This window comes from Paroedura picta, chromosome 10, assembly GCF_049243985.1.
Source record: "Paroedura picta isolate Pp20150507F chromosome 10, Ppicta_v3.0, whole genome shotgun sequence".
Lineage (NCBI taxonomy): Eukaryota > Metazoa > Chordata > Lepidosauria > Squamata > Gekkonidae > Paroedura > Paroedura picta.
Genome location: NC_135378.1, coordinates 13,800,490 through 13,871,851, shown reverse-complemented (window position 1 = coordinate 13,871,851; position 71,362 = coordinate 13,800,490). Strand labels below are relative to the sequence as shown.

At 48.6% G+C, this 71,362-nt stretch overlaps 1 protein-coding gene across 1 annotated transcript; it reads right to left on the bottom strand.

Moving 5' to 3' along the window:
* Window positions 1–27,400: 27,400 nt before the first annotated feature.
* Window positions 27,401–59,101, bottom strand: CD38 (CD38 molecule). The gene is made up of 8 exons (XM_077301523.1): window positions 58,561–59,101; window positions 48,689–48,818; window positions 45,745–45,880; window positions 43,588–43,670; window positions 42,600–42,676; window positions 38,160–38,252; window positions 30,745–30,831; window positions 27,401–27,626 (listed from the first exon to the last, which is right to left on the bottom strand). The coding sequence occupies exons 1-8, from the start codon at window positions 58,800–58,802 to the stop codon at window positions 27,551–27,553; spliced, it is 924 nt and encodes a 307-aa protein (XP_077157638.1). The 5' UTR covers window positions 58,803–59,101; the 3' UTR covers window positions 27,401–27,550.
* Between the last annotated feature and the right edge of the window lie 12,261 nt (window positions 59,102–71,362).

Genomic DNA, 71,362 nt, shown 5'->3' with positions numbered 1-71,362 from the left:
CCAAAAAGCACCGTAGGATTTCCAGAAACCCTGGGAGATTAGCAATAGCTCAAAATGTATTGATTTATTTAAACATTTTGAACAACAGGGAAAAAAAATCTGAACGAGCCATATACTTGGGAGGGGGGTAACCTGTCTTCTATTTTGCGGGCCCTTGTTGACAACATTTTAGTCCTTTGGATGCAGCTCACCATGAATCTAGAATATTTAAAAAAGCGGCGAATATTTAGCAGCAGCCGCCATGACGCAGCGGAGGAGACACGTGTGTGTGTGTGTGTGGGGAGGGTTTCTAGGGGGGCAGGAAGGGGGGTGCTGCGTGAGTCCATCTCGCTCGCCCCTTGGCGCCTGGGTGTGGGCTTGGGGCACCTCAAAAGGGGCCACGTGGAGACGCTCTGCCTCTTGCGCCAGGCTCGCCTGGGCAGTGTGCCTGCTCTCGAGTGCAGAATTCCCTGGCCGGTTTGCTCGGCTCCCTGCCCTCGGGACTCTTGGGGCCTGGCAGCAGACGGGTGGTCTCCCGCGCAGCGGAGCCTTCCTTTGGATGCAGCAGTGCTTTCGGGCGCATTTATCCCTTTCTTGTCCCGCGCCCCTGCCAAGGGACGTTTTGGTCGGCTGCCGCTTGACAGACTGGAGCAGTGGCTTGAGATCTACCCTGAGCTCGCCTCCTCCCCACCCATGGCCTCCGGCTGGGCCCTGATCTTTTCAGGAGTGGGATGCCAGGCTCCAGCCCTCCAGCCTCCTTCCCTCAGGGTCCCAGGGAGTCAGCAGCCGGTGTCTGGGATGATGTGCCCAGTTCCTTCCACCCCAACAGGCAGTCACTGGGCTAAGAGTACCATGGGGAAAAGCTCCCCATCCAGGGGGGACCAGGGAGGGAGGACAACCCAGGCGGCGCCAGCTATCCATCTCTATTGGTGGGGTGGGGGTGAGTGAGGGGGAGGTGGGGCCCCCCTGCCCAGAACCATGGGGACCAGCTGGCTGCATCATTGGGTCCCCTGGGGCACTCAGCAGAGCCAGTTGCCTGGTTGTTAAACTGCAGCAGCCCTTACGGAGGGCCATGGGGAAGGCTGCAGCAAACTCCTTGGAGGGGGCAAGTGAGACCTCCAGTACAGCGGGTCCGGAGGTGCTCCTGAGGGGCACTTTGTTCAAGCCCTGATCCGTCCAGCTGGGAGGGACCTGTGTTGCCCCTGGCCCACGAGGAGGCCTTCATTGAGTCAGCCGGACCTCCACACAAAACAAAATAAACTGCCAGCTGTTTTCGCAGACTTCCGGAGAAGGCTGGTACTTCCAGGGTCATCTAGGCCAACCCCATGTTGAACACTGCGGGCACTGTCCGCATAAGTTGAGTTGGCAGGGGCCGCCATGGTCATCTGAGCCATTCTCCTGCAGTCTTAGTGGAAGGAGCTCAGAGCTGGCAGGGACATCCATGGTCATCTAGTCTAACCCCCCACTTCGGGCTGCAGACTCAGTTGCGTGACCACAGAGTTGGGTGAGAACCCTTGGGTCATCTAGTCCAACCCCCCACTTCAGGCTGCAGACTCAGTTGTGTGACCACAGAGTTGGCAGAGTCCCCTTGGTTCAACTAATCCATCCAACTGCTTCTGGCAGGAGTCTTGTTTCTCACAGGGGCACTGAGCTGGCAGGGACCTCCATGGTCATCTAGTCCAACCCCCGCTTCGGGCAGCGGTCTTGGTTGTAAGAGCACAGAGTTGGCAGGGACCCTTGGGACATCTAGTCCAACCCCTGCTTCAGGCAGGGGTCTTGGACTGCAGGAGCAGAGAGCTGGCAGGAACCTCCCTGGTAGTCTAGTCCAACTTCCTGCATAGGCAGCAGTCTTGGTGGGAGGAGCTCAAAGTTGGCAGGGATCTCCATGGTCCTCTAGTCCAACCCCCTACTTTGGGCAGCGGTCTTGGCTATGGGAGTGCAGAGTTGGCAGGGATCCCTAGGGTCATCCCAGGATAATTCAGCCCTACCCCCTGCTTCTAGCGGAGGCAGGCCATTGTGCATCAGCTCTGAGGGTCTTTGGAAAACCTGAGGGGGTGGCCTCTGACTTGCTGGAATGGGGGAGGCAATGGGCCCTGTGAGCATCAGCATCTGTGGGCACTCTCCATTGGCCTCGGCTGCCCAGCCCTGGAGGGGGGGCGCAGGAAGGACTCACCTGCCCATGTGCATCCGTGTCCTGTGCCCGGTGGCCTTTGCAGGGTAGCACTGCCCCCCCCCCTTGTTTTATCACTAGTCTTCAAGGGCGCGCAGCCTCCAGTGGGTCGGAGGGCCTCAGGCTTTCTCCTGGGCACTCCTAGCCGTGGGACTGGCAGTGGGTGGGGGATTACACTCCCCTAGATCCTCAAGCCCAGTCGGCTTGTGGCACAGGAAGCTGCTGCGTAGGATTACCACACAAGGGGTGCAAGGTGCTGCACCCTAGAGGTTGGGGCAGCTCTTTGGGCTGGGAAAGAGGTTAAAGGACCCACCAGGTAAGGTGAGGTGCTCTAGGGGAACATTCCTCTGGTTATATAGTCTCAGTCAGGGCAGAGTGCAGGTGGGTCAGCTCCTGTTGGAGCGCTGCTTAGGTGGGAACCGCTCCATCCCATTCTGGAGTCCCTGGCTTGAGATTGGTGCCAGCACAGTTCAGCTCCCCATCGGCTGAGGCCAAGGCTGTTCCCATTGGCGGGGGCGGGGCAGACTGTGCCTGAGTTCTGCAGCTCAGTTCCACATACCTCTTCTCATCAACACGCCTGATCTGTCTGCTTGGCCAAGGCAGTCGTCAGGACTTGGCACGTTGCAGCCTGGGTTTGCAAAGATCTGAGATACTGTCTGGCCAGTCCAACTTTGGGTGGCTGGAAACATGTCACCTGTCCTCACTCCTTCCCCACACGCCATGGGGCCCTGGGGTGGCTCAGATTCCAGGGCTAGGAGTGATGGGATTCCATTTGACTAGAGAGCCTGATTTTGGCTAGACGGCCTACGGGGAGGGTCACTTAACCATGTCTTGGTCCAGGACGGAGAGTGCTTCTGTGGGAGTGCCCAGTGGCCGGCATGAGTTGGGGGGCCCCTCTTGGGAGCAGCACAGGCCCCACTTGCCTCGTCACTGAGGACTAACCATTCTGCGGGGAAGGGGGGGGGGTGTTTCATGGCTGGGCTACTGGCGGCCAGTCAGGTCCCCGTATGCTGGCGCACAGGGCGGCCCCGGTATGGCATCCGGTGGTCCAAAGGTGTATTCCCACTGTGGGCTCTGCAGCAACTAGGATCAGCCTGGCCAGCTAGCAGCTGGGGGTCTCCTGCTTGTCAGGATCGCCACTGCGGTAGTTTTCATGAGACGTGCATGGGTCACAATGTTTCCTACAGCTTGCAACCTGCACGGCCTACAGACCAATAGGGGGCTGGCCCTCGGTGATCAGGGGTGACGTGTCTAGGGCTCCCGCAGGGCATGCAGTATGCAGAGCGGGGCACTGCCCAAGTCGAGTGTGGGATGGTGGCTCACCTGCTTTCCAGCAACAAGGTTCTCAGGGAAAGGGGATCCTGGCACGTCATCCCACAGCTACAAGCACTGGGAGCCCTTGGGGTGGTTGCAACTCCCTCCCCCCACCTGTGCTGTTCTGGGCTCCCGTTAAGTGCTATGCTGAGTCACATGCTGGGGACTCTGGCCTTGGACCTCTCTGACGGATTCGAGTGATGGGAGCAGGGCTGTCACCTTCTGGACCTGGGGCCCCTCAGGGTGGTTCAAGGGGGCTGTGCCCGCCTGGTGTGCCAGAGACCGTGTGGCTTCAGAAGGAATACCAGTCTGACCAAGCCAGGGTTGGGGGCTGGTCCTGGCACCCTGGCAGCAGTGGGTTTGCACCACTGGCTGGCTCAGGACAGCACAGCACCCAGACTGCAGGTGGTTGGGTGCGTCCAGCCACTACAGGGACTGCCTTCGGGTGTCCATCAATTCATTATGGTGGCACTACAAGGCTTGGGTCAGTGCCGACTGGCATGTTCGGATGTGTTTTCTGGGAACAACCCACCCCCCTGTGGTCACCTTCAGGGCAACAGTCAACGGGGGTTAGGGAGCATGGTGCCGAGCAGCGGACAGGATGGCATGCCGCGAGAGCAAGAGGGAGGCCCCGATGGGGCCCCGGAGGCATCACCTGGCTCGGGCAGTGGGATGGGAGGCTGCTGCTTTCCTGGACATTGCGACTGAGGACGAGTCACGCAAGCATGCTGGCAGGTGTTTGTATTCCCCAAATCATAGACTGACCATCACAGGACACTGGCTTCACTACAGCTGCGGACGTTGAGCAGGGCACCAAGCAATGCTGTAGCAGTGGTTGCCACTTGGCACTTGGCTAGGCATGGCAGGGACATGCCCTGGTAACGTCAAGGGTCATTCACGGCCTGGGCTGAGTGGCTGGGATGCCACGTTCCTAGAGGCCAAGTCTCACAAGAGGCCCCACTGGGCGGGGTGGACACTGACCCTGGAAGGTCCATGGTGGTGAGTGGCCCATTCACCGGTCACCTGAGTTCCGTGATCTCAGCTGGAGCAGGGGTGGAGATCAGGTCTCAGTGTGGGGCTGAGATGGGATCTGTGTTATAGGTGGGGGGCTTGCAGTTTTGGAGTGTTGGCGGGAATGAGGCCGGGGAGCCTCGTTCTGGTGGTGATTTTGGTATGGGATGGAGCCTGTTTGGGGGGAGTTCGGTCTGTGCTTTGGACCCCCCAGGTTTGGGACCTCCCTACGAGGTGGCCAGTCTGTGAGCTGGACCGACCTGGATGGGGAGGCTTGGGGCTCGCAGTGCCAGGTAACGCTGTTATAAATGGAGCCCTACCCCCCGAAGGGTACCAGACCTTGGATTATGAGCAGTGACGACCAGACCCTCCGGACTGTATTCTATGGTGCTAGAAACCCTGAATCAGCACCTATAATAACAGACCTCATCATGGGACACGACTAGCACCTGTGTGCTCTCCAAGCAACACTCTGAACATGAACTTTGGACATTCGCTCTGGCCTAGGCATAAGGCCAAAAAGCCAGGCCAACCTGTGAAGCACAACACTGGCAGCTTCAAAGAGCATCCTCCTTCATGACTTCTCCCCACCCACCCCAATTAAACATGCAGATTTCAGAAGAAACTCCTCTCCTTTGAATTCCCCTCCCCGTCTACTCAACCTCATGCCAGCTTGCCAAGAGCTTTATTGCTCTCTATAGTCACCCAGATCAAACCAGGTCCCAAGTTTCCCAGACCATTCTCTTTGATCACTTTGATCTAGGACATCCTGGATAAATCAACCCTTTTGTTTCATATCAAAGGGAGCATCGGCACTTTTGTTGTCCCAAGCCTACGTGACTTTGACCATGTATCTGGCTAAGGAAAGGGGATAAAAACCCTTCCTTGTAGACCCCTGCCCAACTCGGAGGCCGGTCCATTCGTGTTGTTGACCTCCCCCCCCTTCTCCAAGGCATCCAACTTCTCCATATAGGTAATTGTATGATTCTGCTCCCCCCCCTTAGCCTTTCTTATTGTTTTCTGCTGTGATTGTGTAGTGTTGGTCTATAATAAAGCATACACCTTATTATTAATCAATACACAATACCTTTATTGGCACAAAGCAGATTAGCAAAATGAACAGAGATAGTCATCAAGCAGTTTAAGTTTAAAAACTGAAGACAAAAATCCAGCCGTCATCAAGGAGACCTGTGTTCCCAGTGGGGACCTGGATAGGCCCCAGGGCGCTGCTGGGGTGCGGGTTCTTGTGGTTTTCTGACTGCAAGTCAGGCTCCCCCTCCCATGCTGTGCCAACATTCCTGGGGAGTATTAATAAAGCGGTGGCCACATTTAAGCCAACAGAAATGTGTGCGTGTCTTCCTTGAGCCTGAAATGCCCTCCTGCAAGTCAAATGCACTCATTCTCCCAAGAACTAAGGAGCATAAGCCCAGAAGCTCTTGGCTTCATGCAAACAACGGCCAGCTCTGCGGAAACCAACAAAGGACTGATCATAAGAGAATGACTTGGTGATTCTGACTGCAGGTAGGTCTGTATTTATTACTCTTTTAGCTACTTGGGGGGGGGGGGAATCAAGTGGGTAAAAGCTCATTGAGGGGCATGTGCAGTATAGTGGCCGGATATATCTGGCCATTACATTTCCCTTTCCTCCATGGACTTCAGATCCCCCCCACACACACATACACACGCATTTGAATCTCAAGAACCAGGCGAGGTGTTATGACCGCCCAAAGTCACTTGGAGAGCTTCATGGTAGAGAGTATATGCCATCAAGTGCCAATAATGTCCCTCTGTTCTCTACACAGGGCAAACAGGTCAAACCCTCCGCCAAAGAATTAATGGACACAAATCTGACATCAAAAACCACAAGACTGAAAAACCTGTAGAACACTTCAACCTTCCAGGACATTCTATAAGGGACCTAAAAGTAGCTGTTGTATGACAAAGAAACTTCAAGAACAGGCTAGAAAGGGAGATTGCAGAAATGCAAGTTATTACAACACTCAATACTTTGACATACCCTGGACTCAACAAGGACAAAGGTTTTTTATCTCACTATGCATGCTAACCTTATGCAACTTTTGTTTCCACATTCCTCACAATGTATTTTAATTGGGATTATGTGACTGTTATTACAAAACTCTATACTATGACATACCCAGGACTCAATAGAGACAAAGGCTCTATTTTCCCCGTCAGAATGGGCTTGCATTTGCCCGCCCACCAACAGAAATGGATTCAGCAAAAGACATTTTCTTTGTCCATTCTGTTTTCCGGCAAGGCTTCATGTGATCGTGAGCTGCACATGACAATGTGAAACCTGCACACGGAGTCTGTGCCAAGGACCCTCAGTTTTGGTGATCTCTGGCCTCCGTGACCTCCCCCATCTCTAATCCTGACCTGCTGGGCCACTGTGGCCAAACACTTCCTTTACGGCCAATCTGCACTAACACTCAGCGTTCCGTGTGGCCTGCGTCCCTGCCAAAGCGGTCTTCAGCAGGAAACTTCAATAAGCCACAGCAGTTCACGGGGCAGCTCATGATAACAGAACATCAGCCAACCCAAGGCCTCCAGCTCCTCTTGTAAGGCCACCTACCTTACCTGGCTAGAGGCTTTGTGAAGTACTGCCTTTTCTTTCCAGGATCCCACTATAGGACTTGAACAAGGAAGTATATGTGGGGGGTGGGGTGGGGAGCAGGTTTGACTGAGGAGGGACTGGCAACACAATCACAAGTGGTCAGTCAGGCACTTTGGCCAAACCAGATTGTACCTCAGATCTCTGGCTGAATTGATACAGTTCTGGCATTCGGAGAAGGGTCCCTGCAGATACATCTTTGTCCGAAAGAACATATACAATTTGTGGCACAGATGTGAAGATGAAGATGAAAAGAAGTAGACTCCAGTGGTGTGGCGTGGCTCTTCCAGAAAGCCCAGCAAATGAATAGTGCCAGAAGAGTATTCCGAGGCAAGCCTGTTAAGAAGAAAGGAGACAACGAAAAGGGAGAAGGAACAAATGGGGGGTGGGGGGGAGGCAAACAGGGACAAGGGATTCAGATAGCAGTCCATAAGATTACACACATACTGAGTATGCCAGTATTAAAAAAATGGACCTCCCCCCCCACCTTAGAACAGCAGTGAAAGGACTTTTTATTTATTGAAAACATTTATACTCTGCTTTTCCTTTGTGGCTCAGGGTGGCTTACAATTTCAAGACAATTAAAGATATACAAAATGTGATAAAACCCATTGACTCTCCTTCCCCCTCCATCCACACTCTGTGACAGGAGCTCAGCTGTGGCCATCTTTTTGTGGCTGGCTGCACCTGCGGGCCCAAGCCAACTAAAAGCCATCGTCAATTAAACTATGGGTTGTTCACTGATTTTTCAGTCCCCAGGCCCTATGACCTGCTTATTTATTCATGGTGAAATAATTCCTTACATCTTTATTTTATGTATTATATTTATACTAGAAACTAAGCCTGCTGCCGTTTAAATGCAGCGGGCGCTAGGGAGGGAAAGGAGTTGGGTGGGGTGGCTGTGCGAGGTGCAGGTGGCGAGAGCGCGCACCGTAGGCCGGGGATGGGGCGGGCTGTGGAGCAGAGGCGGCGTGGACATACCGGAGGCGTAGCAGGGCAATCAAGGGCGCTGGACTTTTAAGGCAGTGGGCATTCTCAGGCATGGGACCGTCCCTCGGGCTCCGGCATCTGTTTGCAGCCTCCCCCACCCCGCTGCAGAGGCGGGCGGCCATGTGAGGGGCCGGGAGGCTTGTCCGCCGCAGCCGCGGCGTGCTGTGAGGGGCCTGTATTAGCCGAGAGTGGGTAGATGTCGGCGCGGAGGTCGCGGCGGGTCCGAAGGGCGTGTGGCAGCGTGGCGCAGCGGCGGAGGCAAGTTCGGGATGAGGAGAGAGGTTGGGGGTTGGTGGCTTTTTGTTGGTGGCAGCGGACGGCGCGTCTTGCTGCCGCCGATGCTGGGAGCGGCGGGGTTTTGGCGCGGGTTGTTTGCGGCGGTGGTTGGGGCAGGTGGCTCTTACTGCGGCGGGTTGGGGCGCGTCTTGCCGGCGAGGGAGGAAATGGCGGCGGGCGGCTGGGCGAAGTGTGCATTGGAGCGTGGGCCAGCAGCGGAGGAGGCGTGGGTGGATATAGGGGGCCAGCGTCTCGGCGTCTCAAATTAGGGCTCCCGTTCTCACTGACGCATCGCTTGAAAGCATCCCCTGCAGCTGGCAGGTCAATATGTAGGAAAAGTACCTCAAAGACCTAGCTAGGAACCCAATGGCTGCGCAAATTAAATATTGCAATAAAAATTCCTTTGTTACGTCGTGTACATAAACAGGATTAAAAGCTACCTACAAAAATGCAGTTAAGAACATAAATCCACATTTAGAACAACCTATGAAATGCTGCACGCACAGTTCCCAAGAATAACATTCATGGTTACACGTCTTATGACTAAAGACCAAATATGTCTCCACCCAGAGGACTTTCTTCGTCAAGTAAAATACACACATTCTGAAACTCTTTCAGCATCCAGAATATCTTAACCATTAGTGGCTCTTATATTTCTAAAAGTGCCATGTGGGCAGTCCTGCCCGGGCCTGAACAGCCACCCTGTCCGGGGGGGTCTCCGGTACTATGGGCCAATCTGGATGCGCCTGGATTGGGCCGGCCCCTGGAGCCACCGCTCCTGCTCACCCAGGCCCTTCCCTAGCAGCTGCGGCAACACTCGGCCACCAGGAGGACAACGGGCCCTCCGGTAAGGAGGGCAGGGGGCCGGGAATCTTTAAGGTGGCGGGTGTGCTTGATGGCCCGCGGGGAAGCTGCGTAGTGGCCGGGGTGTGCCGTGGATCCCTTCTGGTGCACTTGGCAGCGGCGGGGGTGGGGGAAGCCCTTTCGAATCCCGTTCTTAAGAACGGGCTTGCAGCTAGTAATATAATAAAGGCCTGGTAGGCAGCCTTTGAGTCACAAAAAATGAAGGCCAAAACAAGTAATATAATTCAGTTTTCATATGGAGCTCGCAGTCAGAAATCATAGTGGCCAAAAACGTCCATCCTGTCCTGGGCAGGAGTAAAATTCTCCGTGTGTGTTCTCATGTGTACAGCCAAAGGTGAAGGCCTTGTGAATCACAAACGGGCTCCCCAGGGTGTGCAGCTCATCTCTGAGTGGTTGAGGCAGGCACTGGAGACCTCTGCTCCTACAGCCTTCTCCAGCTCTCTGCTGGTAATGCCTAACGGAGGCCAGCAGGGGCCGGGAACAGGGAGGGAGGGGTTACGCATGCCGGCAAGTGTTCCCAAGGTTGCCGGGTGTTGAGATACAAAGAGACCTGGGAAAAGAGCTCCTTGGGGAAGGCTACTTTCAGGCAGTACTAGTTGCAGCGGTTTCTGCTTTCTTCCCTTCTGGCCAGCTAGAATGTGGCTCCCAGTTCTGGCTGTGCAAATGCTGACTGCAGAGGGGACCTGACTGGCAGGCCGGATTCTTCCCTGTTTACATAGTTCCATGGTGATTTGGAAGGGAAAAAAACAATTCCTCGTGTGTTGCTTCCCCTTAGCACACGCTATCGCCGTGGGAGGGCCAGCTGACCTATGGTCATTCTACATGAAAGTCCATTATAAGCAAACTTCTCCATTTGCTTCACATTTGGGAGGCAGCCCTTATATGCCCATCAATGATGCACACCAGAGCACCTGTAACCTGCACAAAGTAGGAAAGGCTTTATGATGGGCATGACTCCTTTCTAGCTCCTTATGCAGTAACTCACCGTTCATCCAAATGCCTGAGGCCAAGTCCGTTTCCCACTTATCAAAACACCGCCTTTCTGCCCCCCTACAGGTGAGACAGGTGCCTCACCTATAGCTAGTGTCCTAACTCTGAGCTCCTTTCTCATGGCCTTTACCACCTCACTCTTCTGCAAGGGTGTGGCTCTGCAGCAGATGACAGACCGCACGTGTGCCGTGAGCTGCAGGAATCACCTAGGCGCTCTTTCATGCAAGGCCAAAGCTAAAGTGGGGCCATCTATAATCAGGCCAGCCTTGAACTGGTTCTCCTGCGTTGCCGATATTCTGGGGCCAGCGGATTGGCCACTTTCGATCGGAAGGAGCATCGTCTTCATTTCTTCCAAGATACTGTCAAGTTGTTCTTCACAGGCTTCCTGGAATGGAAAAGTGAGATGATCGTTTGATCTTGGGTTTTGGAACAGTGTAAAAGATGCCTTGGCAACTGTTCACGCAGGCCTAAGGTTGAAGCAGCATGGGGAACAATTTAACTTGAAGAGTACAATTCTTATTCCCCACTCCCCACCAAAAGAAAGTTATCACCCTGGATTGATTTTACAGCTTGCCAAGTGTACACAATATTCATTAACCAGGACTTGATGGCCTGTATAGATTCACCAGGGGTGGGGATGGTCGACGAAATGCAGAAGGGGGAGGAGAAGAAGAGCTGTTTTTTTGTAACCCGTGTTTTGCCATGCGAAGGAGTCTCAAGGTGGCTTACAGTCGCCTTCCCTGACTCTCCCCACCACAGACACTCTGTGAGGAAGGTGAGGCTGAGCGTCAGCTCTGAGAGAGAATGGGGACTGGCACAAGGCCACCCAGCTGGCTGCACGTGGAGGAGAAGTGTTCTCCAAATCAGAGGACTCTGAAGCACGACACCACGCTGGGTCTCAGTTTGGTCATCATAATGGAGAAGTCATCATCATGAAGACTTCTGTAACACCACTTTGTCAAATGTCCAGGAAACCAGAGTCAGACTCCTTTAGAGGAGACCCCACAGCAGCATCTCAGAGCCAAACTCAAAGGGAATGCTCAAAGGAAATAATTTGAAAAGATCTCTGTCATGATTCTGACCAATTATAGACCCATCAGCCTTCTCTCTATTGTTGGGAAACTATATGCCAAACTCCTATCAAATAAACTTACCTTGTGGTTGACTAAGGAAAAGTTTCTAGGCCCTGAGCAGATTGGATTCTGTCAAGGGAAATGATCATTGCACCATCCTTGCCCACCTTGTCAACAAATATAGCAAGAAAGAGGGTCCAAAGCTCTTTGCAGCTGAGGTGTGGCTAAAGATATCGTCCTGAGGGGATTGCAGTACAATCATTGGAGCCTGACAGGGGCCAATTGTAGAAGCAATTGGCAGAAAAGAGGAGGGGTACGCAAACCCCACCTCAACTTTCTACCCAGGAAGTCCTAGTGAACTCTTGGGGCCGTCTCCAATCCTTTAGGGAGTTTATCTCCCCGAATTACAGGCTGTCAGCGTTTCAGGTCAAGAGGATGATCGCCATATTCTATCTTGGACTTTTCTTTCTTTCTTTCTTTCTTTCTTTCTTTCTTTCTTTCTTTCTTTCTTTCTTTCTTTCTTTCTTTCTTTCTTTCTTTCTTAAAAGAATCTGCTTTAACCCTCCACTACGATTTACTGCAAATGAATGCTGTGGACTGAGGGGAGGACAGCATCTGTTAGCCTCACGAAAGCCATTAATCAACACACAGAAACTGCAAGCCATTAATCTACGCACAGAAACTGCAAGTATTTCTCTGTTTTTTCGTCTCTCTCCTTCCCCCCTCTAGTTCTGCCTGAAGCCACCTTGTTTTGAGGCAGGCTAATTTTCTTTCTTAAGCAGAAGAAGAGGACTTAAATTAACTCAAATTAATTAGCAATAGCTCTTACTGCAATTATTTTGGTTTTCGGAGATAAGAGATAAGTGAATAGGAAGATCCCACGAGAACTCTGCTCCAGAACGAGACTATTTGCTTCACTGATTTCAAAACATCATCCACTAGTGCCAGGAACATCGGAGGACAAAACAGACTTTTGCTCTCGCCTAGGACTATATAGGACCTCTACTGGCTATTTGCAAAATTGTCTGAGATTGGTTGCTGACTTACAAGCCTAAAACATGTCTATGTTAAAAAGAATGGGTCATCTAATAGAAAAACAAACCCAAGATTTGAAAGCATTTACAGAAGGATTGCTTAAGAATATTTTTAAGGAGATCCAAGACGACAAGGAAGAAGTTTTTAACAGGAATGATGGATCAATAACAGTAGTTGATGATAGCTCTAAACAAGGTGGAAAACCATCAGCAGAAGAGAAATCTGAAATTTTGGAGATGGAAAAGGGGATGTTGGAGCCTTGCAATCTAGATAAGGACACCCTTCTTAAAAAGACATACAGCCATTTCAAAGCAACAGTACACAAGAATCAACCAAAAGATACATGGATCTGTTTTGAAAGTAATCTATTCAAAGGAGCTTTTCAGGGGAAAAATTGTATTGATATCGGAGTCCAGGAGGTGCAACTGCCTCAAGATTCATCTATGAATACTCTGCGGGAAAGAGTACAACTGCACTTTTACGCCAAAGGCTAACTGGACAGAATATAAGTCTATGGGAACAACAAGATGCAGGAAGCCTCGATATGAGACCCCCTTAAGAAGACTGGGGAAGGGAAAGGAGAAGAAATGTTTGAAATTTTTTTTTTTACTTTTCCTCTGTATATTTTTAAGGCAATATAATCGTAAGTTCTGGAAATGTCATGATAAAATGGTTTTTCCCCCCTTTATTTCTTCTTTATTAGTGTATTGTTATAGGGCCAAAGTTCATACTGCTCTGCAAATAATGTTCAATGTTAAGCATGTAATTCAAATCAGAAAATATGGTGTTGAATATCTGCCAGGATGGCTCTTAGAATGTGTCAAGTATAAAATGTTTTATAGATGTATGTGACACTAAAAGTGACTGTTAAAATTACTAAAAACGATGTTAACAAACGTTGGAAATGTGGTAACAAAGTAGGCTTCTTTTCCTAAATGTGGCAGAAATGTGAAAAAGCTTATAAGTTTTGGGCAAAAGTTTATACCATTGTGTGGTTAACGTGGGGTTTTAGATTTCTTATGTAAGCTGAATCTGTATTAAGGGAAAGGAGAAGTAATGATTAAAATCTTCTCGTTATTTTTTTTTTGTACACTTTCAAGGCAATATAATTGTAAGTGCTGGAAATGTCATGAGAAAGTGGGGCTTTTCCCCATTTTTTTCTTTTTTATTAGTGTATTATTATAGGGCCAAAGTTCATACTGTTTTACAAGAAATGTTCAATGTTAAGCATTTAATTTAAATCTGGAAATATCTGTCAGGATGGCTCTTAGACTGTGTCAAGTAGTTAACGTGGGGTCTTAGATCTTCTAAGTAAGCGAATCTGTATTATTAAATATATCTCTGCGGTGCCTCCCAGCCTAAACTTAAAGCTTAACTAAAAGGAGACATCTAATGGAGTGGGTTTAAGTATAACAAATGAAGACCATATTTTACTGTTCTTTGTAAGTTCATACCATTATGTAGTTAATGTGGGGTCTTAGATTTCCTATGTAAACTGAATCTGTATTATTAAATATATCTTCGCAGTGCCAGTCTAAACTTAAAGCATAAATAAAAGGAGGCACTTAATGGAGGGGGTGTAAATGTAACAAATGAAGACTATATTTTACCATTCTTTGTATTAACAACTTATACTGTCTCTTTTCTATATTTCTATCTTTATGAAAATAAAAAATATATATTAAAAAAACAAAGCTCTTTGCAGCTTTTCTGGACCTTAAGGAGGCCTTTGATTCTATCCCTAGAGATCTTCTCTGGGATAAGCTGTTAAAGATGGATAAAAGGATCCTATATCTTATAAGGAAACTCTATTCTTCTACCTGTTGCCAAGTCAAACTCACCCCCCTTGGGAGTCTTACTCCTAAAAAGGGGTAAACAAGGATGCATTTTGGCTCCCCTCCTATTTAACCTTTTTATAAATGACCTTGCTCCATCCCTATCCGCCAATTCTGGCCATAGCCCAAAAATTGGTTCTCTTCACATCCCAATGCTTTTATACACAGATGATGTGCTGTCCCATTCACAAATTGGCTTAAAACGCTTACTGGTTCCATTCCTGGACTTCTGTGAAGTAAACAAACTTGCTCTGAACTTTGAGAGGTCAAAAATTGTGGTTTTTGGAAAGCCTTGGAAGCCTCTTAAATGGAATGTAAGAGGTAACAACATTGAAGAAGTTAAAACCCTCAAATACTTGGGAATATTTTTTCACCATAATGTAAATTGGGCTACACAGAGGAAATATGCAATCACATCTGCAAAAACTAATGCCCTGGCAATTACACGTTTCTTCTACACCAGTGGTAACCAGTACGTGCCAGCAGCCCTCAAAGTATTCAGTGGGAAACTAAGTACCCAACTGTTCTATGGCATCCCTATTTGGATCAACACTTTTAACCAAGCAGTCGAAAGTCTCCAATCTGTCTTCCTTCGTAAAATCCTTGGGACCCTGAACTGTGTCTCTTATGCTGTCCTATGTCTAGAAACCAGCCAAAGACTATTGGAAACCAGAGCATGGTTGTTAACAATCAAGTTCTGGCTTCGCATTCATTTTAGATCTCACCCCAATAGTCTAATTTCCCTCATGCTATCTGAACATGAATCATCTACTTGGTTAAGACATATTGAGGGGAAAATTAAATCTATAGGGATATCTTTAGACTCCTTGTATCTGATATCTGAAAAGACTGCATTTAATTCAATTAAACGCAGACTGTTAGACATAGAACTGCAGGAACTTAGTAGTAAAGCTAGAAATGTTTGCTCGTTATTGAGCTTGGGAATCTCACCAAGCTCTCAGCCCCTAGCTGCGTACTTCTACCATCTAATCATCCCACAACAGCGTAGAGCATTCATGTTAGCTAGAACTAATGCTCTACCTTCCTCTTTTCTATATGGGAGATTTCAACAGATCCCGTATTCAGCTAGGTTTTGCCCATGTGGACAATGCTGTATAGAATCAATTACACACGTTTTCTTCCATTGTCCATTTTATTCTTCGATCCGAGCTAAATTTCTTAACTCACTGCTGTGTAAAAGAAAACTGCATTCGGATGAACGAAAGACTCAGTTTCTTTTGACATCCCAGAACCCTGATATAATTGAACCAGTTGCAAAGTTTTTATATCTTGCCATGAGAAATTGTGAATGTATTGTCTTACCTTAAAGCATGATCTTTGCCTTTGTTTTAACTAGCAGTGGATCCTTTTGCACTTTCCCTTCTTATATTGTACTTTTATATGCTATTAAAGGCTTGTTGTTGTTGTATCTGCGAAGAAGAAGAAGTTGATTCTTATATGCCGCTTTTCTCTACCCAAAGGAAACTCAAAGCGGCTTACAGTTGCCTCCCCATTCCTCTCCACACAACAGACAGTCCTACCTTTGGGAGGTAGGCAGGGCTGAGAGAGCTCTCAGAGAACTGTGACTGGCCCATGGCCACCTGTCAGGAATTAGGCTGAGCCCAGCCTGCAGAGTCTGAGATAAAGGCACATCCGAAATCCAACAGCCAGTTGAAGATTCTAAGAGAGCTTTATTAAACAGAGTCTACAGAACACTAAGGCAAACCAAGATCTTACTAAGCAAAGATCTTGATAATAACAAAGTACAAAGGGATACACAGGGCAGATATAGAGCCCACCACATAAGGGAGGGGGTACATAGGCATTTTGGCGGGAGAGTGAGAGGACAGCAAAGGTGGGTTGTTTCCCAGGCGACCAGATGGCCCGGAATCTTATCTAAGCAGTTGGCACTTTGTTGAGACTTTGAGCTGTTTCTGCAAGGACACTTACCGTAAGATTGATACATCAGCATGGAGCCTCTCCCGCTGGGAAAAGGAAGGGAGGCTAGGAGTTAGCTGACAGGTTTATTGCTTTACGGCCTTGGCTGGGGGCGGCTGGTGAGAAGCCCAAAGTTATGTGAGAAAATGAAACTTAGATGGCATGAATCGGGGTTCATGACACTCGGCTTCCCTTAAGCCCCCTCCCGACTCCTCCCTAACCACCCGCTGCCACCAATCCCAGTCTGTGGCCCTCACTAGACCATGCGGATTCTCAGTGAGGAGCCTTTAATCTTGTCCAAAAGGCTATGTTGTATGGGAGGCATGTGGTATCACACAATCTGGAAGGCTTCATTGAGAAACTAGCTTGCATTTAGTTTTTTCCTTGGCAAAAAACGTGTTTGATCCTTTCTGAAAGGTGAAAAATGCCATGCAAACATGAAGGATGAGCAGATGAGCAGATTCCTGGTCAGATTCCTGGTCAGATTCTCTGCAATTGGTGCGATCGAGTCACAAAGGCATTCCAAGCTTTCAGATGCAGAGAGTTTGATAGGTGTTTTGGCACATCAGAGTTAGTTTTTTTTTTTTAGAATAGCAGCATTTCCCTTTGTTTACATATTGAAAGGAGGGGCATTTACCCCACCTTCCACTATTTTTCAGACATTAAAAAAATGTGTATACAAATTCTGGAAAGACATTGCCGTCAGAGATTTCACCCATTGTCCTGTAATGAGGAAGTCCCTGCTGACATGGTCATGATCTATTCCATCGATGCCAATGGAATCTGCGAGCTGGAAACGTCCAGCCTGGATGGAGGAACCGGTTTGAAACAGAGACAGGTGGTGAGAGGACTTGAAGACCAGGTATATCCCCCCTCCCATCCATCTATATTGCTTCATAACATCTAAGGGTGCCCATTCGCAGTCTGATGACTGTGCTCATGGTCACAGCTGTACTACTACCATTTTCTGTGGCCGGGACCCCCTGATGGAATAGTCTTCTTCTAGAGCAGTGGTCCCCAATCTTTTTGTCACCGGGGACTGGTCAATGCTTGACAAGTTTACTGAGGCCCGGGGGGGGGGGGTAGTCTTTTGCCGAGGGACATCGCCACCGCCGTCTGAGCCCCTGCTCCATTTGCTTTCCTGGCGGTGCCCCTGACTTCCAACTACCCACTGGGTAGCTGTGCAGTGCCATGCCGAGGGGGACCCCAGCTGCTGCAGAGCACCAGAGGGTGAATCCACTTTTTGCGATTTCCCTGGAAGCGCTACAACGAAGCACTTTATGCGGATTGGTTTCAGGAGTGCGGCAGATTGTGTACGACGTTGTGCATAACTGCATTTTAGTAGCGATTACAATTTGCTACACTCCTGCTACAATTAATATGTGCAGAATGGCCCAGAGTATTTTCCCAACCTGGAACAAAACGCCAGCCTAGCTGCCACTACAAGACCGTGAAAAAGCCGTTTTTGTTTGCATTGGGAATCTCCAGTGATAAAATAGCCCTGTTGTTCTGTTCTGTTGTTGTTTTGGCCTGCATGTCTAGAAATGCCCATGCTCTTTCCAAAGGGGTCCTGATGCGAAGGGCATGAACCTTCGTAGCTTCTCTGCCCTGGAGTTTAAAGTACCTGGGCTTTTGCATCAGGTTACCATGCTGAGTAGTTTGACAGGTGTAAAAGAGATTCAAGTGGGTAGCCGTGTTGGTCTGAAGCAGCACAACAAAACATAATCAGGGAGAACGACTGAAGATGGCGCAGTACTAGCTGGGCTTCTGCCCGGCTCTTAAGCCATGCCGAGGGTCAGGAGCAACCGCACCTGGCAGACCTGAGCAGATACGCATATCTTGCTCGCCGGTCGCCCCAGGAACCGGGAACGGCATCCTGAGGGTCCTACAGATCCGTGGAGACTGAGTTCTCCGGATCGCCGCAGCATGTGCTCAAGGTCATGATGGCGCCCTTGTCGTAAATAACTTTCTAAGCCTGAAACGACCAGCTGACCCTACATTCTTCCTAGATCATCTTTTACCAGACTGACAGGAGCCGAAGTCTACAACAGTAAAGACTGTGAGTTTTCTGTTTTTTCCTTTCCCCCCCCCCCACAAGCTCTCCCCCCCCCTCAACCAATTTACAAGTGAATTCTTTCGTCAAGTGGGAGGCTCCCAGCTAATTACACTCATTAATCAAACAGGTCAGGACCAATATATGAAGGGAACTGACTTTATATTATCTAAGACAATAATAGAATATATTCTTATAATAGATTATACTCTCATATGTATCAACAATTACTCTGCTAAGAAAATCCACCCGCAGTCTGTAGTTTGCCCTCCCTGGGATTCTTTTCATTTTTCTTTTATCTTAGATGTCCATTGCATATAAGTACGCCACTCTGCTCTTTTTTCTTCCTGTTGTATCTGCTGCCAGCTTTTCATTGTTTTTTTCTTTATCCACCTCATTCTGGCTTATGGTCCTTGGGAGAATGAGAGTGACAACCATATGGAGACAGGAGTTATTTTCTCTCGTCAGAACTGGATATTTTGCCAAAGCCATGTCCTCGGGTGTCACGCTGAACCCTCATTTATTTATGCTGTTTATTTACATCGTTTCTGCATTTCCTTATATTCTAGATGCATCATGGGATTCATCATACACAGAAGGGCCAGGCAGAGACAAAACGTGGAAATGTCCGCCATATAAATAAAAATGTTACCTTGATTTTTGTTTTTAATAAAAAATATTGAGATATTTTAAATCTCCCAGTGTTTCTGAAAATCCTCCAGAGGTCTGTAGTTGGCCCATTTCCTTGAGATTCTTTTCATTTTTCTTTTATCTTAGATGTCCATTGCATATAACTGAGCCACTCTGCTCTTTTTTCTTCCTGTTGTATCTGCTGCCAGCTTTTCATTTTTTTTTCTTTATCCACTAGATTTTGGCTTATGGTTCTTGGGAGCATGAGAGTGACAACCATATGGAGACAGGAGTTAGAACAGGACATCTTGCCAAAGCCATATATTCGGGTGTCAGGCTCAACCCTCATTCATTTATGCTGCTTATTTACACTATTTCTGCATTTCTTTATATTCTAGATCCATGCTGAGATATGTTCGAAATGCAGGAGTCCCCTAACAAGGACCCGCAAAATAAAAAACAGGATGTTACCCCCCCTACCCCCACCCCCGTAGAGGGCTGTTTTAGATTTGTTTGTTTGTTTCTTTCTTGTTGTTCAAAATGTTTAAATAAATAATTTTTGAGATATTTCTAATCTCCCAGTCATAGAAATAGAATAATAGAGTTTGAAGGGACCTCATGGGTCATCTAGTCCAACCCCCTGCACTATGCAGGACACTCACAAACCTATCACTCATCCACTGTCACCTGCCACCCCCTTGAGCCTTCGCAGAATCAGCCTCTCTGTCAGATGGCTATCTAGCCTCTGTTTAAAAATCTCCAAAGATGGAGAACCCACCACCTCCCGAGGAAGCCTGTTCCACTGAGGAACCGCTCTGTCAGGAACTTCTTCCGGATGTTTAGACGGAATTTCTTATGAATCAATTTCATCCCATTTGTTCTGGTCCATCCCCCCGGGGCAAGAGAACAACTCTGCTCCATCCTCTATATGGCAGCCTTTTAAATACTTTTAAATCCCCTCTCTGTTGTCTCCTCTCCAGGCTAAACAAACCAAGCTTCCCCAACCAGTGTTTTTGAAAATCCGCTGGCGGTCTGTGGTTGGCGTAATTGTCAGTTTAGCCATGCCTGCTTCTTCTCTCCGTCTTGTGCTTCATGAGTCCGTGTGTGTGTGTGTGTGGGGGGGTGCTGCTGCCTTCAGCCGGTTGCGATGAGGAGTCGTGCTCCTGTAGTTGCATGAAAGGAGAAATCAGAACCCTGATTAGCTATTCAGGTGGGTAAAATGCTTAACGACATGCATTTGGGGTCTAATACAAACTCACGATTAAATAGTTTGCCATTTATCAGTGCACACCTGCACAGGGGCCTTCCTGGGGGCTGGCTACATGCCAAAAGCTCCTGCCCACCCCTGGACTTTTGAGGCCCCGCCTACAAACCTTAAGGTTGTTCCTGGCCCAGGGGTCACCAACCTCCAGGTACAGCCTGAAAATCTCCTGAAAATGGAGGTCAACCAAGGGCTAACCACCACCCCCACCCCCCATATTGATGGCTGTTTTACTGTTTTTTCCTCAATGTATGTTCTTGTTCTTAATTAATAAAAATTCAGAATATTTACATAAAGAATTCTTGAGATATGTCAAATACTCTCACAATGTTTTTGAAAATCCTCCTTTTAACTAATTTTTTGATGGATATACAATTCCACCACATATGAAAAAGGATCCGATATTGTCTTGAGATATCCAACATTTGCTATCAGTTAGTTTAGACATTTTCGGGTTTCTCAATTACTGGCTTTATGACAGCTTTTTACCATTGAGAAAGCCCTGAACTATTCATCAGGCTTCAAGACACCCCAGAAGTGGGATCTCGGGGTTCCGGTTGGAGACGGGCTTAACTGCCACTGTTCAGGGATGCCAGCCTCCAGGAGGGACCTGGAGAGCCCCCAGAGAAACAGCTCCTCTCCAGACTGCAGAGATCGGTTCCCCTGGACCGAGGGGCTGCTTGGGAGCTGGGTCTCTGTGGCATGGTGCCCCAGGGAGGCCCCTCGGCCAGGTTCTTGGTGTTTTGTCGTCAAAAGCAGAAATCTTTGGGTCCCACCAGGAGAGCTGGCATCCACCCGGTTTCGCCTGGTCTTCCTCTTCTGGGCCTTCCCCATGCACTAGTACTACCCGAGGGGGGGAGAATAGGTGGTCCAGAGCACCAGGCATTTGTTCCTATTCAAAACCCGGGTTTGTGAAAGGATTAATAAACAGCTAGCAGGGCCTTCTCCCTGAAGAGAGATGCCACCTTCTCACTTGGAGCTCCTGGAGAGACTGCCCCCTCCCTGGAGGTCTGGAGCCTAAATACCCACAAGCCCCTCCCCGATGGAGCCTGACTCCTCCATTCTCATTGGGCCATGTGACCCTCTCCCTTCCCTCGGTCTCCTGGGAAACGTAGGCAATCACAGCCTTCCCAACCCCTGGGGGCCATTTTAAACTGCAGACCCAGAGCACCCATTTCAGAACACAGATCTGCCAACCAGGCTCATTCCAGGTGGGACTTAGGGATGCCCTGGAATTACAGCAAAGAGCTCTTCCCCTGGAGGAAGGAGCTGCTTGGGATGGGGATGGAGGGCTGGGTATCATTCCCCTCTACACACACACACACACACACACACACACACACACACACACACACACACACACACACCAAAAGACCACAGAAGACAAAGGCATTCCTCTCTTCTGAAATTGCAAACCTTATTAAGTACAGAATCACCTCTCCAGGTAGAAAATGCCTTAGTTTCTCCATCCTTGGATGGCTCTGAGAAGCCACTGGCTAGAATGTCCAAGTTCAAAAGGAAACAAAGTGCATCTCCACCGCTCCGCTGCTCCACCTGGAGGCCTGCCGTGGCCAGGAAGTGGTGAGGGCCGGAGGACCACAGCAGCCTGGGGTTAGCTGCCGCTGTGCCAACAGTGCAGCCCATGCTGCCCCTCAGGACTGCGCTCCCTCCCAAGCCCAGCTGTCTTCCCTGCCAAAAGCCGCCATCCCTCCACTGCCCTGAGGCTTCAACCGCACGCAGCCCCCCCCCAACCAGAATCACAGAATCATAGAGTTGGAAGGGGCCATACAGGCCATCTAGTCCAACCCCCTGCTCAATGCAGGATCAGCCCTAAGCATCCTAAAGCATCCAAGAAAAGTGTGCATCCAACCTTTGCTTGAAGACTGCCAGTGAGGGGGAACTCACCACCTCCTTAGGCAGCCTATTCCACTGCTGAACTACTCTGACTGTGAACATTTTTCCCCTGATATCTAGCCTATATCGTTGTACTTGAAGTTTAAACCCATTACTGCGTGTCCTCTCCTCTGCAGCCAACGGAAACAGCATCCTGCCCTCCTCCAAGTGACAACCTTTCAAATACTTAAAGAGGGCTATCATGTCCCCTCTCAACCTCCTTTTCTCCAGGCTGAACATTCCCAAGTCCCTCAACCTATCTTCATAGGGCTTGGTCCCTTGGCCCCAGATCATCTTCGTCACTCTCCTCTGTACCCTTTCAATTTTATCTACATCCTTCTTGAAGTGAGGCCTCCAGAACTGCACACAGTACTCCAGGTGTGGTCTGACCAGTGCCGTATACAATGGGACTATGACATCTTGTGATTTTGATGTGATGCCCCTGTTGATACAGCCCAAAATGGCATTCGCCTTTTTTACCGCTGCATCACACTGCCTGCTCATGTTTAGTTTACAATCCACAAGTACCCCAAGGACTCGTTCACACACAGTGTTACCCAGAAGCGTATCCCCCATCCAGTAGGCATGCTTTTCATTTTTCTGACCCAGATGCAGTACTTTACACTTATCTTTATTAAATTGCATCTTGTTCTCATTTGCCTATTTTCCCATTCTGTTCAGATCTTGTTGAACTCTGTCTCTATCTTCCGGAGTATTTGCCAGTCCTCCCAATTTGGTGTCATCTGCAAACTTGATGAGTAGTCCCTCCACCCCCTCATCTAGATCATTAATAAATATGTTAAAAAGTACCGGGCCGAGCACTGAGCCCTGAGGTACCCTGCTATTCACCTCTCTCCAGTCTGATGAAACACCACTGACAACAGCGGTTGTGCGGTTCTCTAACCAATTCCCTATCCGCCTAACTATTTGAAAATCCAGATTGCACTCCTTCAAGTTATCCATCAGAACATAGTAGGGAACCTTATCAAAAGCTTTACTAAAATCCAAGTAAACGACATCAACCGAATTTCCATGATCCAGCAAACCTGTTACTTGGTCAAAAAAGGAAACCAGGTTGGTCTGACAGGACCTGTTGAAGACAAATCTATGCTGACTTCCTTGGATCACCAAATTGTTCTCCAGATGTTTGCAGATCGCTCTCCTTAATATCTGCTCCATTATCTTCCCCACAACAGAGGTCAGACTCACTGGTCTGTAGTTTCCCGGGTCTTCCTTCCTCCCTTTTTTGAAGATCTTAATAACATTTGCTCTCTTCCAGTCCTCTGGGACATCTCCAGTCCTTAAAGAGGTCCCGAAGATGATGGACAAGGGTTCTGCAAGTTCTCCGGAAAGTTCTTTGAGCACTCTCGGGTGCATTTCATCCGGCCCAGGGGATTTGAACTCATCCAGTGCAGCGAAATGCCTCTCGACAACCTCTCTATCCATGTTAACCTGCCACCCAGACACTGTCTCTTGGCTACAGCCATCTCTAGATGTGCCTAAACCCTTTGACCTGTGGGAAAAACAGATGTAAAATAGGCACTGAGCCTTTCTGCTTTCTCTGCATCTTCCATAAGAGTTTGTTGGGTAGAGGGACTCTACGGCAGGCACTGAGAGCCAGCCTGGTGTAGTGGTGAAGAGTGGCAGCCTCTAATCTGGAGAGCCTGGTTTGATTCCCCACTCCTCCTCCATGTGCAGCCATCTAGGGCCGTGGTCCTCAACCTCCAGTATGTAGACCGTGGATCAGTCGGTACCGGGCTGCAGCTCCTCCTAGTCCTCCTCCCCGGTTTCTGCCTCGGGGGCTGCCCTGCCACTCTGCCGCTAGCAGTCCTTTGGTGCTTTCCAGCGGTGGCCATGGATGGGGTTTGAAAACTGCCGGTTTCCCCTCGGCGTGGCACTGAGCAACTGCTGCTGGCAAAACCGCCCAGTAGGTGGTGGCAAGTCAGGGGCACCGGCGGGAAAGTAAATGGACCAGGGGCTCAGGTGGCGGCAGCAATGTCCCTTGGCAAAATACTACCCCCCCCCCAGGCCTCAGTAAAATTGTCAAGCGTTGATAAAAAGGTTGGGGACCGCTGATCGAGGGGATCTGGGGTCAGTCACCATTTTCCTAAAAGCTTGTCAATCCTGCCTACCTCACAGGGTGACTGTTGTGGGCAGGAGGAAGAGTGGGTGACTGTAATCCTCTTTGAGAGTCCTTTGGGTAGTAAAAAGTGGGGCACAAAACCCCAGCTTCTTCTTTCTCATTGAGGCTCCCCCCTCCCCAAGTTCCGACCTCCTTAAACTCCACCCCTCTCCCTGTTTTTCCCGCCTCAGACATACAGAACTCTATGGGACACAAATCACCTGACCACAACCTTGGAGGCAGACAATTGAAACGGGGGGGGGGGGGGATCAAACATGCATCAGGCATGAAGCCAGGGATCCCTGCAGTCCGCAGGGTCTTGCCTCCTAGCCAAGCTTTCTCAATGAGGGTTTCCAGAACCCTGGGGTTTCTTCATGGCCCTGGAAGGGTTTCCTGAATGGGTGGGAGTAAATAAATTGTGTGTGTGTGTGTGTGTGTGTGTGTGTGTATGTATGTATACATACATACATACATACATACATACATACATACATACATATACCTATATACATACATACATACATACATACATACATACATTCCCATAATGGCCAATGGCGGGCCAGGAGGGCGTGTGAAGCAGAGGTAGCCCAGGTGGGCCTGGATACAGCTCTGCTTCCCAGCCAGATCGGCACGATCACACCACTTCTGGGCTTTCTTGAAGCCTGAGGAATGTTTCAGGGGTTTCCCAACAGGAATCCTGGGCATTTTGCTAGGCTCTGTGTTTGACTGTGTCTTTCTGTTTGTAGGCTTGGCAGCAAGGTCGGCTTCCTTCTGTCTGCAATGGCTGTAGTTTGCATAGAAGCGACTCTATTTCAAGGGGTCTGCAGCTCAGCAGCTTCTGGCCCACAATGCCATCTTGGCATGTTGAATATCATGTAAAGTTTTGCCGTGTGAGCCTTCTTCTGCAAAACAGTTCCTGCCACAGGGGAAGGGTGTGAACTTCTGCTCTCAGCTCTGTTCACTGAATCAAGAAACCTATTTTGGAAGGTACTCTATAGTATCAATACACTGTAATATCTGGATTCCCAGTGCTGGTGCTAACAGTGGATTTATTTCTTTGTGTGAAAAGGAAAGCATACATTTTGTACCTCACTTACCAGTGGTATCAAAACAATACGTACAGAACGATCAAAGCTTTGCTCATGAGTGGAAGAAATCATAGCATTTGACATTTGGAAAGAAAAATGTTCCTTCATTAATTTCAGCGAAGCAATGGTGCGAAGAAATGCTTTGGCACAAAGCATTTAGAGGAAATGTGAATATGGTTTTCTCAGTGTATCTATTCATGTATGCAGAGGACACCTTTCTCACTGTGGATCAATGGATCAGCCAGCATAAACCAATATGAGCACTTGGATGAAGCATCTCATAAGCGCAGTAATATGACAAGGGCAAGTGGGGAACACTCAAGGACTTGGGTGGCCGCTTCATCTCCCCCTGTATTCCCCTCACCACATTTTTTCTTTTTTCCTTACTCCTCCCATATCCTTTCCCCTTTCCCTATTTTTTCTCTTCCCATTTACCTAAGGTGACCAGATATAAAAAATTGTAAAGCGGGACATGGGGGGGGGGGAGGCGCAGGTGGGCGGGCTTTGCTGCCGGAGTGTTCTCTGCCCCCTTTCCCTCGTTTGTGCTCACCCCTCGGAGCCCCCCGAGGATGCGCACACACGACTCCAGGGCAAAGCAAAGGAGCGCGAGGAACACCCAGAATTCCTCCCCCCCTGCAAAGTTACAGACTCCCCGCCCCATTTGCAAGCTGTCGGCACATGGGGAGGGCACACAGCGACGCAGACCCCCAAAGCGTGGAGGCCTAATGCAGAGCGCCAGGAAGGAGCGAGCAAGTCAAGGCAGCCTTTCAAGCCCTCGTCTGCTCCCGGGCCGTGGAAACAAGGAGGCAATTCTGTGCAGCTGGAGCAAGTGGGCTGCCGCCACTGCCGGATTCGGCCCAGCCAAGCACCCACCCGCCGCAAATGCGCGTTTTTGGCCATGCATGTGCGTGTGCGGTCTGGCCGCGCATGCGCATTGCGCGTGCGTGGCCCTGCTTCCCTCTCCCCCCCCCCCCACAGTAAGAAGCTTGCCGGGCCGCAAGGTTGTGGCCTGGGAAGTTTCTTACTGCACGGGGGGGCGGGGAGAGGGAGCCGCGGCCTGATGGTTGGGGACCACCGCTCTAGAAGACAAAGGGGCTGCTATGGCAGCTGGGGGAAATCAGGAAATGTTGTGTGGTTGGTGTGTTTCCAGCACCCATGAAGTCAGATGAATTCTGAAGCATTTCCCACCTCAATGAGGAAGCCGAGATTGGGGCCAAGGGAAATGGGCACCAGGAAACACAATGGCGAGGTCTGAGTTGGGAATCAGTGGACTATGTGAAAGCAAGGTTCGGGGGTGATTTAGGGAGTAACCTGTCATGTTCCATGTCAATCTCTGGTAGTTGTCCAGGGCTGGGGGTGGGTTCCTCTTCTCTAACCCTCCCTTCCAGGTTCTTCCCCGTTTATGCTTTGCATTGCCTGTGAAAGGTGAGCGGTATTGCTGTGTTCCCCTTTGAAATGTTAAACAACCTTTGTGGTACATAGGAGTAGAAAGCTATCTGGGGAGATAGGCCAGGCTGGCTGACATCAGTATTCACACTTCTGAGTTCAAATGCTTTTCCTTGAGAACCTCTAGGGGCGAGGCCAAAACACATATATCCAGGTCTGTAGGTTCTTTCTTTAAATTGTCTGTCGATTTCCTTGCTGTGATGAACTTCCATTGATGCCTGTTCCTATATAACTTTGATCAAGTGCCAGGTGCTTGGGTCAGAAGGTAAACTTTTGGAATCGTATTCCATGGGTCGTGACATAACCAGGGTGAAGAACAGAAAACCCTCTCCCTGCACCCTGCTGTCTAGTGGTTCCCTTTCCCCAGTGCTTGACATCCACTCGTGAAAAAGTGGGGGGGGGGATATGGGAGGGTTCTGTAAATTGCATGATTGCAGGGACTACAGTTGCCAGGTCTGCTCTGGGAAATTCCTGGAGATTTTGGGAGGAACTCGAAGGATGTGTCATTTGGGGAGGGGGGAAGAACTGAGCGGGGTTATGATTCCATCCTGTCTCAACTCCGGAGCTGCCCTTTCCTTCAGGGACAGATCTTTGTAGCCTGCAGTTGCAACTCTGGGAGAACTCTAAGCCCCACCTGGAGAATCAGAATGAAGGGGCCACACAGTGCAGGTAAAAAAATATGATAAACCGTAAGAGGGAAAAAGCAGAGTCAAAAATAATAATCATGAGAACTAGCAGAGACTCATTATGCAGGAGAATTGAGGCAGTCATTCATTCTAAAGATTTCTACAAAAATCCCAAATTGAAAGTTTTTATAAGAATTCCATCAGACGTTTGACACAAAATGTTTTCAAGAAAATTCTTTATCACAATCTACATATATATCAGCATCCAACAACTCATTGTGAAACGGAATTCTTCCTGGGGCTTGTGAGGAGGCTGCATTTTCACTGTGAGGTATAAGGGCAGAGCTTGCAAGTAGCATGGTCAGGTTTGCTGGCACATTGAACCAACTGGACAGGCCTGTGGTAAAACAATAAGGAATATTTCAGATCCTTCACATGCAGGGGCCAGTTCAGTGAAATGCAGCATCGAGACCCCCAGATGCACCCTCCAAAAATCACGACCAGGGGTCTCCAACCTCTCTGAGTCTGTGGGCATTTTTGGAATTTTGACGCAGCACAATGGACACAGCAACAAAGTGGCTGCCACAAAATGGCTGCTGAACAAGGAGGAACCAGTCACCAAAATGGCTATAGCAGCTTCCTTTCAGTCACACAGTGCTGGCAGTTTCCTGAGTTTGTCTCAGTTTATAAATCATCGTAATTAGGGATGGGTGATTCGGGTTCAGAAACATCCGAATCACCCAAATCAGGCCCGATTCGGACGTTTCCGAATCAGAAGCGGTCCGTATCGGGCCTCCCGCTCCCCTTAGCGTTCCAAATTGCCTAGATTTGGCAATTTGGATGGCCGAATCTATTCGGATCTGAATCGATTCGGCCAAGTCGGAGGCCAGGCAGCCATTACCTGAAGCCTCTGGCTGCCTTTTTTTTCTTTTTTTACCGCTGAAAATGGTGGCGGGGGAGGAGGGAGTGGCCAACTAGAATGCTTGTAGCTTTTCAGCTCAGGTATTCTAGCCACTCACTGAAGACTTTCAATTTTTAAATCCCCTTGCTTTGTAGCCTGCCCAGGAGGAGGCTACTTAAAGCAAGGGGATGCTTGCTGGAGCTCACTTGAGCTCTCTGGCTGGCTGGCTGTACTGCTCCCAAGCTCCCTGCCTGGTTGAGCGGCCTGCCTGCTTGCCTGCCTGCCTGCCTCCTGTACCCTGTACCTCCTGGACCTGGCCTGGTGGACATCGCTGGAGAAGACATCAAATAGTTTGTTTTAAGGGTTTTTTTTCCTTTCCTATTTTTCTCTTTTTTCCCTCCCTCTTCTCCCTCTCCCTCCCTCCTGTTTTCCAATATTTTGTGCCTTTGGGTTTCTGTGGGTGAGGGCCTGGGGGGGGGGGGGGGTTGGGGAATTTTTGCTGTGTTTGCTGTGTTTAAAAACTTTAGAGTGTTAGTGTGTTTGCTGTTTGGTTTTGTTTAAAAATATTTTGGGGGGGTTGGGGCTTTGTATTTTGTATTTGTACTGTTTTTTGGGGGGTTAATTTTTTTATTTTGGTTTTTTATCCCCAGGTTTTCTAAGTTGCCACCTTTGGGGGAGTTCCCTGGGTGGCTGCTGATTGTTTGGTAGTTGTAGGTGTTTTTTGGTGGGGGGTAGTTTGAGTTTGGGGGGGATTGTGTTTGTTCTTAGGTTGGTTTAGCTGTTAGGGCTTTGCAGGGCCAGTTTTTCTTGATTGACACCTTTGGGGGAGTGCCCTGGGTGGCTGCTGGTTGTTTGTTTGTTGAAGATGTTTCTTTGGTTAGCCTAGGTAGAGTTAGCTTGTTTGGTTTGGCAGCTTGGGCCTTGCAGGGCCAGTTTTTCTCGGTTGCCACCTTTGGGGGAGTGCCCTGGGTGGCTGGCAGCTGGTGTTTTTTGGATTGTTTCCAGGGGGGAATTGCTGCGTTCTTCTTGGGGTGCCCAATTAGGAGTGACCCTTTAAATAGGCAGTAAAATCTATAGTGTTAGGAGAAATTATAAAGTGCAAATAATTTTTTAGAATAGTTTCTTTCCTAAGTAGCCAGATAGGATTTTTATAAGAGAACAGTGAATTAGATTCTAGGTTAAGATAGTACTTTCTTAATAGTTTAAAAAACTTGAAACCAGCAGAGGCTGTGCCTTATTGAAGGCCAGTTTTCCTGGTAGAGACAGGAATTGATTTAGAGGCCAACAGGTTTAGGGGTTCTTCTTAGCAGATCAGGTGGGGGCTTGGTGCACAAATCTGCTCCAGCCTTCCTTCTAGCTAGTAACACTCAGGTAGCTTAAAACACTTTAAAAGTGTAAAAAGGTTTTTTTCTAATTTTTCCCTGCTGTAGGTAGGGCCAGTTAAACTTAGCTAGGCCCAGACAGGTTCCTTAAGTTTAAAAAAAAAATTCAAGAGAGAGAAAACTCCATAGAAGTTAGGTCAGCTTAGGGTCTATCTAAAAAAACTAAACAGGTAGCTGGTGGGAAGTTTTATAAGTTGCAAGGTTTCCTTAGAAACAGGTGGTAGGGCCTCAAATTTCCCTGTCTCTTAGATTAGAAACAGTTTGTTCAAGGGAACAACATGAGTGGGAAGAAGGAAGGTCAGGCTAGGGGCCCTGTGGGAAAGGCACAACAGAAAACTAGAGGGGTGGAGGGGAGTGAGAGGGGGAAGGAAGCGTCCTTCCCCCCCACCTGAGAAGAAGCCTGTCTTGGGTCGACCTTCCACCACTCCAATCTCTGGCGGGCGTGGTGCAATAAAGAGTGTCTGCAAGGATCTCTTTATTGAGGCGGCTGCCGGGGCGCCCCCTTCTAAGGTGCGTAAGGCAAGGGTCTTTGCTGGTACTTCTGCTGCTGATCAGGCAGCCCGTGTTGCTCCTTTTGCTAGTGAGGCATGGGGGTGTCAGGAGGAGTTGCCTGATCTCTCCCTCGGGGTGAGCCTTGGGGACATGAGTGGCTTGTCCTTCATGACCCCAGGCATCACCTCGGGGGTGCAGAGGAGATGGGTGAGGGACTGGCCTGCCAGTCTACTCCCCTTTCTCCTCCAGGATCCAGCAGGCTTCAGTTGGGGGGGGGGGACAGGAGCAAATGGAAGAGGTGGTGCAAGAGGGAGAGATGGGGGTGGCACCCCCTGCCCCGCTATCTCGACTCCTTTCCCCTCTCTCACCTCCTTCTGTCCCCACCATAGAATTGGAGCAGCAGTAGAGAATGCCAACAGCGCCCTCTTTCTCCCTCCCCTCCAGTAGGTGGGGTTGGGATAGTTGATTATTATTGGGTTCTTTCTGCCACATCTTTGTCTTGTCTTGTTGGATTGTGCATGGGGTTTTATAGGGGTTTTTATTGGGGTTAATTTGTAACTCGTCTCAAGCCTACGAGGACAGGCGAGTAATCAATACAACAACAATAACAACAACAACAATATTCTGTGCCCCTTTTCTCTGCAGTGCCCACAAATCACAAAACCAGCTTGAACGGCTGAGGTCTAGACCTCACCTGAAACGAGTCGACAAGGAGTATCAGAAGCATCGTAGCAAATTACCTATAATTCTCTTTGCACGTCAGGCTGATCTTTCGGTTTTCCAGGACGCTTTTCAGCGTTTTTATGGACGGCCCCGCACAGGATTCACTGGGGGAAATAGATAACATTGCTGTTCAGCTCTTTCGGATGATGTTTGCAATCTGTGCACAAGCAAGTTTAACTCTTTCAAAACCAAGTCATGAAAATCACACCTCAAAAGAAATCAAATAAGACTCAATTCCTCAAGTGGCTGAAATTTGGGCACTGCTGTGGAAAGTGAAATGCTATGTTAGAGTGTCAGAATTAGGGTTAGGCCCTTTGGCGGCCCCTAAAGCACAGCCCCTCCTTCCCCACGCCGCGGCACTGGCTGCTTCGGGGGCGAACGGCTGCTTCGGCAGCCAAAGCGCCCAACCCCAGACAGAATCCTGTGGTTTCTGCCATTATTTAGGAGGTTGATGTTTATGTAACTAGGATACGTGGGGGTTCATCCCTGCCCAGGAGGTGGAGGCAGCCTGTCTCCTTTGTTGTAGTTTATGACCCTGATGTTCTTCCCTGCGTTTCCGTTCCGCCCACCGCTCTTCCTCACTCTCAGCAACCCAGTTGCTCCGTTCCTTTCCCTCCTCCCTTGAAGCCAATTCCCATCTGCATGTTAAGACTGTCTGATGTTTCGCCACCCTCGCTGGAGTCCCACGGCAGGGGGAACAGGGTTTGAGATATCTGCCAAGACCTTTGTCCACAGTCCCAGTTTCGTCCGTGCCTTGACGAGAGGACTTTCTTACTTAATAAAGAAATCCTTGACTATTCGCCAATAGTTCAGTTTCTAAGTAACTGGATGCCTCACATAGAGAGCCCTCTACTGGCAAGAAGCAGAAGCTGCAACCAACCAAATAATTTCTCAAATTCAATTAAACCCCCACATGTTTTAGAATCATAGAATCATAGAGTTGGAAGGAACATCATGGGTCATCTAGTCCAACCCCATGCACTATTTGATTTTGTTGTACTTGTTTTTAATGCCAGATTGTTGTCCATAGTCAAACAGGTTTTTGAAACATTACAATCACGTGAACAGGTGATATTGGGATGGCACATCATACCACTTTCAGCCTTCTGGACATACCTATACTATATTACATCACATAAAATTAACCTTTATTCTTATAACCCCGCCCTTCCCTCTGCAGGTAACAAGGAGTCCCAAACAATCCACTGTAACATGTACAGGTTAAAACAATCATTGTTGTTGTTGTTAGGTGCAAAGTCGTGTCCGACCCATCGAGACCTCATGGACAATGATCCTCCAGGCCTTCCTGTCCTCTACCATTCCCCAGAGTCCATTTAAGTTTGCACCGACTGCTTCAGTGACTCCAACCAGACACCTCATTCTCTGTCGTCCCCTTCTTCTTTTGCCCTCGATCGCTCCCAGCATTAGGCTCTTCTCCAGGGAGTCCTTCCTTCTCATGAGGTGGCCAAAGTATTTGAGTTTCATCTTCAGGATCTGGCCTTCTAAGGAGTAGTCAGGGCTGATCTCCTCTAGGACTGACCGGTTTGTTCGCCTTGCAGTCCAAGGGACTCGCAAGAGTCTTCTCCAGCACCAGAGTTCAAAAGCCTCAATTCTCTGACGCTCGGCCTTCCTTATGGTCCAAGTTGCGCAACCATACATTGCAACTGGGAATACCATAGCCTTGACTAAACGCACTATTGTTGGTAGGGTGATGTCTCTGCTTTTTAGGATGCTGTCTAGATTTGCCATAGCTTTCCTCCCCAGGAGCAAGTGTCTTTTAATTTCTTTGCTGCAGTCCCCATCTGCAGTGATCTTGGAGCCCAGGAAAATAAAATCTGTCACTATCTCCATTTCTTCCCCATCTATTTGCCAGGAATTGAGAGGGCCGGATGCCATGATCTTTGTTTTCTTGAGGTTGAGTTTCAAGCCAACTTTTGCACTCTCCTCCTTCACCCGCATCAAGAGGCTCTTTAGTTCCTCTTCACTTTCTGCCATTAGAGTGGTATCATCTGCATATCTGAGGTTGTTGATATTTCTCCCTGCAATCTTGATCCCAATTTGTGACTCCTCTAATCCTGCATTTCTCATGATGTGCTCCGCATACAAGTTAAATAGGCAAGGCCACAGTATACAGCCCTGCCGAACTCCTTTCTCAATTTTGAACCAATCTGTGATTCCATGTTCAGTTCTCACTGTTGCTTCTTGACCTGCATATAAGTTTCTCAAGAGACAAATAAGATGCTCTGGTATTCCCATCTCTTTAAGAACTTGCCATAATTTGTTGTGCTCCACACAATCAAAGGCTTTAGCATAGTCAATGAAGCAGAAGTAGATGTTCTTCTGGAACTCCCTAGCTTTCTCCCTGATCCAGCGTATGTTGGCAATTTGATCTCTAGTTCCTCTGCCTCTTCGAAATCCTGCCTGTACTTCTGGAAGTTCTCGGTCCACATATTGCTGGAGCCTAGCTTGTAAAATTTTGAGTATAACTTCGCTAGCATGAGAAATGAGTGCAATGGTGCGGTAGTTTGAACAACAATCATAGATAGGAAATCATTTTGGTTTTAAAAACATGAAACACTACTTATTTACTATTAAAATTTATATCCTAAGGGTGTTCCATGCTGAAGCCCTTCTTCTATTTGGACAGATGGATTTCCAGATAGAGTTTCAGGGAGGGAGGGGAGCATCTGTTGATCTTATTTCCCAGCCTCAACTATAGGCCTGGCAGAAAAGCTGTACAGCCAGTTGGCAGGGGCTCATGGGAACTGTAGTCCATGGACATCTGGAGAGCCGCAGTTGGGCTGCCCCTGCCATAGGTTTTTCAGGACAAGAGACTGTTGGAGGTGGTTGGCCATAGTCTGGCTCTTTCTCATGATCCTGGTCTTCCTTCATGGTGTCCCTTCTAAATACTAACTGGGTTGACCCTGCTTAGCTTCCATGAACTGAAAGGATCAGGTTAGCCTTGGCTATATGAATGAGGGCTTAATGGAGTTACACTGGTTTAATAACCATTCTTTTTTTTTTTGTGGACCCTTGCAGATTTGGAAGAGAGGATGGGGGTGAGGATCCAGCACTCTCACCAAAGGGCCTTTATAAAAGGAAAAATTGGAACAGTACCATGGAATGAGATTGAACTTCTGCAGCGACAAGAATTCTGCAGTGTACAGATGCTTCCACACTTGAAGGCCCATAACTGGGGACCAGTGACAAACTGTTGCAGATTATTTTCAGCAGCTTCTTCTTCGTAATTATTATACCATCCCACAGTGGCAATCAGCAATTCGCTGAGTATGCAAGAAAGGGCCACAAGAGACAAAGACTGGCATATCTCTTCCTGCCCACCTACAGCATCCGCCTAAGTTAATAAAATCAGCATTTCTGTCTGATGACTATCTAGCCTCTGCTTAAAAACTTCCAAAGAAGGAGACCTCACCACCTCCCAAGGAAGCATGTTCTACTGAGGAACCGCTCTATCTGTGAGGAACTTCTTCCGGATATTTAGCTGAAAATACTTTTGAATTAATTTCATCCCGTTGGTTCTGGTCTGACCCTCTGAAGCAACAGAAAACAAATCTTCTCCATCTTCTATATGACAGCCCTTCAAGTATGTGAAGATGGTTATCATATCATCTCTTCATTGTCTTCTCTCCAGGCTAAACAGACCAAGCTTCCTCGACCTTTCTTCATACAACTTGGTCTCCAAACCCTTCACCATCTTTGTTGCCCTCCTCTGGACACATTCCAATTTTCTTCAACTGTGGTGCCCAAAACTGAACACAGTATTCCAAGTGAGGTTTTACCAGTATTCCAAGTGAAGTTTTACCCATGATATGGACACTATACTTCTTTTAATACAGCACTTTAATAGACTCAGAGACATCATGAGTGTCATACCATGGAAGGGTGGGCACTACTCAAACAAGAGCTATTGCATGCTCAATCAATGACTATCCCAGAAAGAAGAAAACACTGCAGGAGCTCTAAGACACTGCAGGAGGTCTAAGAAGCCTATTTGGATGAACAGAGAACTTCAGGAGGAACTAAGAAAGAAAATGGAGATGTTCAGGAAATGGAAGGAAGGACAGAGCTCTAAAGAAGAGTACCTACAGGTTACTAGGCACTGTAGATCAATCATCAGAAAGGCCAAAGTTGAGAGTGAGCTAAGATTGGCCAGGGAAGCCCACTGTAACAAGAAAAGATTTTTCAGTTATATGAGGAGCAAGCATAAAGTAAAGGAGGCAATAGGCCCACTGCTGGGTGCGGATTGACAAACTCTAACGGAGGATGCAGAGAAAGCAGAAAGGCTCAGCGCCTATTTTACATCTGTTTTTCTCACAGGTCAAAGGGTTTAGGCACATCTAGAGATGGCAGTAGCCAAGAGATAGTGTCTCAGTGGCAGGTTGACATGGACAGAGAGGTTGCTGAGAGGCATTTAGCTCCACTGGATGAGTTCAAATCCCCTGGGCTGGATGAAATGCACCCGAGAGTGCTCAAAGATACAATTTAATAAAGATGTGTAAAGTTCTGCATCTGGGTCAGAAAAATGAAAAGCATGCCTACTGGATGGGGGATACGCATCTAGGTAACACTGTGTGTGAACGAGACCTTGGGGTACTTGTGGATTGTAAACTAAACATGAGCAGGCAGTGTGATGCAGCGGTAAAAAAGGCGAATGCCATTTGGGGATGTATCAACAGGGGCATCACATCAAAATCACAAGATGTCATAGTCCCATTGTATACGGCACTGGTCAGACCACACCTGGAGTACTGTGTGCAGTTCTGGAGGCCTCACTTCAAGAAGGACGTAGATAAAATTGAAAGGGTACAGAGGAGAGCGACGAGGAACGATCTGGGGCCAAGGGACCAAGGCCTATGAAGATAGGTTGAGGGACTTGGGAATGTTCAGCCTGGAGAAAAGGAGGTTGAGAGGGGACATGATAGCTGTCTTTAAGTATTTGAAAGGTTGTCACTTGGAGGAGGGCAGGATGCTGTTTCCATTGGCTGCAGAGGAAAGGACACGCAGTAATGGGTTTAAACTACAAGTACAGTGATATAGGCTAGATATCAGGAAAAAAAATTTCACAGTCAGAGTAGTTCAGCAGTGGAATAGGCTGCCTAAGGAGGTGGTGAGCTCCCCCTTACTGGCAGTCTTCAAGCAAAGGTTGGATACACACTTTTCTTGGATGCTTTAGGATGCTTAGGGCTGATCTTGCATTGAGCAGGGGGTTGGACTAGATGGCCTGTATGGCCCCTTCCAACTCTATGATTCTATGATTCTAATATAGCCCAAAATCCCGTTTGCCTTTTTAGCCACCAAGGCACACTGCTGACTCATGTTCACTGTCTGGTCTACTAAGACCCCCCAGATCCTTTTCACATTACTACTGCCAAGACAATCTTTTCTTGTATGTAACCCTTCCTATCTGCCTCATGTCAGCTCACAACAAATAAAGGTAAAGGTATCCCCTGGGCAAGCACCAGGTCATGTCTGACCCTTGGGGTGACGCCCTCTAGTGTTTTCATGGCAGACTCAATACGGGGTGATTTGCCAGTGCCTTCCCCAGTCATTACCGTTTACCCCCCAGCAAGCTGGGTACTCATTTTACCGACCTTGGAAGGATGGAAGGCTGAGTCAACCTTCAGCTGGCTGCTGGGATCGAACTCCTAGCCTCATCGTCAGAGCTTCAGACAGCATGTCGGCTGCCTTACCACTCTGCGCCACAAGAGGCTCTTCACAACAAATATATACACCTAAAATTCAGCTTATGTCCAGCTCCCATCAATCCAATGGGATAAATAGCACCATCGGGGCATTTCAGGTTGCGGAAACAGCACAAAGAGAGGGCTTAATCCGTCTTCCCGCATGCACTGTAGTCCTGATCTGAATCATGCCTTGAGTTCTGTGTACAGAACAGACATGAGGACCCATAATGGGCATCTCATTGGGTCCTATACTGTGAAAAGGAACAGAGATTATCATGCATAGTTTTAAAAGCAATTTTAATCAGTAAGACAGACTGTACAGCATCCGCAATATATAAATACTAGGGGCAAAGCCCGTTGTCTCCAAGAATACAACGGGCGCTAGAGCTTGGCAGTGGGAAGAGGAAGGGGAGGAGTTGTCCAGTCTGTAAGGGCATGGGGTTGAATGTTGAGGCCTACTGCACAGGGTTGTTGTGCAGATGAAACAGGAGACAAAAGAGCCAGTTTCCTCTGCGGAATAACGCTGTGCAGTGGCCTCAAACCTGCAGAGAGTTGCAAAGAAGAAAGACACATGGCTTGGCTGTGTCTAACCCCTGGCCAGAGCAGTATTTTAAGTGAAAAGGGGCTTTTCTTTGGCCTCCCTGTCAGCCAACTGTTTGGCAGAAGGGGAAAGTTCCCCCCCCCTCAAAAGGAAGGCCCTCAGGGTCCCCTGCATTGCTCTTGGAAAGGCCTCTTTCCCTCAGTCAGAGCCTGTCAGAGGCTTCTTTGCGGCAGGGCTGAAAGGGGGGGGAGGGGGAGCACTCTGCAGCCTCCTGCCAGCTCTGTCAGAGTTCTGAGGGAATTTGCAGTTGGACATGGCTGTTAGGACGGCCTTGGGGCGAAAAGGGCTGGCACAGCCTGTCCAGGCCTCTGTTCTCATCCCCCTTGGCAGCCCTACTGACCTCCTCTCCCTTCGTTGGTCAGGAGCAGACTGGCAGCCAGACTGGGCTGGGTGAATGGAATTTTGGTCTGTCCTGGTGAGGGGCCAATAGGAAGGTGCTTCGCGTACCTCCCCATTGTCTGCTTGGCCCTGGACGGACACTCGGAGGGCCCAATCAGGAGTCGCTTCGCAGCTCCTGATTGGGCCCTCTGAGTTTTTATCCTGGACAGGGCCCGCCCTAACTCCTCCCCAGGTGGCCTTACTCTTTTATTTAACCGCAGGAGCGGTTAAAGATGGGAAATCTTTATTTATTGATTGTATTTATTCTTCCCCCTCTTATTAGTTACTTGGTTTTTATACATTCTTGTTTTCCTGGCTTGTAAATTCCTGTTTCTTGGGGGGTTGGATTCTCTTCTGCATGTGTTTTTCTCCCTCTAGTGGCCAATTCTATATTGCACCAGTTTACACCCAGTATATCTTTGTACATAGTTAAACTGCAGGTTTTTAAGCCTGACATAATGTGGTGTAATATTGAACTGTCCACTGGAGGGAGCAAAACATCTATGGAACTGGGAACCAAGCAACCTAAAGAAACAAGAACTTACAAGCAAGGAAAATAAGAAGGTGAAAAATCCCAGTGTTGGTTCAACAAAAAATAGTTTCACATTCCAAACAAGGCTTGTTCTACAAAAAAGAGAGAACAACTGGTAAGAAAGAAACAAATCTTAGCAACAAGATGCCATTTTAAGCCTGTCGATATTAAATTGAACCACAGATATCAAGCAATATTCTGTAACGGCAAGCATACCTTTGAGTTCCTTCAATGTCATGCATGAGCCAAACTTGTACTGTGGAGACTTTGTCTGGATCCAAGTTAAGTACTTCAACGCTTCCAAAAATGCTGATGGGACAGGAGCATAAAAGAAGGAACAGGAAACACTTTTACTGGTCAAACCAGAGCTGCTGGCTAAAATCTTCAGTCATGACAGGGCATCAATACTTTCAGAAAAGATGATATCTTTGCCCCAATCCTTGAATTTGCTTGCAAAGAACTAGGCTCTGCAAGGATCAATTGTGAACGTCCAATGAATGAATGATCTCGTATGTGACCCTGCCAATTAGCTGTCAGAAAGGGAAGAAGGAAAGGACCTAAAGTTAGGAGTCTCACTCTTGGAAAGAAGAATCTATTCTATGGGCAGGAATGCGCATCAAGACGCCACATGGAATCCAGTCTGCACAGAACTTTTCAGCCTCTGTGAGAAGGGATTCAATACCAAGATGATGGACGTCACACACGGATATGAAGTGAGCCGTTTTAAAAGAGCTTTACTTCTCTGCTTTGGCATTCTGGCAGATTTTCACAAATAAATGTGATTATTTTGTGCGAGAGGGGACTCTCATGCTACTCAGTTATACCATATGGATTTAGTAGGCCACAAGCACCAGTCTAACGGTCAAACTAGACATTACATCAGACTTTCTCAACCAGGGTTTCACTGTGGCCCCCAAAGGGTTTTGCCGATTGGGTAATCTTTTATATATATATTTTAAATTAAAAAATAATAGAGTGCTATCATCACATATGGTCATGATGACCCACTCCCTCCCAACAATGGCCAATGATGGCTCAGGAAGGGATGGGGAGGGCCCCAGTCATACAAATCCTTGCTGGCCAAGGCTCATGGCATGTGATAGTGACTGGAGTCTGGAGAGGTAAGTACTCTTATTTTAACTTAACGGCAGGGGAGGGCTCCCTGTGGTGAAGCAGAGCAAACTGGTAGCCAGCACAGAGTGCAGGTATGGTTATGTTCACAAATCACCTGAAAATATCTCTGTGCTGCCACTTCCTGTGCTATGGTGAAGTCAGCTCTGGGGTCTTCTGGGGGCGTGGCTGGAAGGTGGGGCCTGCTGACATCACTTCCAGGATTTGTCCAAGCCTGAAGGGTTTCAAGGGTTTCTCAATGGTAAAAAGGTCAAGAGAGGCTGCATTAGATCTTTGGGCAAGTTGTGCCTTGGTTTCCCCAACCCAACTAATGTTCCCTGCCTCCCCTTGGCCCTCTTTATAAGCTGAAGCTGTTTACATAGCTTTGGAGCAGCATAATTTCCTAGTGAAGGTCGTTTCAGGTTCTCTAAAACAGTGGTCCCCAACGTTTTATCACCGGGGACTGGTCAACGTTTGACAATTTTACTGAGGCCTGGGGGGGGGGGTAGTCTTTTGCTGAGATATGTCGCCGCCACCTGAGCCCATGCTCCACTTGCTTTCCCGCCGGCGCCCCTGACTTCCCACTGCCCACTGGGGGGCGCTGCCAGCAGCAACTGCGCAGTGCCACGCTGAAGGGGAGCCCAGCCATGATGGCCACTGGAGAGCACCAAAGGTGAGCTGGTGGCAGAGTGACAGGGCAGCCCCCAAGGCAGCAGCCGGGGAGGAGGACAAGGAGGAGCCGTGGCCAGGTACCAACTGATCCACGGACCGGTCCCGATCCCCGGACTGGGGGTTGGAGACCACTGGTCTAAAGGGCCTTGGGCAGTTAGGAGCTCCTCCCTCCCCTGTATTGTTGCTCTGAGCCCAAAATAGCCCCTCTGTTCCTGAAAATGACCTTTCCTGCAGCTTCTGGGAACACAAGTTGGGGTAGGGAAACTCCAAGCCCAGCTCACTAGGGCTGTAGCTCCAGGTTGGAAGTCCTTGGAGATTTAGGGGTACAGCCTGAGGACAGAAGCGGGCAAGACCTCAGCAAAGTATAATGCTTTTGGAGTCCACCTTCCGAAGCAGCCGATTTCTCCAGGGGAACTGATCTCCACGAGCTGGAGGTCTTCCAGCCCTACCTGGAGGTTTGTGACAACAGAGCTTGCCAAAACTTATAATGTCTACCTTGGCCACTGAGCTTGTGGCAGTCACCCTTGCCTTCTCAAAAAAGAAACAATGACGGACCCTTAGAGAGAAAGAGGGAAAAGCAGAGCACCCAACCAAACTTTGTGTCCCACTATCATACGCAGGGATGTGTGTATGGAGGGTTAGTCCTGCCCCTGGCTTGTTAGCCGTGGAGTGGCGAGTAATGTTGCAAACCGAAGCTGGATCCAGGTTGTGGCGGGCCCTGGGCAGGCCGTGCCAGAGGCTCCCACCTGCCCCCTAGCTTTCTACCCCCACCCCTGTGCCCCTGGTCTCCCATGTGTTAGCTCTCCCCCCCCCTTCCCATGCTCAGTTGCCAGCACACCCTTTCCCCAAGGGCCCTGGCCAGGGTCTGCAGCTGGCTGTGCTGTTGCTCCGCACCCCACATGCCTCTACCTCAGGATGCTGGGCAGTTGTGGACTTGAGAGACAGAGAATGTCAAGCAAACAAATGGGAAACGTTGTGCAGGCAGGGGGCTGGGGGGGGTGTGCCTAGGGGTCAGAAGCTGATGCCAGCTCTATTTCGCACACTTTGGTCACCTCAGCCAAGGGAAACCAGTGAAGAGCTGCATAGATCAGCTCTTATTGTTAACATTCGTAGCTCTTCCCCTTTCTCCTTTTCCTTGCTTGTGTGTCCCTATTTAGGTTTCTGTCTTTTCTGCATGTGTTTAGCCCCCTCTAGTGGTCAATTTCATTTAAAGCACAGGGAAGTAATGGATGAAATATGGACTTGACTGCTGGAGGGAGCAAACCGCATGCAGAAAAAGGGGACCCCAAAAGCAACAGTGCAGGGGTGGCTAAACTGTGGCTCTCAAGGGCTCATGGGAATTGTAGTCCATGGACATCTGGAGAGCCACAATTTGACCACTCCTGTATAGGGACACAAAAGTGATGGAAATGAAAATGCAGAAGAGTCCTCTGTCTTCTACACTTGTAGCCTGCCCTTCCTCTGAGGAGCTCACGTGCCTCTCCATCCATAATTTTTTCCTCAAAAATATCTTGTAAGGAAAGTTAGACTGGGAGAGAATGACTGGCCCAAGATCGTACAGTGAGCTGCTGTCAGACTGCTATGCGTCTGCCCTGATTAATAGTAGCTCTGTGATCTGCTAGTCAATTTGCCATTTGGGCTTGTTTGTTTGTTTGTTTACTTATTTTGTCTTGGTCATCTTCTAACATTGTATATGCCATTAAATGCCAACAATGCCTCTCTGTTCTCTACATAGGGCAAACAGGTCAAACCCTCCACCAAAGAATTAATGGACATAACTCTGACTAAAAACCACAGGACTGAAAAATTTGCAGGGGAACACTTCAACTTTTCAAGGACATCCAATACAGGACCTCAAAGTAGCTGTTTTATTGCAAAGGAACTTCAGGAACAGACTATAAATGGGGAAATGCAGGTTTTTACAACACTCAAAACAATGGCATATCCCGGACTCAACAAGGACATAGGTTTTTTATCTCGCTATGCATGCTAACTTCATTCAATTCTTATATCCACATTCTTTACAATCCCCTCTTCTTTTTAATTTATTTTATTTTGGACAACGTGACTGTAACGTGATGTTAGCAATATGGAATGTCTGGAGACCAGAGAGTTAAATTCAAAATGACAAGATACTTGCCAGTACGGCTTGTCACTTGCAGGGATGTTTCCACGCTTGGGTGGAGATGGCGGGGGCCAGCAAGAACTGGGAAAGTGTCTGCCATGAATTACTAACATGGGCAGTTTTATTTCTCCAATGTTTTTGTGAATGACAACTGAACTCAAAAGGACTGATTAGCTGTTTTAGCAAAGAATCATCATATGGTGTCATATGGCTTAATTTTGATATCATGACACCGTTTACTAATTTGCCACAATTTATTTTGCCTTATATCTCTACAGTTATGATGGTTTGTCTTGGTCATGTTATGATGGTTGTTCATTTAGTCTGAGGAAGAGGGCATGCACCCAAAAGCTCACACCTTGAATAAATCTTTGTTGGCCTTAAAGGTGCTACTGGACTCTATTATTGTTGTGCTACTGCAGACCAACACGGCTGCCCACTTGAATCTTGGTCAGTTCCTGTTACTTTCACTCCCCTCCCTCACCTCTCCCCCATCCATCTCCATCCATCTCCAGAATGCGGCCTTGGCTTCTGCCTATGTGATTTGTATGACTGAAGTCTTCCTGCAGTGTACGGGTTTGCCTCAGTTTTGACAAGGTATTGTTGAGCTAACTTGCTTGCTCTCAATAAAAAAACTCTGCACCCAGTCAAGAGCTTACATGCCTGAGCAATTGAAGGAAACTCACAGCTACACAGCAGACTGAGGATTTGAACTCATGTCTAGCGCTCTCCCTGGAGGAGAAACATACCTGTTGTTTCTGAATGCACCATTTTCTATTGACCCATTGAGCATTACTTGGACTGTACCACATGCTGCACCTGCAAACTAAAGTACCATTCTTAGCTTTGAATAAAACAATGGAGAGTTAAAAACTGGCATTCATTTCTGTGCAATGGTTTTCTAGAGCTGTCGATCCAGAAATAAGAATGTAAGTAGAGCCATGCTGGATCAGACCAATAGTCCATCTAGTCCAGCATCCTAAATCAAACAGGGGCCAACCATTTCCTCCTGACGAGGAATAGGGCAGAGGGGCCGAGGCCTTCCTAAGGACATCAGGAGAGCCCTGCTGGGTCAGACCAGGGGTCCATCTAGTCCAGCATCCTGCCTCACACAGGGACCAACCATTTCCTCCGGAGGACCAACAACAGGGCAGAGAGGCTGAGGCCTTCATTAGAACATCAGAAGAGGCCTGCTTGATCAGACCAATAGTCCATATAGTCCAGCATCCTTCCTCACACAGCAGCCAACCACTTCTTCTGGAGGGCCAACAAGAGGGCAGAGAGGTTGAGGCTTTCCCCTGATGTTGCCTCCATGTTGTGCTCAACCATCCCTCACCTGATTGGTAGTTGCAAAATCTGTTTTCACAAAAGAACAGTTAAAACTCCTTCCAGTTGCTATTGATTTCTTTTGTGTTTTTAAGGCTACTCTTGAGTTACTTCTTTGAAGCAAAGTATAGTTCTCTTTCCTAAAGCATTGCTTTAGGATGCTTAGGGCTGATCCTGCGTTGAGCAGGGGTTGGACTAGATGGCCTGTATGGCCCCTTCCAACTCTATGATTCTATGATTCTATGATTCCTCTCAACCACTGAGGGCCCGGATCTGGCCTTGCAAAAGCAAAACTGGCGGGCCTCGCTCAGAGTCAGCATGCCAATGGAAATTTTTTTGATTTATTCATTAGTATATTACGAAAGCATCGTGTATTTTTAATATTATTGAGCCGAATGTCATAGGACATACCACTTTAGATGCCATCTTCCAATACATTGAAACAGGGCTGCTCTCACACTCGGTCCATCGCGGGCAAGAGTTGTAGTCAATCCCTAAAATAAAGATATTTGGAATAAGGATATGAAATGGATTTCTTGTGCCCTAAGACAGTGGTCCCCAACCTTTTTATCACTGGGGACCACTCAACGCCTTTTACTGAGGCCCGATGGGGGGGTAGTTTACTCCTCTACTCTCAACCACTGCCCTAACGCTCTCTGATCGCTATGGTAATGTTTAAACATCCCTTCAAAATAAGATACAGACACGCCACAACAAGGAAGTGTGTTGTAAAGGGCCGGGGGGGGGGATGAAGTAAAGGGCCGGCGGGGGGGGAAGGCTTCCTTCGGGGCCCACCTCCAATTAGTCGAGGGACCACATGTGGTCCGCGGCCCACAGGTTGGGGATCGCTACCCTAAGAGAAAGGAGGTGGCAAGAGCTGTGCTTGAGTGCAAAGACCTGAGGTGGGTGGCGGAAGAGACAGGGCATGTTTTCATCTTTGGGCACCTCCCACCTTGAGCTTTGTCATTGAGCTAAAGTCATGGAGAAAGAAAAAAACAAAACGAACCAAAGTTCAGCTGCCATTATAGCCTTTTAGCATCGAGCCGCGGTCACAGCTTTGCAATGAAAGCACCATTGCAAGAATGTCCCAAACATGCTATCACAAAAGATGGGTCCCCCTCCCTGGCAGCCTCCAAGCAGCGGCTGGGCAGGTCCTTATCCTGGATGCTTGGGGCTGATCCTGCATTGAGCCAGGGGCTGGACTAGATGGCCTGAGGACCCCTTCCCACTCTAGGATTCTAACAGGATAGAACAACTATTTCCTTTGGAGGCTGCAAGTCGACTTTAGCCTTTCCGCATTCGGGATTTTCTCCCTGTATTTCCCACTCTCAAATTATGTTTTCTCCACACTGACTCCAATGGAAGCAGCTTCTCATTATACTTTTCTCCCTTCCCCTTTTCCCAAAATGTATTTTTTGCAAAGTGGTGCCTGCTTGCACCTTGGTTTTTGTTGTACCCCTTAATCCCACCAATCTGCACCATTGGCCGCCTCCCCCCTTCCCCTCAAATTGTCTTGAATCTAATTTTGAAAACCCTGAGTTATAACATCATAACATTGCTGTGTAAGGCTGCAAGACTTTTTAAAATTTAGAAACAGCGTTGTAAAGCCATCCCCCCTTTGTGATTGCATTACAAGGGTATTTCTAAGTTGTTGTTTTTTAAAATAGTGACAGCACAACTCCCACAAAGTATGTGGAACACATACCTGTTCAGGAGTTCCTTGGTCATCCCTCCCCCTCTCTCAGACACATAGACAGATAGACATACACAAATTCCTTCACTTCCACTGCCCCCTGCACTCACCCCACTGACCCCTCACTTGCCTGACCTCCTCCCTGGTCCTCCCTCTCTCTCAGACATACACAGAGACATATACACACACACAGACTCCCTCCTCCCTCCCCCACCCAGATTCCCTAACATCTCCCCCACTCAGACTCCCTCCACCCTCTCACCTTCCCACCACCCAGACTCCATGCTCCCGCCCACCTTCCCCCTCTTCTCACCTTCATGGTACACCAGCCCGCCCAGCCTCCGCGCTGCCTTGTGATTTGCCCAGGCCTCCTCAGGCAGCACGGTGGTGGCCCTGCCTCCTCCTACAATGTCCCACACTGCTCCAGTCAGCCGCTTGCCACAGCGCTCCACAGCTGCCCCCTCCTCTTCTGGCATGCTCCCTGGGGCGGGGTTACGGACGTCATGTCTGTACCCATTTCTATCCCAGGGTCCACGGCAAAAGATGTGTTCCACATCAAAAAAGCAGTCTTGCAGTCTTACACAGCAGTGTTATGATATTATAATGTTATAACTCAATTTTTAAAGGAAAAAATTATTTATTTTTAAATAAAAAATTACATTTGAGACACTTTGGGAGAAGGGGGAGGCGATAAGAAACAAACTCATGGCTTCAGAATCACACAGAGCTGGGGACTTAAAATTCATACACTCCTGACACTCATCCAATCTCCTCCTAAAAGCTTCCAGTGGAAGAGATTCCACCACACTCCGAGGCAGGCTATTCCAACTACAAACAGGCCCTTTTCCTTGTAAAGGATCAGAGGTTATCCTTACCTGGATGATTGGAGCTTCCACACCACGAGATTCCATCCGCTACGTAGCCCAGCAGACTGTCCTCCAGCGTAAAGAAATCATGATTGACTTTTGTGTAACGATGGGCAAGGTTTTGGGTCTTGCTCCAAAACAGTGACTGCAAGTAAAAAGGCCATGCTGAATGGAGGCATCATTTGTAGCTTGACGACAAATACATAGACGTTATCTGTACTCAGGGGTCATGATAACCTTGGAATATGTTATAACTAGTAGTAGAGCCCGCTGAAACTAAAATACAGCGGGCGCTAGGGGCCTGGGGAGCTTCCCCCCCCCCCCCGATCCGGAAAAAAGCTCCCCAGGCCCCGGGGAAGGCGATCCGCGGCTCTGGGGGCTCCGTGGGGCGGCGGCTCTGTTCTTCTGAGGCGGCGGCAGCGGCAGGTAGGCCCCGTCAGCGGCGCTTCACACGACTGCCAGGGGCTCCATGGGGCGGCGGCTCCGTTTCGCGTTGGCTCTCTTCTTCTCCGGCGGCAGCAGGTAGGCCTCGGCAGCGGCGCAAAGGAGCAACTGTGAGCCGCGCTGTGCGCGGCTCGCAGTTGCGCGAGGCTGGGAATCAGAGGGACCAATCGGCAGGCGCAAAGCGCCTGCCGATTGGTCCCTTCGTTTGTCTGTTCGGAGGAAGGGTCCAATCCGGACCCTTCCTCATCCCGGACACAACCCGCCTCAGAACGCCTTACAGTTTTATTTAGTCCGTGGAGCCCGTGACGCCACGGGCAGTGTTAAGATGTTATGGCCTGACCTGGCTAGCCCAGGCTAGCCTGATACCTTTCAATCTGGGAAGCTCAGCAGGGTCAGGTCTGGTTTCTACTTGGTTGGGAGATACACAACTTCCTGGATTAAGTGCGTCAATGAAGCCATTTGCCCTGGGCTCGACCAAAGTATTTTGTTACCCAAGCAAGGTAATGCGATATTATAACTCTGATACTAAGCCACCTACTTTATCATGGGCTGCTTCCTTCCCAAGGCTTTCACTTCAAGGCACTACCTTCAGCTGCTAAAAACTGGTCCTCACACTCTGATAGGGATGCCAGCCTCCAGGTGAGCCCTGGGGATCCCCAGGAATTACAGCTCATCTCCAGACTACAGAGATCAGTTCCCCTGGAGTAAAGGGCTGCTTTGGAGGGTAAATTCTGTGGCATTGGACCCCCTGCCTTCCCAAGTCCTCCCCAGGCCCTGTCCCCAAATCTCCAGGAGCTTCCCAACCTGGATCTGGCAACCCTAGCCCCACCCACCATTTAGGGTGGCCAGGTCAAATTGGGATGCCAATGGGAGATTTGGGGAGGGGGCATTCCAGGAGCTCCCTGATATGTTGACATCACCTGGAAATAACGTTGTCACGTCAGAGAAATCAGAGGGTGATGGTCTGTCTTTTTGACAAAACCCTGTAGTAGCATTTGCTTCAAACTATAGAGCTTTATCCACAAACCAGAACATCCCCCCCCCCCCACAGTCCTGGAAATGAAATAATTTCCAGAAGATATCAGGATGTTCTTCTGGATTCAACTGATCTCTGAGCTACAGAGCTCAGGTCCCTTGGAGAAAATGGAAGATTCAGGAGGTGAATTCTACAGAATTGTATTGAGTTCTCTCTCCTCCGGAAACCCTGCCCTACCCAGAGCTAGCAAATCTAACCAGAAGGAAGACCCGTGGCATCTTTAACCACCCAAAACTCAATAAGCAAAGTTGGGTAAAATAAGAATAAACCTAATCGGCATGTAAACTAAAGAGGGTTTCAAGTGGATCTCTTTTTCTTTTTAGATGCCCCCATTTTCATCTGATGTCAACAGTGTGAGATGCTCCACACCCCATAAGCCACAAAGCCTACTTCCAGAAAAGGGCTCAGCAGGTGCCAGAACAGGTGTCAGGAGGAGCTCTGGGGCAGAGTCTGCATTTACTTTGTTTATTCCATTGTCAATCCTGTTGAATTCAGATGGATTTGAACTCGGGTCTCCCCCCCCCCCAATGAAACAGAAAAGTGTTCTGCACATGCTTAGGGAGGCTCAGAAGGGGGAGGGATCCAAGGCTCTTTCTTTCTTTTCTTGAAGGGGAGGAGTAGTCAAGCAGGGAGGCTCTTTCTTTTCTTGGAGGGGTGGGGGAGAGGATCGAAGAAGGCAGAGAAGGGAGAAAAACTCCAGGACCAACAGAAGTTGAGAGAATGTAGGGGCTTCTCTTTTAAGGCAAGCTTGTCGCATGTCCACCTTTGGCCAATCAGGGTGTCTCTACCATGGAGGTTCAAACAGCTTGCTTTCCCAATCCGAATGTAGGGTCCAGATCAATCTTCCTTGCTGAAGAAGGAAAATTTAAATTACCCCAAATCAAAAGGGAAATCGCATTCTGTGTAGACAGCAGGGACTGAATAGACCTGGGATTGGAATAAAAGCTCCGTGCAGTTTACACCTGGGTCGTAGGCCAGTGGTCCCCAATCTTTTTATCACTGGGGACCGGTCAACGCTTGACAATTTTACTGAGGCCCGGGGGGGTTAGTGTTTTGCCGAGGGACATTGCCGCCATCTGAGCCCCTGCTCCACTTGCTTTTCCGCCGGCACCCATGACTTCCTGCCGCCTCCTGGGGGCGCTGCCAGCAGCAGCTGCACAGTGCCAAGGGTGAGCCCCAGCCAGGGTGGCCGCTGCAGAACACCAAGGGTGAGCCAGCGGCAGAGTGGCAGGTCAGCCCACGAGGCAGCAGCCGGTGAGGAGGACAAGGAGGAGCCGCAGCGAGGTACTGACTGATCCACGGACTGTTCCCGGTCTCCGGACTGGGGGCTGGGGACAGCTGTTGTAGGCTATGTGTTGGGGAGCCCTCTTCTATGGGGACTCAAAACTCCCTTCTGGAGAAACCAAAACAAATCATGGAAGACCAGTTGCCATTCTTGCTTAGAGAGCCAACAGACGCATAAAACAGCATTACCTTGTTGCATGGGATGGAATGACTCGCCAAGTCCATTAAAGGTTGATAATCTTCCTCTCTGATGCTGCAGGGGTGCTTGTAAATAAAGGCTGCTTGCAAAAGTTCCCAAATTTTATGGCAGTCCTTCCCACTACACGAAGATACAAACATTGGGAGAATGCCCAGAAATCACTCTTAAATCAAAACAGTGTTAAATATAAATTGGGTACCATGAAAACATTAGCTATTTTTAGGCATGCTGTATACTTGTGAACCTGTTTTCCGTGTGTCACATTGTGTGAGAGATGGCATATTGCCAATAATACTGCTTTTATTTAGCATATATTTTGTTGAACAACTTTGCATGCCTGAACACTGGGGGGGGGGCGTTACAGCAATATTAGTGTGTACAGGTGTTATCTCCTTTAATGGGATGCCTCTCCTTATCTTAAACTAGGAGCTGCCCTCTGACCCTTCCTCTCCTTTTGTCCTCTCACATGTTGAACATGGCCTTCCATGGAGACGTATGCCTCTCTTCAGGTCTCTCCTGTACACACAATGCCCTCATACTCCCACAGACAGGATGCCGGACAAGCTGGCCATTTCTGATTGGAAAACTACTCTTTTTCTCTCTCCTTTCACCTGCAACCTGAATGTGAACCAGATCTCAACATAAGTTAACTCCTTTTTCTGCAATATACTTCTTGGGAGATGTATTTACTGCATTCACCATCATGGTTCTATGAGTGGGCAAACTCTCCTATATAAGCTAAATATCCCAGCATATGTTTATCCTGTTTTTCATCCCATGGCAAGGAGTCAGATCTTTCGCAGTGAGCAAAACCAGCACTTGACATTTGAAGATGCAAGATTGAAAGGTCCTTCTTGGCTGGTTCAGGGGATGCGTTTTCTTCCAGAAGCAAGGGTAAGAAGGCCACTTTGCCCTGTGTATTATCTGCACTTAAGCTATTTCAAGAACACGGAGAAATCTTGCTTTGGTTTATGACTCATTAAAATTTCTTGCAAGACATGGACTTAGGTGGTCAATTGTTTCATACAATACAGCAGAGCTGCTATTGCCATTGATTGAAATTCAGGATGACAACTACCATCCAGAGAGGTCCCCATGGTTGGCTAGTGTTAGAGAATTATCTTACACCTTTAGTAATTTAGCAAAGATTTAAGATCTTCGCAATAACTTTGATTGGTGAGCAATAACTTTTGATTGGTCTCTTGGGGATTGAGTTAGAATCATAGAATCAGAATCATACAGTTGGAAGGGGCCATTCAGGCCATCTAGTCCAACCCCCTGCTCAACGCAGGATCAGCCCTAAGCATCTAAGAAAAGTGTGTATCCAACCTTTGCTTGAAGACTGCCAGTGAGGGGGCGCTCACCACCTCCTTAGGCAGCCTATTCCACTGCTGAACTACTCTGACTGTGAAAATTTTTTTCCTGATATCTAGCCTATATCATTATACTTGTAGTTTAAACCCATTACTGCGTGTCCTCTCCTCTGCAGCCAATGGAAACAGCATCCTGCCCTCCTCCAAGTGACAACCATTCAAATACTAAAAGAGGGCTATCATGTCCCCTCTCAACCTCCTTTTCTCCAGGCTGAACATTCCCAAGTCCCTCAACCTATATTCATAGGGCTTGGTCCCTTGGCCACAGATCATCCTCATCGATCTCCTCTGTATCCTTTCAATTTAACCACGTCCTTCTTGAAGTGAGGCCTCCAGAATTGCACACAGTACTCCAGGTGTGGTCTGACCAGTGGTGAATACAATGGGACTATGACATCTTGCGATTTAGAATCATAGAGTTGGAAGGGGCCATACAGGCTATCTAGTCCAACCCCCTGCTCAAAGCAGGATCAGCCCAAAGCATCCTAAAGCATCCAAGAAAAGTGTGTATCCAACCTTTGCTTGAAGACTGCCAGTGAAGACTTTGATGTGATGCCTCTGTTGATACAGCCCAAAATGGCATTTGCCTTTTTTACCGCTGCATCACACTGCCTGCTCATGTTTAGTTTACAGTCCACAAGTACCACAAGGTCTCGTTCACACACAGTGTTATCTAGAAGCGTATCCCCCATCCAATAGGCATGCTTTTCATTTTTCTGACCAAGATGCAGAACTTTACACTTATCTTTATTAAATTGCATCTTGTTCTCATTTGTCCATTTTTCCATTGTGATCAGATCTCGTTGAACTCTGTCTCTATCTTCTAGAGTATTTGCCAGTCCTCCCAATTTGGTGTCATCTGCAAACTTGATGAGTAGTCCCTCCACCCCCTCATCTAGATCATTAATAAAAATGTTTAAAAAGTACCGGACTGAGTACCGAGCCCTGAGGAACCCCGCTACTCACCTCCCTCCAGTCTGATGAAACACCATTGACAACAACTCTTTGAATGCGGTTCTCTAACCAATTCCCTATCCACCTAACTATCTGAAAATCCAGATTGCAGTCCTTCAATTTATCCATCAGAACATCATGGGGAACCTTATCAAAAGGTTTACTAAAATCCAAGTAAACGACATCAACCGAATTTCCACAATCCAGCAAACCTGTTACTTGGTCAAAAGAGGAAACCAGGTTGGTCTGACAGGACCTATTGGAGACAAATCCATGCTAACTTCCTTGGATCACTAAATTGTCCTCCAGATGTTTGCAGATCGCTCCCTTTAATATCTGCTCCATTATTTCCCCACAACAGAGGTCAGACTCACTGGTCTGTAGTTTCCCGGGTCATCCTTCCTCCCTTTTTTGAAGATCGGAATAACGTTTTCTCTCTTTCAGTCCTCCGGGACATCTCCAGTCCTTAAAGAGGTCCCGAATATGATGGACAAGGGTTCTGCAAGTTATCCGGAAAGTTCTTTGAGCACTCTCAGGTGCATTTCATCCAGCCCAGGGGATTTGAACTCATCCAGTGCAGCTAAATACCTCTCGACAACCTCTCTATCCATGTTAACCTGCCACCCAGACACTATCCCTTGGCTACTGCCAGCTCTAGATGTGCCTAAACCCTTTGACCTGTGGGAAAAAACAGATGAAAAATAGGCACTAAGCCTTTCTGCTTTCTCTGCATCTTCCGTTAGAGTTTGTCCATCCGCACACAATAGTGGGCCTATTGCCTCCTTTACTTTACGTTTGTTCCTCACATCTGAAAAATCTTTTCTTGTTACAATGGGCTTCCCTGGCCAATCTTAGCTCACTTTCAGCTTTGGCCTTTCTGATGATTGATCTACAGTGCCTAGTAACCTGTAGGTACTCTTCTTTAGAGCTCTGTCCTTCCCTCCATTTCCTGAACATTTTCCTTTTCTTTCTTAGTTCCTCTTGAAGTTCTCTGTTCATCCAAAAACATCCTGCAGTGTTTTCGTCTTTCTGGGATAGTCATTGATTGAGCATGCAATAGCTCTTGTTTGAGTAGCGCCCACCCTTCACATGCTCCCTTCCCTTCCAGCATTCTCGTCCATGGTATGACACTCATCATGTCTATGAGTTTATTAAAGTTTGCCCTATGAAAATCCAACATCCGCATCTGGCTACAAGCTTCCTTGCCCCCCTATCTCAAAAGGAATTCTATGAGGACATGGTCACTTCCTCCTAGGGTCCCCACCTCCTTCACCTCATCCACCAACTCTTGCCTGTTGGTCAGTTGGTAAATTTTAGGTAGTGCCTGCCCTTTTAAAATGGTCTTTAAGCAACCATATCTCAGTCAAGGGTCTGCGTCACCCTTATCTTTCAGGGTAAGGGTTTATTTCTTTTATGTTCCTCTTAGAGAATACTCTAAACAGAGAAATTTGAGTATGAATTGGTTGGATACTTTTGCAAATGCAAGACTCTGACCTTTGACCTATTTTATCCTTTAAAGCAGCCTTTCTCAAATTATTTACCATTGAGAAACCCCTGAAACATTCCTCAGGCATTGAGAAAGCCCAGAAGTGGCACGATCGTGCAGAATGTGGTTGGGAAGCGTAGCCGTGTACATGCCTCCCCAGGGCCCCTTCCTTTCCCATCCCCTTCAGGCCCTTCATTGGCCATTGGGGGGGGGGATGGGTTGAGATGATCATATATGATCATATATGGTCCTATCACCCGATAAATGTCTAACAAATTTAACTCCCACCCATTCAGAAAACCCTTTCAGGGCTGTCAAGAAACCCCAGAATTTCATAAAAGATCCTGCTTTAAAAGAAGAATTTTGAATCTTGTTCAGTATGCCAGATTGCTCATAAGTCTTGCTCACTCAATTGAGCTCACATCAGAATAATCATCTGTAACCATTAGCATTATAATAAAGACGGTACAGGGTCCTAGGAGGAGTTGGGCCTCACCATTTACTGGCCAATCAGGTTGCCTGTACGGCTCCTGGGTGTCCTCCTCCAGCCTGACTGGCTGTCTGCCCAGCGGCTGCCCCAATCAGTGTATGAGTCCCGCCCCTGACTGCCTCCCTACAGCAGTGGTCCCCAACCCCCAATCCATGGCCCAGTGCTGGGCCGCGAGAGCCTCGGCAGCGGGCCACGGCTCCCTCTCCCCCCCCCCCCCGCAACGAGAAACTCGCCAGGCCACGAGCAAATCAGCTGCCGAAGTGGCCAATTAGCTTGCGGCCTGGCAAGCTTCTTGCTTGGGGGGGGGGAGAGGGAAGTGTGGCCGGCGACATGCCGACGGCGCAAACACGCACACGTGGCAGTTTTGGGCATGCGCACATGCGCAGAGCTGCCACACATGTGCGTTTGCACCCCTGCCGGGAGCGCAAACACACATGCACAGGAGGTCCACGCATACATGCGCAAAACTGCCACATGTGCGCATTTGCGGCCCCACTGGGCACAAACATGCATGTGCGGCAGGTCCTCGCATGTGCGTTTGCGTGCGCCCCAGGTTGCCCTCTGCCCCCAAACCTTGGCAGTGGTTTGCAACTGGAAAAAGGGTGCGGACCACTGCCCTACAGTTCTTTCACCTCACAGTTGTTTCAGTTAGTCAGAGTCTGTCGCTCGGTGAATTAGCCACCCCTGGCAGCTAACTCCCCCCTCCCTTCAGGCCTGCTGTGAAGGAAGCCTCTAACAGCCCCTGACTGAGGCGAGGGAGCCGTTTCCTTCTGAGAGCAACACAGAGGAGTCTGTTGGAGGTATTCGTGCTTCCCTTTTGAGGAGGGAAAGCTTTCCCCGTCTGCCAAACCATTGGCAGACAGGGAGGCTACAAAAAAGCCCATTCTAACTTAAAATACTGCTCTGGCCAGCATCGCTGCTGGAGGGAAGAAACTCCCAAGCCAGGTTTATTTCTTTTTTGCAACTCTCTGCAGATTTGAGGCCTACCACACAAGGTTGTTGTGTAGATGAAAATGGATGCTCTTCCAGAGATTCCTTTGCCTCCTGTTTCATCTGCATAACAACCATTTGCAGTAGGCCTCAAGTGTTTCAACTTCACAACAACCTGCATGGGAGGCCTTAAATGTTTCTTCTGCACAACAACCCTGTCCAACTGCCAAAGCAGCCCTTTCTGCCTGGGGAGCTGATCTTTATAGTGTGGCGATGAGCACTAATTCACACCCATTTGGAAAACTCTTCCAGAGCTGTCAAGAAACCCCAGGATTTCACAAAACTCTTGTTGAGAAAGCCTAGGGCAGGGGTAGTCAAACTGCGGCCCTCCAGAGGTCCATGGACTACAATTGTAGTCCATGGACCTCTTGGAGGGCCGCAGTTTGAGTACTCCTGCCCTAGGGTAACTCATCACATTCCTGTCTTATCAGGGAGTTTCCCACAGAGGGTGGGTTAGAACTAGAAAGCCCTTTTCCTGTATCCGGGTAGTGTCCATTAACAAGACCATGAGGGACTTTTTTTCCCTTCCTCTGTCTGCATGGAGTTCATTCGCAAGACCATTAGTCAAGATCTTGAGAGAGTCTGAAAATCAATAAAACCTGGCTACCAACCCTGTAAACACAATAATACTAATACTAATACTAATACTAATACTAATACTAATACTAATACTAATACTAATACTACTACTACTACTACTAATAATAATAATAATAATAATAATAATAATAATAATAATAATAAAAAGAACACCTGGGACTCTAAAAACACTTGGCAACAGTTCATCATACAAGACAGGTAAGAGTTTGCCCTGAATTATATTCTGTGGCACAACTGAAACGCTGAGAAATAAATGGTGTGCATGTAGGCTGCCCGGGATTTCATCTGCATGAGAAGCAGCCCGTGATGGAAGAGAAAAGTCCGACTTTCTTTTTTGTGCCAAAGGAAAACAAGAGCAACAAAAAGACATTGAAAAGTCCCTTTTTCTAAAATGGAGAAACTGGCAAATGAAATACCGAGCCTGGAAGAGCATTCAGCAGGCATTCTAGTTCTTAATTTCTCATGGTGTTAAAAACAAATCCCTTTTATCAAAAGCCTAAAATTCTGTCTTACAGCTCAGTCTTCAGGCAACGGAAACATATAGTTTTCTCCACAGTAATGTGGATTAATTCCAGGCTTTCTAATTATTTAAAATGCTTTAAAATACTGCTAGTACCAAAGCATTCATAAGACTTATTCATAGCCCCACTTGTTGGAGGGTGTCGCGGTTTGCCATGAAATAGATCAAAACCCCCAGGTGAGGATCAAACCTAGGAGGGCTTTTCCACTTCAGACTGCAAATACTGAGAGGAAGTGGTGGATTAATATACATCTGGAGTGGCTATTAGCCACACCATATAGATGCAACGCTCTGTCTGGGGTAGTTATGCAGTACATTCTTGGTTCGGGGGGGGGGGGCAACAGTGGGAGGGCTTCTGAAGTGCTTGCCCTGCTGGTGGACCTGCCTGATGACACCTGAGTTTTGGCCAGTGTGTTGGACTGGTTGGGTTAGGAGCCTGATCCAACATGGCTTCTCTTTTGGTCTCATGTCTGGGGCACTGATGCTCTGTATTCTTGGTTGGGGGGGGGGAACAGTGAGAGGACTTCTGTGGCTCTGGCCCTGCTGGTGGATCTCCCCGCAGCACCTGGATTTTGGCCACTGTATGACACACAGTATTGGACTCAACAGGCCATTGGCCTGATCCAACATAGCTTCTCTTATGTTCTTAGCACTCTGTGAAGGGAGAAGTATTTTAACTTCTGACCAGCTATCTTTTCCTACGAGAACTGTTTTATCTCTTGGGGAAGCAAGTGCCATTGTGCATTCACACCCCCACCTGCAGTTATCACTTTGCCACTTCACTTATGCTGATCATATGTCCCATATGTCCCAGCTGTGACATCAAACCTCACACACATGAACATCCCTGGTTCAATCCCTGTCACAGCTCTGATTGGCAGTGATGCTCCAGGGTCTCAGGATGAGGTCTTTGGCATCATCTCCTACTGGATCCTTTTAACTGGATGTGCCAGCAATTGAACCAGGGACCTCCGGCATCCAAAGCAGCTGGACCAGGGCCTGCCTAAACTCAGAAGTTGCTCCTAAGCTATTGTGTATGTGATGAGAACCATAATTCTTTCAAGTACACTTAACATGTATTTTGAACTGAATTAAAGTACAAATCCTTCTGATGGTGATGCCAGATATCTGACTGCATAGAATTACAGACTTGGAAGGAAAAAAAGGCATCCAGTCCCACCCCTGCTCAATGCAGGATCAGCCTAAACCAGGGGTAGTCAAACTGCACCCCTCCAGATGTCCATGGACTACAATTCCCATGAGCCCCTGCTAGCATTTGGAGGGCCGCATCTGGAAGGCCGCAGTTTGACTACCCCTGGCCTAAACCATCCAGGATAAGGATCTGTCCGGCTGCTGCTCTAATGCGATTAATTAAGGAAGGGAATGACACAAATTATAATGTACATTAAATGGTTTTACATAGATACCTACAAGGTGGAACAGAAAATGAAGGAAATTAGCCCATGAAATAGTTAATTTTTGAAGCAGAGTTAGAGGCCTGGAACAAAGGAGTCTTTTCCCCCTCCTCCCAGACATGATCTCGGGAACATTCGTGGGTAGGAGGCAGTAGGTTTTCCTGGAAGTCAAATAACACAAAACAGTGACAGAAGTACAAAGAAAGGCACGTCAGGCTGGATGGCATTCCTCTGAAGGCTTGCTGGGGACTGGCCGTATCCATGGCACACCTCAACGGGACAAAAAAGGAAGACCAGAGTCTCAGGGGTACCTGGCTAGTGAGAGACTCATAAAACATTTAAAAAACCAAACTTTTTAATTTTTGGACCTGATTCTATACATGCTCAGAAGAAGGAGACGAGGCCTGTTGAGCAACGGGGGAAGTGATGCCAGTGGCCACCCAAACCTTTGGGAAAGGCTGTGTGACCCCTGGGGAGCTCTTGTTTAACCTCAGGGTTCTCCAGGATCCTGGTTGGGAATCCCTATTCTAGAACAACATGGAATAAAAGCAGAGATGGGAACCTCCCAGTCGCATGATTGAGTGGACAAGGCCTTGGGTGGAGTTATATATTAAGAACAATAAAATCAGAGTCCAGTAGAACCTTTAAGACCAACAAAGATTTATTCAAGGCGTGAGCTTGTGAGTGCAAGCACCCTTCGTCAGACCTTTGCTCACACCTTGAATAAATCCTTGTTGGTCTTAAAGGTGCTACTGGACTCTGATTTTACTGTGCTACTTCAGACCAACACGGCTACCCCATTTGAATATTAAAGAACAGTTAACTTCTCAGCTCTCAGACTAATTTTGAATAAAATTTGAATCACAATTCTTACTGTAGAAGAAAGAAAATCATATGTGAAAGGCTCAGGGGTGACAGCCTGGCTACTCGCTTTTGGGAGACTTAGAAGTTTTGACCCTGGCCCATGCTTGAACCTGGTCCAACTGGTCCAGCTGCACAGTCAGAAAGCAGTCCTTCGCAAAAACAAGCTTTGGTGAGAGCTACCCCCTTTAGTATGCGCAGCTCCCCAAAAGGGTCCTTTTAGGGTTGTTTGGGGAATAACATGCAGATTCACCCGTTGCAAAGTATGACGTGTGTCTCAAGAGGGATTGTGACCACGGACAGGGAGATGGTAGCGTGTGACTTTTGGCCTGGGACCGTGTCATGCAGCCCACCCTCCAAAGCAGCCAATTTTGCCAGGGGGTGCTACTAGACGGTATGTTTCATTGGGGTTTTTAGTGTGACCTGCCACGAGCTAGCTTGCTGGGAACGGCAGGATATAAAATGAAACATAAATAAATAAATAAACAAACAAACAAACAAATAAATAGGTCATCCAGGAATCAACTGTAATTGCGAGAAATTTGCAGGTGCCACCTGGTGAATTGCAAGCCCCCGCCCCCCGGGATCTCATAACCATAGGAACACTGGTCCAGTGCACTGGCATAAACCTGCATCATTAAGAAGCCCTTTGGTCCCCTAAACATCTTTGCCTTCTCTCGTTTCACATGCTGGCTGATCTAGCATCCCACCTACCCTTCCAATACACCACAACTTAAAGGTTTCATTTTCTTTCCAAAAGCCACGGTCAGTTCTGTACTGGGGCACATTGGGCTCCGAAACCACAGGCTGCAAGCCGCCGCTCTAACTGATACACAGCAAGGCAAAATTCAACAGATGAAGCTTTGCCTGTCCCAGCATGCTAGGCAAAGTAAAATGTCCTAAAATCGGTGGTAGTGGTGGTGGGGAGAGTGTTAATCCACTTACTGTAGGAAGGCATATTCCAGCAAGACTAGCAGAAGTGTGGGGGGAAGTTTTTAAATAAGTGTACAGAAACAGTCAGCTCCAAATCCTACACAACGTATTTCATTCTGCAATTGTTTCAACGCCGTTCTCTCGTGGGTGGTCCTAGCCAGCCGCTAGCCCAGCGCTCTGAAAAGGGTTCCGGCCCTGCCTGCCGTCTTTATTCGCCCCAAGAATGTTCCGGCAACTCACCTGAGCTCGGGGTTCACTGCCGTGATGTAGTTGTAGCATCTGCCCAGGACGATTTCTTGCAGGTGTGCGGTGGTTCCCTTGCCTTTCCACAGTGCCGGTTCTGTGCCAGGGGTCCCTTTCCTCCCGGAATTCCACACGGCCAGGACCACCACCACCACCACCGCCAGGATCACCAGCACCGTCACTCCTGCCACGATCAGCCTGAGACGCCGGGTCCGGGGAGAGCTGTTCTGGCAGGGCATCCTGAAGGGTGTTTCTGAGGAGCAGAGGCCGTCGCTGGCAGACGAGTGGCTTTGTGAGTCCACCCTGTGCCACCTCCTCCCTCTCCCTTTCGATTTCTCTTCCAAGCTCGCTAGCTGCACAGAGGCCAAGAGGTGACTTCCAGCAGGCCAAGTGACTCTTTGCAGACAGGCGGCCTCTGAATCCAGACCCCACAAAACTCCTCCAGGCCTTCGGAGGGTTAGATTATCCGGTGATTTGCGCAAGACTTGACAGGGGGCTGGAGGAGTGCCCTGAGGGGGCTCTTCTCTACGCAGACCCCCTCCCCACCAGCCCCGCTTGCTCCTCAGGGGGGGGGGCTATTCACACCTCAGCTTCTTGAGCAATGCAGAGAGAGACCATGTTGCAATTCAAACTGGAAAGGAAGACGATTTGAACCACCGAGTGGGAATGCCGCCTGACCTGTGTGCCGTTGCCCTCTTTGCTTTCCCGGATTTTGTCTTTTGGAAAGCCAGTCCACAAAGCTTTGACACTTTTTCTTTTTTGCCCTTCAGGACAAATGGGCTGGTTAAAGGAGCATGGAGAATCACAGTGCTGACAGTCACCCATTCTAGAATCTTTGTCTCCCAGCTAGATAATAAGAGAACTTGCCTTGCTGTCTGCCAGGAGAATTCACTCCTGATAAAGAGGATGAGAAGAAGAGTTGGTTCTTATATGCTGCTTTTCATTGCCTGAAGTATTCTCAAAGTGGCTTACAATCACCTTCCCTTTCCTCTCCCCACAACAGACACCCTGAAAGAGCCCTGATATTACTGAAGAAGCAGCTTTGGTTCTTGTATGTTGCTTTTCTCTACCCGAAGGAGTCTCAAAGCGGCTTATAGTCGCCTTCCCTTTCCTCTCCCCACAACAGACACCCTGTGAGGTGGGTGAGGCTGACTGAGCCCTGATGTTACTGAAGAAGAAGAAGAGTTGGTTCTTAGATGCCGCTTTTCTCTACCCGAAGGAGTCTCAAAGTGGCTTACAGTCGCCTTCCTTTCCCTTTCCCCACAACAGACACCCTGTGGGGTGGGTGAGGCTGAGAGAGCCCTGATATCACTTCCCGGTCAGATCAGTTTTATCAGTGCCGTGGCGAGCCGAAGGTCACCCAGCTGGCTGCATGTGGGAGAGTGCAGAATCAAACCGGGCATGCCAGATTAGAAGTCCACACCCTTAACCACTACACCAAAATGGAAGAGACAGTTGGAATGTATGAAGTAGGTTGGAAGAGATAACTGCACAATTGTCAATCAACTAGCCATGGGCTTAACGTTGGAATGTGCAAGATCACTTCTCCTTTCCTTTGGCTTTAAGGCTTAAAAGCCATTATATCTTATCATGGGGCTGTGGGGGGTGGGAATCTGACAGATAACAGGAAAATCCTGTAGGGGTAGTAAAAAGGACAGCTAGCTGGATTAGCAAAATTAGGGACTTCCTCTCTTTTTGAATTGTCTCTGTTTAAATTTTCTCTGGCAGGCTTTTTCCTGGTTCTTAAGAGAAGAACTGTTTGTCCTCTCCTTCTCTCCAGCTAGCATGGACAGCTTCTTTCCCGTAAAGTATTTTCTTCTCCTCAGTAAATCTATGCTGATCTTAAGCAGAGTGTGTTTACCTTTCCCCCCCCCCTCATATTTAGATTGCCACTCCTTAGAGCAGTGGTTCTTAAGCTGAGGGCCAGGACCTCTTTGGGGGTCAAACAACCCTCTCACAGGGGTCGCAGCAAGGCAAGCAGCTTGGCCGGGGGTGGGGGGTGCCATCCACACAACAGCCATGTGGGGTAGATTGAGATAGAGCATTCGTCTGTCTGGAGCAGCGGAAAACAGCGAGATCGGCATGGTGGGACAAGAGGCAAAACTGAACTGAGAAATTACAAGGGCCACAATAGCTCTGCTGTTAAGCCAAGTCGCCAGCCCAAGAAGGAGCAACCACAGAGCGCTGGCTCCCCCGTCACCAGCAGGAAGAAGATTCTGCTCTGCCAAAGGAAGACTTCGATCCTTAGACTCTGAGAACCAGGCTGGCGGAGCCCTTTGTACCCGCAGCAGAGGGTGAGAGCAACTCTAGTGCCACTGTGATAGCAGGTGGGCACACGTGAAACGGCCGTGCATGGAATCAGCCAGACAACAGACAGAGTGTCAGTCAGTCAGACACAAAAGCTGGAACAGAATAAGACTAGGAGCAATGCCCATTGTGTGTGTGTGTGTGGGGGGGGGCAAATGCAACGGGCTCAAGAGAATGACGGCAGTGGAGCAAGTCCAGCGCCCCTCCCACTAATGAGCCATGTGGTTTAACTGAGTGCCAGTGGGTACAAGGCTCACACCGGGAGACGCCTGGTCTGGAAAGGGGACCAGCTCCTGGCATTCTTGGAGGAAACTTCAACCCTTGATCCATACCAGTTGGGCTTCCATCCTGGCCACGGGGGGGGAGACCGCATTGACTTCCTTGATGGATGACCTCTGGCACCAGCTTGATCAGGCCAGTTTGGCTATCCCCGCACTTTTAGATCTGTTGGCTGCGTTTGATGTGGTCGGCCACAAGCTTTATTTTTAAAATCTCGGCATTACGCATACCTGCATTTGTAGTGCAATCCAGTAGCGTTTCAATCGTTTCCCACAGGTTTCAGGTCTCGCAAAAATCACTAGAAAGGAAGCGATTTTTTCTGTGCTTGTTCCCGACCCTGGCCGTCAATCAAACGAACAGCCAATGGGCGGTTGTTATCATGCTCCCGAAAAGCCCCTTTCCCTTTAAGAACAGGTTTAAAAAAAAAGAAAAATACATGTTGCAATGAATATGCCTTGATTCCTCCTAATGTAGAGACACATCTAGCTGGCGTGTGAGTTAAAGTGAGTGTGAGTGAAAAGAAAATCCCTCCCCCTGCATGGGCACGATTTTCAGCCGAAAATAAAGGGAACTTGCAAACGGGGCTGTGTTGTGCTTGGGGACTTAGGGGAGCTTTAAAGCACTTCTGTGGAGGGACTGTAGCAGGAGAAGCCTCGCTGGGTGAATGAAGGCTCGGCAGTTCATTGCTTTCTGCTCGGTCCGAGAAAAAAAAAATGGCGATCGCTTTGCCGGAAGTTCGGAAGAGAGAGCCAGGGGGAGGGATTTTGTTGGAACCACAACAATGGGAATGCACAGGTCTTTTTCGCAAGTGTTGCAGATTGTTTGCAAGAGTGTAACACTTTTCGGAGGGTGAATCCACTTTTCCCGATTTCCCTTTAAGAGCTACAACAAATCGCTTTTTGCGGGACTGTTTCAAGAGTATGGCAGATAGTGTGCGACGTTTTGCGGAACTGCAAATTAGTAGCGTTACGATTTGCAAGCCTTCTGCTACATGAAAGTCGTACAGAATGGCCCTCAGATTGCCCTTAAATAGGCAATCTTAAGATTTTGGAGAAAGCAGAACAATGGCCAATGACCAATTGACTTTGCAAGCGGCATTATAAGATGACTAGTAATAAAGCCCATTATATAACAAATACAATGGGCGCTAGCAGGCGGGGGCAGAGCGAGGGACTGGCGAGGGTAGGGTGAGTAAAGGTGGCTTACCAGTTAGAGGCCTTTTGCGAGGGCGGGCGGCTCCTTGGTGGCGTGTTCTCTCCAGCGGCCATTTTTGTTTTCGTCCGTGTCTTCGTGGAGGCTGGCGGGGGCCCGCAAGGCCGGCGACCTGGCAGCGGTGCTCTGCGCTGCCTCTACTTCTTCTGGCAGGGCATCGGGGCACGGCCGCGCGGACCACAGCCGCGCATCGGGCCGCGGCCGCGCGATTGCGCAGCCCGACCCTGATTCCCTCTCCCGGTGTCTTCATTGAGGCTGGCGGGGGGGCTCCCTTGGCGGCAGCCTGACGCGTCGGAGGCGCTTTGCGCCTCCTGACGTGTCAGGTCGCCGGCCAAGGAGCAACTGCGAGCCGCGCTGCGTGCGGCTCGCAGTTGCTTGGGCGGGGAATTGGAGGGACCAATCGGTAGGCGCGTCGCGCCTGCCGATTGGTCCCTCCGATAGTCTGTCCGGAGGAAGAGGCCAATCGGCACCCTTCCTCATCCCGGACACCACCCGCCATCCGAGGGCTTACTGTTTAGAGCGCCGCGGGCTTGTGTTAAGATGTTGCAGATTGATGCTGCCTGGACAGGCTCCTATAGCAGGCTTGCTTTCGGTTTCAGACCAGGCCAACAGCCTTGCTAGGTGGACGTTATTCCCAAACACCAGGGGCTTCACATCTTTGCATTTGCAGAGCTTTGATTCCAGAGGACTGACTGCTCTGTATTTTATCCTGGCTGCTCTAGGCAAACCAAATTTGTCACAGTGTTTTTAATGGGCTGAAACTCTTCTTCAGACTCTGAGAAACTGCTCTTTCTTCTCTCAGCTGCATGGCCATGGCTGCCTCCATGCCGCCTCGATTGTTGTGCGCATGTGTGCACACATGCATTTCCAGTGCTCCACTTGCTCCTTCTGCAGCTATCCAGCCTGCCTGGAGGGTCGCGCCTGCTGAGGAACGCTTTGCTCAGCTCTCTCAGAACTGGAAAGAAAGCAACCCCCTTCCCCCGCGGGTCCAACGTCGCCCCATCTCGCCCGACTCCATCCGGCAAGCCCCACGTGATCTGCAACAGGGCTGCCACGGAAACCCCCCCCCCACCACACACACACACACACACACTGAAAGGAGAGAAGCGGAGAGCCAAGAGAGCAAGATGCGCGCCCAAGCCCAGCCCAAAGCGGGACAGCGAGCAATCTGGATGCGGTGGTGGCGGCGGCAGCAGCAGCAGCCCCCTCCCCCGGGCAGGGCCCTCGCCCCCCTCCAGTCACCTCCTGCGGGAGGTCGCCCATGGCCACAGCTGGGGGGCCCGGCAGAAGCACCTCCGCAGCGCTAGCTGGCAGCTCCTCCGACTTGGTCTCCGCTGGGCTTTGGCGCCAAAGTTGGGGTCGTGGCGAAGAAAAGGCTGAGAAGCACTGCAATGGATGAATAAACTATTGCTTTTTATGCACGCACACGAAAGCACATCCCTTGAATAAGCACATCCCTTGTTTGTCTTAAAGGTGCCCCCAGACTCAAACTTTGTCTGGCTGCTTCAGACTAACATGTCTATTCCCCTGAATCTTTCTCCTCACCAAATTAGGCCACGTTTCTCATATGGCCCCATCTAGTGGATGTCAATTGCCATTTATTCATACCAAACACTGACAAACTTTCACGGGAATGATTTCTGTGAGACCCACCCCCTACCCACAACACAATTGCATCGCTGATGAGGTCAGTCTGTTATTACTAGCAATTCAAATTAGTTTCCTCCCAACCTGTTGCAAAGTTCCCCATGTTTTCCGTCTCCTTCTGTTCCGAGAACTTATTTGCGGTGACCTTTCCATTCAAACTGCACCACCGGCTGGCAGCTGTCCATGTGTGGCCTCTCCGAGTGCCTTTTTATAGTCTTACTCTTCTGTGAATGAATTGGTAACCCTGGTGTGAGGCCTGAGTCATTTCATGGCAGCCCTGCCAGTCTGTCTTCTGCTACTGACCTTTTTAACAGACTTTTGCCTCAAAGCAGGGGTAGTCAACCTGTGGTCCACCAGATGTTCATGGACTACAATTCCCATGATCCCCTGCCAGCAATGCTCATGGGAATTGTAGTCCATGAACATCTGGAGGACCACAGGTTGACTACCCCTGCCTTAAAGGTAAGAATCTCTCCCTGGGAAAGAGAAAGGAGAGTAAGAAACTGTTCTCTGAAGCAGTGGTCCCCAACCTTTTTATCTCCGAGGACTGGTCAATGCTTGACAATTTTACTGAGGCCCAGGGCGGGGTAGTCTTTTGCCAAGGGACGTCACCGCCGCCTGAGCCCCTGCTCCACTTGCTCTCCTGCCAGCGCCCCTGACTTTCCGCCGCCCACTGGGGGGCGCTACCAGCAGCAGCTGCACAGTGCCATGCCAAGGGGGAGCCCCAGCCATGGCGGCCGCTGGAAAGCACCAAAAGTGAGCCGGCAGCAGAGTGGCAGGGCAGCCTCCGAGGCAGCAGCCAAGGAGGAGAACGAGGAGGAGCCGCGACCTGGTACCAACTGATCCACAGACCGGTCCCGGTCCCCGGACCAGGGGTTGGGGACCACTGCTCTGAAGGGAAAGAACCCCAAGCTCTCTCTTTGGAGGCACGAAAAGTGGGGTCAAAGGAGATGGAAAAGTGCAGCAGAAGAAGTTCAAGGGATTTTCTTGCCCCAAGCTAGGGACAACCTGCACTGCCATCTATCTGGTGGTGGTGTTAAATCCAGGAGGAATATGGCTTCCTCCATCCCATGGGGTTGATGGCCAGGAGAGAGCAGCCAGAGGAGATAGTAAATTCTTCCATTGAAAATCTAAGATATGAAGTATTTTACAGTGTTGGCCAGCTTTTGGGCTGAGAACAACCAAAATGAGGCATGTGATAGAACAGCAAGAAACAGAAATTCATTATTCCATCCCACGCTGCAGTCAGTCCCAGACTGGAGGACGCTTCTCAGCTACAGACATGAACCTAAGACTGCGCACTGTTGTATACTTGTGAGCAAGTCCTGTTGACCCAACAGCAGGTTCAACCCTCACCACCTCAAGTTTTAAAAAAGGATCTCAGATAGATACAATTTCCAGCTCTAGACTGAGAAATCCCTAGAGATTTTGGGAGGTTTGGAGGGAACTCAGAAGGGGTGTGATGCCCTATGAGCCCCTGCCAGCATATACTGGCAGGGGCTCATGGGAATTGTAGTCCATGGACATCTGGAAGACCACAGGTTGACTACCCCTGCCCTAGGGGTCCACCTTGCAATGCAGCTCTTTTCTTCCAGGAAAATTTATTGGACTTCAGAGGCAGGAGTTCTTTCAGGAGACTCCAATGTCCCACTTGGTAGAGAATGCGATGTTAATGTTTGCCAACCCCTCAAATTTAATTGACGCTCTGCATGCCTACTTTATCCTAGTCACCTAATGCAAGAAATGAACAGTGAATTAATAAGAGTTGGATATGATAAGTCTATGATCTTCTATCCCTTTAATGCTCTTGATGATTACCACAGTCACTCAAATGCATAGCATGTTGTACATTGCCCCAGAGAGAGAGAGAGAAAGAGAGAGAGAGAGAGAGAGACTTCTGAATCACTGTAATGATAACTATGCAGGCCACTGAAGCTGGTTTTGCAAGAGAAACTGACCTCTTTGATACGGCTGTCCAGAGCATAATTCTGCAGGCAGCTCCCTAAAGATGCGTCCCAAGCGGAGCTACGCAGGCAGTTGCCTTTCTCAAAATCCACATTGGCTGCAAATCCCTCCCTAATCTGTGAACTGAAAACCAGTTTGAAGGTGTAGAAGCATTACAGGTTTAAAGGCGTCTGCTCATTTTAAAAAATCCATTTAAATTAGCAAGGCGGAAATGTTAGTTTTTAGACTTAGCCCCAATAGGGCTATATTCAATAGGGAGGGAAAATTTCCCAAATGAGCAACACCTGCCTGCAAACCAAAGTGAAGTGTTTTCTTTCATTTTCAAACCAGCTCCCTGGGAACCTGATACCTGCAGCTCTCATTCTCTCTTATCTATGCTGGTGGCTGATGTGAACCAGACTTCATGTCCCCGATCCACTCAACTATCCAGAGATGGTAATTCATCAGGCCTTTCTAGAACAGGGGTAGTCAAACTGTGGCCCTCCAGATGTCCATGGACTACAATTCCCAGGAGCCCCTGCCAGCATTTGCTCACAGCAAAACTTCTATGGAAAGAAAGCTTTAATGGAAGTTAGATCTAGTCACTATAACGTTAGAAGTCAAATCTGTCCAACACAAGAACAACAAGCACTTATCAATATACTAGTAATAAAGCCCACTTATAAAAATGGGCATGTGGAGGGGAGCGGAGGAGGCTGCGTGGGCGAGCGCAGCGTTCTCAGCGGTGGTGTCGGGAGAGCAGGGGCGGAGAGGGCCAGCAGTGGCACGGGGGCAAGGGCCTCGTCGGGTGAATGGGGGAGTGGGTGCCCCAGACCCTTCCCGGGGCACGTGGCAGGCTTGGCGGAGGCCCCCCCAGCAGGTGAGGCTGGCCATGTGGAGTCCCATGGCTGCAGCGCGGGCTACCTGCGTCCTCGGGGGCAAGGGAGCAGATGTCGTCGGTGGGCTGGTGGCGGGGGTGAAGCGTGTGTTCCAGCCGCTGTGAGGAGTAGAGGCAGGCTCAGCAGAGAGTGGGGTCGGCCGGTGGCCTGGCAGTGCGGCCAGGCGGCGTCTCTGCCGGGTGGCGGCGCTGCCGCTGGGCGGCAGCTCCTCCGGAGGACGGTGGTGGCTGCGGACTCTTAATGTTGGCAGCGATGGGAGTCGGGGCTGCCGGGGGCTCACTCTTTGAGTGAGGTTCTCTAACCTAACTTTCTGAAAATCCAGACTGCAGTCCTTCAATTTATCCATCAGAACATCATGGGGAACCTTATCAAAAGCTTTACTAAAATCCAAGTAAACGACATCAACCGAATTTCCACAATCCAGCAAACCTGTTACTTGGTCAAAAAAGGAAACCAGGTTGGTCTGACAGGACCTGTTGGAGACAAATCCATGCTGACTTCCTTGGATCACCAAATTGTCCTCCAGATGTTTGCAGATCGCTCCCTTTAATATCTGCTCCATTATCTTCCCCACAACAGAGGTCAGACTCACTGGTCTGTAGTTTCCTGGGTCATCCTTCCTCCCTTTTTTGAAGATCAGAATAACATTTGCTCTCTTCCAGTCCTCCGGGACATCTCCAGTCCTTAAAGAGGTCCCGAAGATGATGGACAAGGGTTCTGCAAGTTATCCGGAAAGTTCTTTGAGCACTCTCGGGTGCATTTCATCCAGCCCAGGGGATTTGAACTCATCCAGTGCAGCTAAATGCCTCTCGACAACCTCTCTATCCATGTCAACCTGCCACGCAGACACTATCCCTTGGCTACTGCCATCTCTAGATGTGCCTAAACCCTTTGACCTGTGGGGAAAAAACAGATGTAAAATAGGCACTGAGCCTTTCTGCTTCCTCTGTATCTTCCGTTAGAGTTTGTCCATCCGCACCCAACAGTGGGCCTATTGCCTCCTTTACTTTACGTTTTTCCTCACATAACTGAAAAATCTTTTCTTGTTACAATGGGCTTCCCTGGCCAATCTTAGCTCACTCTCAGCTTTGGCCTTTCTGATGATTGATCTACAGTGCCTAGTAACCTGTAGGTACTCTTCTTTAGAGCTCTGTCCTTCCCTCCATTTCCTGAACATTTTCCTTTTCTTTCTTAGTTCCTCTTGAAGTTCTCTGTTCATCCAAATAGGCTTCTTAGAGCTCCTGCAGTGTTTTCGTCTTTCTGGGATAGTCATTGATTGAGCATGCAATAGCTCTTGTTTGAGTAGTGCCCACCCTTCACATGCTCCCTTCCCTTCCAGCATTCTCGTCCATGGTATGACACTCATCATGTCTCTGAGTTTATTAAAGTTTGCCCTACGAAAATCCAACATCCGCGTCTGGCTACAAGCTTCCTTGGTTCCCCATCTCAAAAGGAATTCTATGAGGACATGGTCACTTCCCCCTAGGGTCCCCACCTCCTTCACCTCATCCACCAACTCTTGCCTGTTGGTCAGTATCAAGTCCAGTATGGCTGAACATCTTGTGGGTTCATCTACCATTTGATAAATTGTCAAAGGGGTCTACAAGTGCAAAAAGGTTGAAGACCTCAGTCCTAGATGGTCCAAGCCTATAACCCTCTACATGTGCCCCATTGTGTCAGAATCCCCCAGGTTCTTCTGCCAGGATCAATTGTTGCCTTCCCTGTGATGCTTACAAGCTACATGTTTCTGGCACCTCACGGTTATTCTATTACAGCCACTAGTTTCGCACCTCCCCCTTTTTTCTCCCCTCTGTCTCCTGCCCCCTCCATCTAGCCTTTTGGTTTCACTTTGTAGTTAGATAGCTGCTGTCTTTCATCTTCCTTTGAAATGCATTCCCAAGAGGAGGGGGAAACTGTGCTGTACTGTTTAATACAGGGGTAGTCAAACTGCGGCCCTCCAGATGTCCATGGACTACAATTCCCAGGAGCCCCCTGCCAGCGAATGCTGGCAGGGGGCTCCTGGGAATTGTAGTCCATGGACATCTGGAGGGCCGCAGTTTGACTACCCCTGGTTTAATATATCTGACTCAAGCCTATAACCCTCGGTTCAATCTATGTATTTGAATGGATGTCTTCTTTCCTGATTAAAGAACCTTTCTTATACAGAAATTTGGCTTATTGGGAAATCTAGCACTGACACATTGTTGACCATCCAGAGGAAATAGTTGATCACTGTGTGAATTAGAACGCTGAACTAGATGGGCCACTGGTCTGATCCAGAAGGCCCCTTAGGTTCTTTAAATTACATTTTCAGATCATTAAAATCAAAATACACATCATTAAACGTCAACTGAAACAAAAAGCACTTCATCTGATGGCAGAAAATGGCAATAGAGGAAACTGATAAATCTTGCTGGGGAAAGAGTTCCAGAGCTTTGGTTTTTTGCTGGCATAGTTGTGTGCTACCAGCGGACTTCTGCAAATAACTGTTCAGGACACAGGGGGTTGCCAGTTCCAGCTTGGGAAATTCCTGGAGATTTAGGGTGAAGCCTGGGGAGTGGGGGGGGGGCTTCATGGGGCTATACTGCCATAGATCTCTCTCTCCAAAACAGCTGATCTCTATAGTCTCAAAGATTAGTGCTAATTTTTTGAGATCTCCATGTCCCACATCTGGTGGTCAGCAGCCAGAGTTGTTTGAAGGAAGCTGCTGAGAAAATTTTGCTGTCAGCAGCATTGTATGCTGCATTTTCATTTTGTTTATTTACATTTTTGTTTATATCCCCCCTATTTTCGGTCTAAAAGCAGCAAACCTGCAGAGTCACAAAATGTTATTTTTTACATAGCTGTTTTTGTATCCTGTGATTTTCAAGTCGGGGTGATGGTGGTGAATGGATCACGTTTGAAAGCTCCCTTGGGCTGATATGGAGAGGTAGCATTAAAATACAGCAATAATACAGGAGAAAGCAGGCCAGAGGCAAAGTAGAAAGAGAGATTTGTTTCACTTACTGTAAATTTTCCTTCTTGGTGTCCCAAAGGTCTCCTCCTCTAGGTGGCAGGGTTGAGAGCTTTCTTGCAATCCCTGTTGGAGCGGTCCATCCCAGGAAAAGCCAAATTCTCCCTTAGGCCTGTCCCTTAGGGAAAAAACCCTCACTCTCCCTTGAGGCTTGAGACTAGTCTCACTGTATCTCCAGTTAATCTCTCCATGCTGCAAGCATGTCTCACATCCTCTGTTTACAGCTAAACAGAACCAGGGCTGGCTGGAATCCCAGAATCCCCAAAGGTGGGAAACATTTAGACTGTCCCACCTTCAGACCACCAAGAAAGAAGATTCATGGTAAGTGAAACAAATCTTCCATTCTCCAGTGGTCCTCTGGCGGGGCAGTCTTACAACTGGGACATACAAAAGCAGTGCATCCAGGTGGGCACATAGTCCTGGACAGCCCCCTGCAGAACCCTTCTTCCAAAGGCTGTCTCAGCAGAAGCCAGCTTCTCCCTCCTATAATGCTGTCTGAAGTGCATTTTCTGCCATGTATTAGGTAGTTAGTGGGGACTGTAGATGAAGGAATGCTTGTCAAGGTAGATTACTTTTATTGCTAGTTCTGCTTTCACATACGTGTTCTGGGGAAGACAGGCTGGTGTCCTTGATAAGAACCGGTTGATTTCACACTGTTCCTTTTGCTTTGATGTTCAACAGGAGGGATTAAGGAGTTTAGGGTTAAAAGCTGAGGTTTGATTATTGCAGGCCAGCAACGTATTGATTTGGCTTATTTGCATGCTTTTCGATAAATTGATCTTTTGTCTCAAGCCAAGGATTTGCTATTTGGGCAGCCTGCAGAAACCTCACCATAGCCTTGTGAAGGAGCAGATGGACCTCCATGGGGCAGCCTTGCAAATAACCTCCAGAGAGGGAAAAGCTCTGGAAGCAGGAGAAGTCACTGCCCCCCTCAATTAATGAGGTGTCACCCCTTGGGACAATTCCTCAGCCCTTGCCTTGTAGGCTGCAATAATGCAGCCCCTGATCCATCGGCTAATACGTTACATGGATACCTTTATCCCCAAAGACGATTTCCTAAAGGCCACAAACAGAGCCTCTGAGTTCCTGGCCTTAATCCTGTCCAAATAAAAGCTCAAGGCACGGTGCAAATCCAGGCTGTGCCACTCTCATGCCTGGGAATCCTTGGTATCTGAGTAAAAGGACGGGAAAATGACACACTGTGAGGTAGGTGGGGCTGAGAGAGCTGTGAGAGAACTGAGCCTGGCCTAGGTCACCCAGCTGATTGAATGTGGAACAGTGGGAAATCAAACCCAGTTCTCCAGGTTAGAGTCCATTGCTCTTCACCGCTACACCACACTTGCTCTTTAAGACCCACAAAGTTTTATTCAAGGCATAAGCTTAAAGGTGCTACTAGATTCAAAGTTTGTTCTGCACCTTAGGTGAAACATTTAAAGATTAAAAACTCCAAATCAGAAACACCCCAGCCCCTGAAACTCAGGGAATGAACAGCTGGTAA

Bases quoted from the DNA above. Each gene is read 5' to 3' on its own strand.
- CD38 (XM_077301523.1), bottom strand. From the start codon at position 58,802: ATGCCCTGCCAGAACAGCTCTCCCCGGACCCGGCGTCTCAGGCTGATC. The intron at 45,881-48,688 runs GTAATGCTGTTT...TTTTACTTGCAG, and splicing joins ATTCCATCCCATGCAACAAG to TCACTGTTTTGGAGCAAGAC. The intron at 38,253-42,599 runs GTATGTTTCTCC...CTGTCCCATCAG, and splicing joins GGTGCATTCAGAAACAACAG to CATTTTTGGAAGCGTTGAAG.